The sequence below is a fragment of the Archocentrus centrarchus genome, chromosome 2, assembly GCF_007364275.1.
Source record: "Archocentrus centrarchus isolate MPI-CPG fArcCen1 chromosome 2, fArcCen1, whole genome shotgun sequence".
Lineage (NCBI taxonomy): Eukaryota > Metazoa > Chordata > Actinopteri > Cichliformes > Cichlidae > Archocentrus > Archocentrus centrarchus.
The window spans coordinates 21,455,693-21,508,982 of NC_044347.1; the positions used below are offsets into that span (position 1 = coordinate 21,455,693).

General features: G+C 42.7%; 1 protein-coding gene across 13 annotated transcripts; it reads left to right on the forward strand.

Annotated features, from left to right (window-relative positions):
- The first annotated feature begins 458 nt into the window (after positions 1-458).
- LOC115794613 (muscleblind-like protein 2a) lies at positions 459-52,104 on the forward strand. 13 transcript variants are annotated; one of them, XM_030750228.1, is made up of 11 exons: positions 459-697; positions 3,819-4,017; positions 11,020-11,935; positions 35,130-35,294; positions 36,228-36,431; positions 38,704-38,964; positions 42,725-42,778; positions 43,251-43,401; positions 45,132-45,167; positions 46,270-46,364; positions 50,242-52,104. In XM_030750228.1, exons 3-11 carry the CDS (start codon positions 11,762-11,764, stop codon positions 50,254-50,256), a joined length of 1,155 nt encoding a protein of 384 aa, XP_030606088.1. In that variant the 5' UTR covers positions 459-697; positions 3,819-4,017; positions 11,020-11,761; the 3' UTR covers positions 50,257-52,104. The 13 variants fall into 13 exon arrangements, with proteins under 13 accessions (XP_030606088.1, XP_030606097.1, XP_030606113.1 ...); XM_030750237.1 differs by lacking the exon at positions 3,819-4,017; XM_030750221.1 differs by lacking the exon at positions 459-697 and having other exon boundaries at positions 3,709-4,017.
- Positions 52,105-53,290: the final 1,186 nt, after the last annotated feature.

A 53,290-nucleotide genomic window follows, 5' to 3' on the forward strand; every position in this document is an offset into this window, starting at 1 on the left:
AGAACTTATCTGGATTACCAGAGCATCTTACAGGATAAACTGTAATATGCTTTATCAAATGCCTTCAGTGTTTTCATCCTGTCGATTGGAGGCTACTTTGACAGACAGACGGGCACTGGTTCATAAATCAGCGGCCACATTTTTTACCCGAGGGAGATTCACTGTTGTTTCCTAGGTAACAGCCACCCCCACCCCTACCCTTGCTTTGTCTGGATGATACCATATTTACTGTTAGGGTGGGGGTGGGGGGGGTATCTTCTCGATCGAATAGAAGTAGAATTTCACGCTAAAACTGGCAAAATGCAACATTTCACTTTAATTTAATTTTTCTTCTAGTAGCAGCTAACAATTGCTCAAACAGTTGATAATAAATAGGTTATTAGCGTTTACAGCGTAGTAGTACCCCCCTCCAAAGTGAATCACATTCAACATTTCCTCGAACTGTCAAAATCGCTTGTTGCTTCCTGCCCTAGCCTTAAAAGTAGTTAGCGAGCTAGCGTGTAGCGAGTGATAGCGTACTTTCACTGACATCTGTTTGGAAAGCGAAAAAGTTCGCTGCTGAACGCCAATAGTGACAAGCGTTAGTCGAAGACCGTCCTGTGCCGAACCGTGAGTCCCGCACCAACCTGAAATAACGCTCCCGGGAAGCTGTTGGTAGCGGCTGAAGTGCAGCTGGATGTGACAGGTTCGTCATCAGGTAAGCGGCAGGTAGTTAGCTTAGCAGGTAATGTTAGCACTCCTCGCCTCTGGTGCTGCTTTACATACTTGTTATGGCGTTATGGTAAATGTAGTGAGTCCTTGGAACAGCAGAGGTGGCTAATGGTATTACTCCAGTATCATAAAAAATGATTCGGCAGTGCTCGCTGCCAATCTGTGCCCAGACAGCTAATGAAAACAAGTGAAAGCTCCCTAATAAATCAAATGCATGGACGCTGCACCTCCGTGCTCTGTGTATCTAGAAGGGTTTAGTGCAGGGCTTTATGTGACATTATGAATAAGAAATGACCTAACATAACCTATTGACAATAGATTCAACAATAACTAATTTATTATTAATTCTGCAGGTGATTTTCTTTTTTTGGGGGCTACAACATTGATGTCGTATTTCAGTATACAATGAACTTACTTCTGCATTTGCAATAAATTAAGCGCTACCTGGATTAATGGGTTGTTGACATAAGTGGAGGCAAACTTTAAGTCACTGCAGTTTTTCCTAATGGGAGCCTTTGCACCTTTAAGGTTAATAAGTTCTGATCTGTTAGGTTATTTACAATAATTAATCTCTGTGAAGATGCAAAGCAGCACCACATAAGAGACTACCACTGTCTTTATTTTCATATGTAAACTGGGTTTGGTTTGTGTCTAATAAAGTTAGATTGAGACATGACATTCAACAGCACAGTGTAATTGCTAGAAAATGGGCTTTGAATAATAAGAAATTTAACATGTGGCCAATAATTGTAAAAAGCATGAAGCAAGCGTTAGATTAGCTGCCAGAAAGTAGGAGTTCAGTCAGAATGAAATGTACTTGAATGGCTTTTTTTGGTGTGTATTTTATTTTAAACAAGCCCTGGTTGACCTCATGCATCCATTAAGCTCTTCTATATTTTCAAACGCCGACTCGGCGTGTGATAGACTGGAATGGGCTTCAAATGGAAGGAAGCACAACTCTTTCCTGCTTGATATTTGATTACAGCTAATAATAGAAAAGGACAGCTGCCTTTTCATTGATCTGTCTTCGCTGCCCTATTTCTGAGCCCCCTTTTTTTTTCCTTTCTGTCACATGTAACCAACAGAAAATACAGTACAGTATTCTGCGCTATGGGAGAATTGTTCAAACACATTTATAACCCATCACTCTTCATTTTCTGTAATTAGCCATTGTTTCAGAATTCTCCTTTTGTATTCGAATATGAAGGCGATTTGGGCCGCAGAATCCTAAATCTGGCCGTGTGTGAGCGAGCCAAGCCGTTTGGGGTCAAACAGGACAGGGATAATAAGAGGGGAGGGGATACCATGCGGGAAGGAAGTAGCTCAGCTTGTTTGGCTGCCAGGCTTTTGTTTGTTTTCCTGTCGGACAAATCTATTTAGGAGGTAGGCTATCTGAGGTCTGCCAGTGGAAATTAGCAATGAGCAGGGCTTGTTATGCAGTTATTGACAGTTATTAAGTTATGGTCATTGAGAAGCTGGTCGCAGGCAAGTTAGAGATTAATAAGCTTCATTCATCAGTAGTGTTCAACTTCAAGCAAGTTGCTTCTTGCTTTTTATACTCGATATTCTGGTTATAACTAATGTTCAGCTGTCGCTGTCTAGGAACATTAGTGCTTATTTGATCTCTTGCTATTGTGCACATGATAGTAGTGAGACTACATTCACTGAGGGTGTAAGGTGGCACTTTTGCTTTTAGCAATGCCTGACATTCCCCGCCTCCCAGTCCACGCTTCGTGCAGCGGCAGGGCGCCTGTCTGTGTTATTTGCCTACAGGTGCCCTGATCCCTAAGATGACGTCAGTGTTCAGCATCGTTTGCTGAAGTAGACACTTTTTCATGCTGAATGGGATTAATCACCCCAGCCTCTGTCTTCCCACAACATTTTGACAAATGTTTTGCCTGTGGAGCATCAGCTGTCAAAGCCTAATCACAGAGCTAATAGGTTTGTTTCTTGTGGAACTGTAAAGCATTTTTATCCTCATTGATGTCAACGAAACACCCAGGCTGCCACGTCATTCACAACCTTTGTATGTGAGAGATAGAGAGGGAGAGATGGATGGACGGAGAGAGAGTGAGAGAGAGACAGACGGTACAGCTGTTCTATTGAATCTGGATCGAAAAGTCATGAAGCTGGATCTCTGACTCATCAGTTCTGTGACGCTTCAGTTTCACGGCTCATATGATGCCAACCAGCATGTCATCAGCTGGGCGGAGGGGAGAAGAGGGACCTTCCAATTCCAGCCACCGTCATGTTACCCCACCCCCCCACCCTCCCTTTTCTCGAAGCTAATTCTGATGCAACAACAATAACAGAAATGTTCACTACTGTGTAATTTTCCAGTCCAGCAAACTCAGGAATTGGATTGAAATAGAGCTTGAAAGATAGCTTACAGAAATGTGGAAAAACATGCAGGTGGGGATAAAGAGACAAGGGGGGGGGATGAGATGATTAAGAGAAGAGGAGGAGAGACTGACTGTCTGGTTGATGTCATAGATGAGTTTAGAGGACAGATGCTGAGGGGAGGTAGGGGAGAGTGGGGAGAGGGAGGAAGCGTAGTGATCCTGTTACCTGGGGTGATGATGGCCTGATATTTAGCATACATCTGCAGCTACACTTTGATCATTGCCTTTTTGTATTTCAGATACATCTAAAATTTATATTCATGTATACTCTATTGAAAGCACTTCAAGGAGTGACGATAAATATTATGACCAGAATAGACAAGAAATAAATAATAAATAATGTGATAGTTAAGCGGGGGATGAAATTGGGGAAATACCTTTTAAGATCAGCATTCAGGGGTTGTTACTGTAAAGCAGTTTTTACCCCATCACTTAGTCTGCTCTCTTCCAATAGAGAGACACAGAATCGCAGTAGCTCTTGTTTCATTGGCTGAGAATGTTAAGGGGCAGGTCCTTGCCACAGGCTGGTGGGCAGGAAGGGGCTGGCTTTAGGGGTGTCGGAGGGGTTGGCTGGAAGTGTTTCAGCTAGATAGTTGGAGTAGACACTCTTTGCTTCCTGCCTGCCTGCTTGCCCGCCCGCCTGCCTGCCTCGCTCGCTTGCTCGGTGGCTGAGAAAGAGACACTGAGAGAAAAATCCCTGTCTAGGCATGGACCTCCGGCAGAAGCAGCTGGGAGCTCGTGAGGAATGACAGCAGTACACATGGTCATTAACTCCTGCCACTGAGGCTGAGGGGAGAGCTGCACTGTAGCTCCGTGTCAGAGAAGCACCGGGCGCCTCCTGCGTTTGGGACAGCAGACAGACAGACAGACAGACACAGAGCTACGGGACCCCCGGTGAAAAGAGGTGGGAAAGAACCGTCATACTGGCTGGCTTTTTCTTTTTTTTTTTTTTTTTTTTTCTTTTTCTTTTCAGGATTTTTTTCAGGAGTTTTGCTGCAGTGCGCTGCATACCAGTCTGGGTGGGGAGGGACCAGAGGGAATGTTTTATCTGTGTGAGAGAAAGAGTGCAATGCTTAAAAACAAGGAAAAGGGAAGAAAATGCAGACAGAGTGGGATAAATGCGTAGGAGCACTGGGAGCTCGCAGCCACGCAGCAACTGTCCTCATTGCAGTTTTCAGCTCTGTTAATGGACTTTCTCTTTTTCGACTCCTGCGGGAGGAGGCATTATCACAGCAGTTGCCCCTTCCTCTGTACAAATGTCAAGAGCTCCTTCTTGCCACATGGGCTGCATATTTTTCACTGCCTTGAGAAAAACTTTCCTATTGTGTGGCATCTGTCCTGTCACTGCTCACTTTGTGTAAGTTTTTCCTCATGACTCTTGTGCAAATTTCCCCAGGCAAAGGTTGTTTGTAAAGAGCACGGGCCAGTGTTGTGGACACAAATAGCTGACGGCCCGAATGAGCTGGAAGTTCACAGTTCTAATAAGACCCACATCATAATTAACCTTTGAGTTAGATGAGGCATAGTTGACGTGTCTTTAGCTTTTCCGCTGTCTGTCTAGATTTAGCTTTGCAATAGACGCTCGGCCAGTGGAGGCCAAGCAGTGGACATCATTGCCTGTATGGAAAAGGCCAGAGTGGTGTCATGCATCTGGCTGTAGATCAAGGGGAAGTGGGTGTTTTCTAAAGTGGAACATCAGTCCAGCCCTTCCTGATGAGAAAAGAATGGAGTCTAAATCTCAGACATGTCCTTATTTCAAGACTTCGTCAGCTAGAAATCCCTTTTCTCTCACACTGATATAAAGTGAACCACGAGATGATTTTTAGAAGGATTTAGTGCTCCGCATAAAAGAGCTCTTCTAATTGATCTGTGATACAAGGGTGAGTTTGCTGAATCATTGAGCTCTTGTGTTTTCAAGTGCTCAAGTAAGATTTTAACTTGTTCCAGTTGCAGTAGGTGCACTTTGTGTCGGCTTCACTACACGGAGTAGGATTGGACATGCTGTTAATCATCATATTTATCTCAACAGCACTGTTCACCAACAGCTGCCAGCTGCACAATAATTAGTTGACTTGCCTGGGTCCCTGTAGCTAACCAGGGGAGTGGACAGGTTCACTTCAGCAGGAAAACAAATCCATTTACTGAGCACAGGAGTCGAGATCAGTCAAATCTACTGAAACTTTCTCCTGTTTCTAATTAAGTGGTTATAAAAATATAGCCCCCCCCACGGCCCTGAAAAGGATAAGCAGAAGAGGATGGATGGATGGATGGATGGACATTCAGTTATGAAGGGGACCACGGATGACAAGAGGAGAGAGCCCAGTCCCATACCATGAGCAGGGCTATTGGGGTCAGTGTGGTTTAGCTAAGGCTATTATGATATGGGACATACCTATCTGCTGACTCTGTGAAATGCTTCTTCTGTTGCCTCTGAACAGTAGCTTAGTCTGGGTATAGCCTCTGCTGAGCTCACTAACCCATCCTTATCACTAATGTCATTTGATGATATTGAACTCAAGGATCTGTAGCTTATGCCAACAACAATTTCATAAGCATCAGAGCCTCCATAGTATTAAATACGAATTAGGCTACAGGTTATAGCCCTGCTCTTGATCCTCTCTGGAAGATGCAAAGGAACATTTCGCAAAGGAACATGACGATGATGTCATACTGACGGCTCGGTTAGGTTTTTCAGGAATAGAGAACATTTTGATAAAGCCTTAACTAAAAGGCTCACTCATTTTCCATTACTCACTGGAAACTGAACATTTTCCTATTTCCCTTCTACAATGAGGCCCTCTCTCCACAGTCTTGAAAAACATTGACCACTTGTTCCTCTTGGCCATGCAAATGGCCATGCAACTGCAGTTTGCCAGCACAAAATGGGAATAAATGGAAATTCAGCCACTTAAGCACCCTGCATGCACTCATCTGTCACAGTCATTTGTATTTTGACTTTATTTTGCTAGCAACACCTGGCTGATGCCATGGAAAACGTTTTCCACAAAGCTTAGGACCAATAGGAACCAGGCAGCTTATCGTCTGTCCTAAACAAATACATGCAGTTGGAGATAAACTGCACAGCACAGCCAGTGCACACAGATACCAGAATAATGGGTTACATACGTGGTATTCAGAGGTCAAGCCCATGACTTTCACTCGAGACACCCCAGTCTCTCTGACTCTCATTCAATTAAGCAGACTGACCAAGATAATGCCTCAGCCAGCTGGCCTTGGTAAGCGTCAGTAATCCATAAAGTCTAGTACTGTGGTGCTTTTCTTCACATCTCTATCCTGCTTTATTAGGTCACCCTGTCTGACCACTGTTTGTACAGGACAAAGAGGGGATAAAATCTTCTCGCACCATCGCAGGAACTAAAGATTACTAACATATACACTAATGTGTAGAATTTTTTAGTTTGGGTTTCACTTAAAATCTGGCCCTTTCTGGCTGAAACAGGATGGTGGACTCAGAATTTCAGATTTAGCCACCAAGTGAAAACAAAGTGAACAGTCTTATTAACATTCATGCACTCTGGGTATTGGGTATATAAAAAAAAAAACGGCATCCATTTTATTACAGTAACATTGAAATAGAATATATTTCTGTGTTGTTCGGGCCACATTATTATACTAGTCCTTCACACGGGCTTCATTTCTGTAGAACAAAAGCAACAATGCAATTTTCTGCCCCTGGAAGGGCGCAGATCTGCAGAAACACAGACTGGTTCAGCCATGAGGGTCTGCACAAAGGCTCGTCTCTAATGCAAATTTTACCTTGAAATGGTATTAAAAGGATTTAGTGTTTGGTAGACATCCACTGCACAGAACATGCTGTGTGGATCTTTCCTACCTGCTGACCATCTGCCCTTCCGTCCTTTCATATCAGTAGCATTGTCCTCAAAGTGTGACTACTCAGCTCAGTGTAAACAAAGTCATATTGCATTTTGGTGTAATGCAAGAGCAGAAGCTAAGGTAGCTTGAAACATGACAGAGTCACACTGTTAAGGATTGTCAAAGCAGCCTAAATTTACACTGTGTGCACCGCCTTTGACTTAGGCTAGAGTTTTCCATAGTAGTTATTATCGCAAAGCAATTTATTTCTGCTATGTGCTTGAGTTTCTCGTGGTCTTAGGACCGGGTGTAATTATATGACACAGATAAGTGTTTCACCCCCCTCATGATGACAGTTTACTTTCTAGCAGAGGCTTTGGTATGTTTTGGGAATATAAGCGTGTCCTCAGTCGTCACCACTAAAGAGTTTCTAGCATTAGCTAGCATTTATGGCAGTATCACTTCACTGTTAGACATCCCATCTCTTATAAGGTTACACTAACAAAGCACATGTACTGTCTGTTTAAAAATGCTACTAGGGCTGCTTTTCTTGATTATTTCCTTTATTTAGTTATATATTAGTCATTTTTATTTGTCTGCTAAACATTTGGCTGTGTTCACATCAGCTGGTTGTGTCGCAGAGTGCCCTCTTGTGGACAAAGTAAGCAACATCAACACTCATAATATGCTTGAAGGGTGTTTCTCCGATCTCTTCTTCCGATCTCTACTTTTTAAATTTTCATTTTCAATTCAATTCAATTTTATTTATATAGCACCAAATCACAACAAACAGTCGCCTCAAGGCGCTTTATATTGTGGGTAAAGACCCTACAATAATACAGAGAAAACCCAACAGTCAAAACGACCTCCTATGAGCAAGCACTTGGTGACAGTGGGAAGGAAAAACTCCCTTTTAACAGGAAGAAACCTCCAGCAGAACCAGGCTCAGGGACAGTCATCTGCTGCGACCGGTTGGGCTGAAGGGAGAGAAAAAAAAGACATGCTGTGGAAGAGAGCCAGAAATTAATAACAATTACTGATTAAATGCAGAGTGGAGTATAAACAAAGTAAATAAGGTGAATGAAAAGAAACTGTGCATTATGGGAACGCCCCAGCAGCCTAGGCCTATAGCAGCAAAACTAAGGGGTGGTTCAGGGTCACCTGATCCAGCCCTAACTATAAGCTTGATCAAAAAGGAAAGTTTTAAGCCTAATCTTAAAAATAGAGAGGGTGTCTGTCTCCTGAATCCAAGCTGGGAGCTGTTTCCACAGAAGAGGGGCCTGAAATCTGAACGCTCTGCCTCCCATTCTACTCTTAAGTATCCTAGGAACCACAAGTAAGCCAGCAGTCTGAGAGCGAAGTGCTCTGTTGGGGTGATATGGGACTATGAAATCTTTGAGATAAGATGGGGCCTGATTATTCAAGACCTTGTAGGTGAGGAGAAGGATTTTAAATTCTATTCTAGATTTAACAGGGAGCCAATGAAGAGAAGCCAATATGGGAGAAATCTGCTCTCTCTTTCTAGTCCCTGTCAGCATTTTGGATCAGCTGAAGGCTTTTCAGGGAGCTTTTAGGACAGCCTGATAATAATGAATTACAATAGTCCAGCCTAGAAGTAATAAATGCATGAATTAGCTTTTCAGCATCACTCTGAGAAAAGATGTTTCTAATTTTAGAAATATTGCACAAATGCAAATAAGCAGTCCTACATATTTGTTTAATATGTGCATTGAAGGACATATCCTGGTCAAAAATGACTCCAAGATTTATTGTCCGTTATAAATCTTGATACTGTTATATGGGCATATGGCTAATATTGGCTGATATATCGGCCCCACGACATATCAGTCGGGCTCTAATTACGAGCTTAATCTTGATGGAGGACCTGATCAAATTTCTATTTATGGTTGAGCCAAGAAGTCTTACCTAAATTTTTTTTACCAGTACAGCGTGTAGATATATATGCCACAACTGAGTTGAAATATGTCAATGCAATAACACGATAGGCTCATATGTTTTGTGGTCTGGCTAATCATCGACTCTGGAGGCACCTTCTATGGAAGATCGAAACTGAAAAAAAAAATTGTTTTTTCCTTGAACCTCAGTAATACTGCATAAAACTGCAGTTCTATACAGTATCAGAACAGACTTTTGCTCATGTTTCTTCATGTTTTCTTTTTCCTTCTTTTTAGTCTTACTACCACCCACGTAAGGCTCTTTTTGATCTCTAGTCCTCACTATTTTGTTTTGAATTTCTTTCTTGGCAAACATTGTTTGAATGTTGCCTGTTGAGACCCCTCGGAGTGTTCAGATGACCCTGACCAACCGTTATCCACACTGTCAGGCTGTTTCTTTTCATCAAAGCTTTGATTGCCGTAAACCCCTGCTTTAAATAGAAAAATGACTGGTGGCTATGTTCCCCAACCATTTCAGCACAACTTGCTCCACCTTTCAAAGTCCTTTCATAGAGAAATGGCGCCATCATCCCTTCACACTCTCTGACAAAGTAGGTTAGCTTGATCACACACTTCTTATGGCTCCTAAAAATAAGAAGGGATTAATTGTTAAAGGTCAGATCTGACATGATTCTTACCTGACTGTCTCTTTTGCAGCGATTGGCTCTCTCCCTGGGGTGATGATGTGAAATTAAATCTAGCCTCCGAGAGTGGAGCCTGGGCGTCAGTATGATCAGGCGAGGAAGCTTCTGATCTCATTTCACATGATCAGCTCTGAAGTGGGACAATAAGATTAGCTAGACAAAGGTTGGTGGGTAATTTCAGGGGGAGCATAAGAAAAATCTACCTTTCTATACGACTGAAACAAATAACAGGGGGGAAATTATGGATAAATGAGATTCTCCATATGGTCTTTTTTGAGCTTCTCTTTATTTTTGACATAAAATAAAATTAAGTACATCTGGCTTCAGCCCTCTGTGTTCTGTTAGTACCTGAAGTACTATGCAGTACACCTGTAGGGCAGCTGTTTGTCGGGGACACGTCTGAAGGATTTCTTGTTCTGTAAACTGTGCAAACATGGGTGTACAATTCTCAACATTAACAAGTGGAGCCTTTCATACACCTTGTGAAATTGGTCAAGATGTTTTCCAGTGGGGGTAATCTTTTAACCAGAACTCTATATTTTTACAGCCCTTCTCTTTCTCCTCCCTCAGTCTGTGTCCTCAGCCCCTTTCCCGCCCTCATTTAGTAGAAAAATATTTCCAGATGTGCCAAAGAAAGAGCTCCCTGCGCAGTAGCTCCGTAATGGATTTCATACGCTCAAACTAAAGGTCACTTCCCCATATTGTTGCTCTACCAATTGTCCCTCCTCACTCCCCAGACAACAGCCAGACACAGGGACGAGTGTCCTTACAGGATGAGACAGGCAGCACACACACAGACACACGTTCCCTCCCGTGAATGTAAATTGACAGGCTGCCGTCAATGAGCCGGTACCTAATTTGGATGGTGGGAGACCAGTGAATATTGCCGGACACTGGGTAGCGTCATAATCGTGTCTGGCACTGGCATATGCATCTGTCTCGGTCCCTCTCCGGCTGCTGGATGACTGCCCGGAATAGTGCTGCTCTTCGCGGTTTTCTATTGGCTGAACCGTCCCTCTGTGCATGGCTCTACAGGGTGGGTTGGACCCCGGGGCTTTTTTTCTATCTCTGCTCTGACTCTGCGTTCTTGTCCACTGTCTCATAGCACAGAGGCTTTTGCCATTCACCACTTTGTATGCAATATGTTGGAAATCCAGTGGGCTTGTAGTCACCCCATACAAAGGCACACAGCAGTGACTGTGGGACTTAGACTCATATGGTTTCTGAATAACCTTTTAACTGCCTTTTCTCTGGTTTATCAGCCGTCTCCCCTTAGGAGCTAGCACTCCTCTGGGGCAGCATACACAGAAATTCAGACTGACGTGCATAAAACAAACACTGTTAATGCCTGCTGAAGCCTGTTAGATAAATCGTTGCCCATCATATTTAGCAAGCCATTTTCTCACTGTGAAAATAGCCTCACTCTGTTTGTCTCTTGTCTCTGCTTTTCTCTTTTTCACTTCTCAATTTCAGATCACTGACAGAAAGTGCCTTGTGAGACAACATCCCTACTTGAAGATTACTGAGTGTTTCCGAAGAGCTCCGGATTTTTTTTGCAGTGACAGGACACAGCTCAGCTGCAAGCATCATTGACCCTAGGTTTGCCCTTGCCTGTGATCTGTGTGAAGGAAAAGTAAAGAGCTGGTGGAGCTGCTGCATAGCTGGCCAAGGTGCCAAAGCTCAGAGAGAGTAACAGTAAAAAGCCACAAACTTTGTATCATCCTGAACTGTGCCATTGTACCTCAAAATAACCCCACCTATCTTCCCCGATATCCACCCCTTGCAAAGATATCATCACTCATACAGAGGACATTTTGGGGACGTTGGTGCATCGACTAGAGCTTGTCTCCGAGCATGCCCCCTCTGCCTTTTCAGAGGTTCACACCTGAGACTTGCTGATTGATTAAAAAATTAGCTGTTTGACTGACAAACTCCACAATAGCGCCATAGTGCACTCCCATGCTCAGGTCACAGAGACTTTGCCAGTCCATTACCTCTGCTTTCCCATCTGCAAGGACAAGCCTGATCCACTGACCTGAAACAGATCATTTATAGCTACATGTTCCATCGCTTTTAGTTGTTTTGGGGTTTTTTTGTGTGTGTGTGTTTTAATTTTTTTTTTTTTTTTAACTGGAGCACTCCTCCTCAGAGGATAACCTCCTCAATAAACCAAGTGGCTCAGCTCCACCCCGGCTCTACAGCCAGTGCTGTTGACATGGCTCTAAACATTGCCTCTATACGGGACACAAAATGGCTGACCCTGGAAGTGTGCCGGCAGTTTCAACGCGGGACTTGTTCGCGCAGCGATGAAGAATGCAAATTTGCCCACCCACCCAAAAGCTGCCAGGTGGAGAATGGGAGAGTGATCGCCTGCTTTGACTCGTTAAAGGTAAGGACTGCAGCGTTCTGCTCATGATGCCTAGGATTTCATCAGGCTGATTTGCTGCCTTCGGTCCCTGGCATGCAGAAATGATCATTGTATCTACTTGTTAGTTTATATCTGTCATGTGATGTAAACTAGATCTGAGTGCTTGGATTACATCTCTCCAGAAGCAACATAACAGCTGACATAAAACATTACAGCTTTGTGCTCTCTAATGGTCAGCGGGTGGAGGTGATGTGCTCAGATTAGCGTGTGTGTCATGTCCCCATGCTGCGCTGCTGTTAGCTGACCAGTCTGACCTATGAAGCGAAAGGCCACAGAGGTTTTGTCATGTGTGTGCGTTTTGTTTTGTTTTTTTTTTTTACACGGGCAGTTCTTCTAATATTACCGTGTCTTCTCCATCACTAGTACTTGTGGGTGAACATCTGATCGCCTTGAGTCACTCCGGGGCTTCTATTCCTGGATGCATGTCAGCTGTCACATGCAACCAACAAACAACAGTCACTGCTTGTTTTGTAATATTGGTTTACACAGATCCAAGAAGAGGCGTTACATTCTTCAAAATGTGGATAATCTGCTTTTTTTGCCAGACTGAATACATGGATGGAATATGTGCGGCATTACATTGTACTACATTTTGTTCAGTGGAAATCCACTAGAAGCCTCAAAGCCACGCTGAAGTGTTTATCCCTTTAATAAGGCTTGTAGTTATTCGTTGACCCCCCTCTTATCTGAAGTTAAGTTGTTATCATTTGTATGTTTGAAGCATATTTTATTACACAGTTTTCATAGTGGTAAAACATCACTTAAATTAGCTCAGCACCAGAGACTTTAATGTCAACCCAAACATAACAAGGTCGATTCACACATGCCCCCCTCACACTGCAAATAAGATCCAAGAGCACCCTTATTATTTTCAGGCTGTGCAGGGGGGTTAAAAAAGAACTAAAAAAAACACATGTGACAATGATAAATAGCCAAAGAAACTAGAGCAGAACACTAGAACTGTGAGGATGTTGTCTTTTTTTAGGTATGAACTGTAGCTGCATTTCACATTTAGAACAGTATAATGTGTGGTGTAATGTGTATTTCACATTTTTCAAGGCTGTGTATGAGGTCCGTGCCAAAAGACTAGACTACGTCATGCAGAGAGTGGTTTTCCTAGAGTGGCACATTTCACTAAACATTAAAAATAAAAATTAATGGATCACGATCGCAGCCCTTCCTGAAACACGTAGCAAAATGTGTAAAAGCTCTGTTTCATTACAAGTTGCTCGTGATCACTTATTTATTTGATCCAGTAAAAAAAAACGAACTGCTCTTATGTTGCTCCCAGCTCCTTCCTTGGCTAAGACCTTGCTTATCGTGAGGCTCTCTCTTGCTTGCAGTCAGCCACTGAGTGACATTCTTTCCCAGCTGCCAGATCATCTGAGCTCTTATGCCGTGATGGTTTAATGAGCAAAAAGCTGACTCTAATCAGGACTGATTTGTTGTTGCACCAAGCAAGGTTAAGCCTAACGTGGAATCTCTGCAATCGCTATGATTTCCTTAACAACTCCAAGTTGGCATTCCTGGCTGAGTGGAACTAAAATGACCTTAGAACTCAACCTCATACTAGTGCCACAAACTATGTTTAGTTTAGACTATGCTCAGTGACATTTCCTATGTAAACACTGGCTTTGAGTCAGACCACTGACAGTTCATCCTTCAGCTCTGCCTTAATCTGTAGAATAAAAGAAAAGCTTATGCGTGCACTTGGGATATCTGTCAGAGCCTCAAGTTGTACTACAACCCCTGTTCTCTACTACCATGAATGACATGCTGTTGTTTAAAAATGCCTTTATATTATGACTTATGTTATTACTGACAGTCTTGATAGTTTTTGCACAGAACACTTTAAGGTTTCCATGGTAGGGACTAAAAGCTTTCTCAACTGATTCTCATTTGTCTGTTCAAGTGATTCTTGACCACAGTGGCCAGAAGTGTCTTTCTTTCTTTTGTGGCCTGATCAAAGTCCATCTACAAAGTAAGTCTTTTCACTTACCCACAAAACCTCTGGGGCAGTTCTTCTGACGCTCCTATCTAAATGTATAGGGAGAACTCAGAACAGTGACATGCAAATTCATGCTAGCCCAGAATAATGGTAAGCACACCTCCCTATCATAGCTTCACTTTGATAAGCATAGACTGGAACTATAACAAATATATAAGCCTGCCACCACACTGCTGAAACTGCTGTTTGTTGCCAGCTAGAAAGGCTTAGAAGTGCTGGTTGACTGCTTGGGGAGGGGTTTAAAAATCTATCCCAAAATGAGTGTGATGACATGGGATATAGAGGTTTTTGGTTGGGCTCTTTTCCTTCTTTAATATGTTTGCATCACACTGCAGGGTTATAGGAAAACAGCAATGTTTCTTGCATTTACTGCCTGGACTTGTCTGGCAGACTGCCTGTAATTTAGTTCGTTTAGGGTCTTCTGGTGTCATCGAAGACTGCTTCTCAACCCAGCTAAAATCCTAATGCAGCTAAATAGCTAAACGTACAGACAAAGAGACACAATTTCAGCCTTTCTCGCGCCCATTTCCCCATCCAACCCACTGACAGAAGGAGAATACAGGATTCCTCTGTACTTTTAACTCCAACTCACCCCCTCTCTCGCAAAGACTTTCCTCGTGACAAGAGAATGAAAGGTTTATTATGCATTAGGAAGTGTGTTTCACTCCATGGCAAGCTGATTTCCCCCCCCATTACGCCCGTATCGTCTTCCTGGGTCTTCTCATCTGATAGGGTTATCGTGCCAGGGTTGGGTGCTGCCAGGCATGACTTGGCCAATGATCAGAACGGTCTTTTTCATAAACACGTAACGCTCAAGAAAGGAGCAGAGTAGGAGGTGTAGCACTGCTGTTGTGCTTGTCAAGCAGCGGTAGGCAAGCATTCCAAGGAATTCTTCTGTTCTGGTTGTTGTTTTCAGTTTCCAAAAACACTCCTGTGCCCACAGTGGCTCTTTGTTGAACCATCATATAGTCTTATCTTAAATTTTGCAGTCCACTACCAAAATAAAAGAATTTGCTTCTTATCTTCATATCGGTGCTTATTTTGAATGAATCCTTATGCCTTAATTTTCTTGCGCATATTTTACTTTTGGTTGCACAGTGTTTTAAAAAAATCTAATGACTTGTGTCTTGGTACTATGTAAAATACAGGTGTCTCTGACTTTTTTGAGTTGTCTTTTGTAATGCAGTTTCTAAAAGATGTAATTCTTTTAAGCAGGGCTGCTTAAAAAAGGAGGATGACTCCTGTAGTTGCTTGCAAGTAAGTGGTAAGACCTGAATGCCTTGTATTTCTGCTGGATATAACGTGCATTTGAGAGCATAATTTAGTTATTGCTATTGTGTCCATCTTTACCCAAGAGACCTGAAGAACAACACGGCTTTTCAGATTTCTAATAATCTGACTCTCCAGCAGGCAGTGAAGTCACCGCACCATAGGTTTGCGGCAAATGCATGGCTAGGTTAGAGGGGGATGTTTGTAGTGTGACCAAACAGACACGTGCACATGTTTAACTTATCTAAAATATCTGGTTTTGCATTTTCCGTTAGTGCACTTTGCATGGGTTAAACGGTGACGAGGGATCACTCCTTCTCGGTTACTCGTAAAGCTCTCAGCATTTCTGTAGTGTAACGTCTAGAGAATTATTTTTGTTCTCTGCTTTACTCTGTTGGTTTTAGAAATAGCCCTTCTATGATACACTTGTCATCTCTCAAAAATAGAAGCTTCTTCATCCGTGTCCGGCTAAAGATGAACCAACATTTAGTCAGCGTGCATGAGAGGGGTTATAAAGTATCATCCATTTCGATTGAGACCTGACATGAACATGTGAGAGTGGTGACCTCGCAGTGGGAGCTGTTCAGATATGTCAACTGTTTTTTTTTCAACCGTGTGTCAGATTTCCAACTTGGCTACGGGACCAATTATAAGCCAGCTCTTCTCCAGAACTGTCCAGATCCATAGTTTTAGTGGCTTTGCGATACATTAGTGGTGTTAACAATCTTATCTCTGCTTTATCTTGTGCATTAGGAAAATGCCATTCAAATGAAACAAGTTCAGACAGGTTTGGTGGCTGCCAGACACAACACGACATTAAAATTTTATATATGAATGCAAATCGTTGTAGAGCAGATTACCAGCAGCAGATTACCTCCATACAGATAGCTGATTTGAACTATATAAATGTGGAGCTCTATCAGTAAGTCAGATCAAGAACTTTGATTCAGCGCAGTCATCTGAAACTTGATTTGTCCCATCATTTCGTCCGTTGCTACTTTGACTTAGTTCGTGACGAAACGTGACAGAAAATCAAGAGCGGCAGCTCTTTGTCTCCAGTAGTTGCAGAGATGTGTTGTGGTTCAATCCATTTCCTTTAAGCTCTTTGATAATTGTTGCGCCGTGACCATGGAAACCATCATAGAGTGGTGGTGATGGTAGTGATGAGTGGATGAGGGCGGCAGGGTAGTAAATGAGCGAGAATACCTACCATAATGGAGTAAATGCAATCACGCCGGTCATGTGATGATGTCACATTGACTGTGCAGACATTAGACATCAGCCCTATGTCAGTGCTTGAGTTTCTCTGCCTAGTGCTGCCTCTGACCATATTTGACTTGTTAGGATGTTTTTTTTTCTTTTGTTTCTTTTTATTGCATAACATGCACATGTATAATAATTAGCTATTTTTGATGCTGCAGAAAATTAACAGCCTTTTAAGATGCTTTCAAAGAACATAAGACTTTGAAGCCTTTACAAAAACAGATCAGATGCCTGACTATGTGGTATGTTTAGATTTCCTCCCCCACATTTTTTTTGCACCAGTAACATTTTACCAGGTGACCACCACGCCTGAATGAGCTCCGGTAGTCTGGGAGTTGGGGCGGGGGCGGCCTGCTGCATCTCGGCGCGATCATGTTTCGTCAAGTTGCAGTTGTCAAAAAGAAAGCGGTGAAGCAGGACAGACAATAAAAGCTACTACTTTCAGGTGTGCAGAGTGTTTTCTCATTTGTATCACAAGCTCGGCACAGTCCCCATGGGGACGAAGCGCCCTGGTTTCCCTCACTTAGTAAGAACATCTTAATCCGGACTCTGCTTTAAAAGAGCATGCTCTAAGTGTGTTATTGGAGGGCGTGGGACGGCTCAAACCAGTAAATAAAGAAGCGAGGGAACTTGGAAAGAAGGGAAGGTGTTCATATTTAAATGGTTAAGAGGGCACAAGTACAGGAGTAAAGCTGTGAAGGTGGGAATGTAAGGACATTTCCTGTCTGCAAGGGACGGCTCTCTCGAGGGAGGAAAGTAGAGCAAAATTTTTAAGCCAGTTATCAAAGACTCTTGTTAGGATTCAAGGGAAATGTGCCTACAACCTTGATTTAATCTCTTACTCCAGATAAACCTGTCAAGACAGTGAAACATAAACACTAATGCGTCCCAAAGACCTCTTTTTAAGTTTAAGGGCTCTGTGACTTGACCATAACTCCCCCCGAGCTCAGTTCATTTGAATTCACGTAGGAAGCTTCAGTGAACGTGAACTTTATGCCCATGGCCTCAGTTTGCTTCTCCTCTCTTGTTTTAAAAGATGGGCTCGGCTGCATTCCTCAGTGTAATCCTCCCGAACTGGGCCACACCCTGGGCAGAGCAAACATGTGGAGGGGAATGTATGCAGCGCAGCAGGAGTCGGTGTCCCCTCAGGGTCATTCACACAGACACAATGAGGCACTGACTTGAGCCTAATGTGGGGCTGCAGTGAATGCGGGACGCTTTGATGAGCCCCCTAGGAGACCCCCACTGCTACCGTTCCTTAAACAGGCCTCCTCATACGCAGACAAAATGCGTGCACACGCACTGTCTTGCCAGTGCAAACCATGCCAAATTTCATTTGATCCATTTGATTTCACCCCCCCTCCACAGCCTCAGTCTGTCTGATCTGAAAACATCTACAAAGGTATAGAAATGAGAGTCAGGGAGGAGGAAGTCAGATCAGATTGCTGTCTTGTGACGCAGGGCCAGTTAGTCAGGCTGATCAGTCTGTATACAGGCCTGGAAATGTTTTATATTTAAAAGAAAAACCATAAAATCATTTGTTTATGTGTAAATGAAAGCATGTTAGCCCCAGTCATAGATCACTGTTATAGTGTGATTTGTAATGGATGCTTGTTGACTGATATCGGTATAATAACACGACATTTACTGATGTCTGTGGCCGATCTCTGCTTGTTCTGTTGTGTTACAAAAGGTTTGTGCTGACTAAATATTTAAAGATAATCTGATGAAGAGCTGAGAGTCTTTCATAATGAATATTATTATGGGGGCACTGCATCCCTAGTACTGCCATAGCTTTTCATTTTCTGTCTTCCTCATATGTAAAATGTTCACGTTTTTCTTTTTCTTTTAACTGATGCTAAATTGAAGCTAATTTAACATCAGTTCAAAAAGTTGCACCGCTGCTGCTGCTGATCAGAAACGTTGACACATGAGAGCGCACGCTGATATTTTAACTGGGCCACTGCTTTGACCCACATCTGTGTTGGTCAATGTGCTTCAGCGTCGTCGTTTACGCGAGTCTGCCCACACTCCCCACATTTGATTTTTTTCCCTCATTTGTAGCCAATGAACTCCACAAAATCAGCTCTATATTTCTTGTTTGCTGCTTTGAGATTGCTTTATTGAGGCTGTGAGAAATCAGAGCTCGATTGCTGGGGTGCCATTGGCACTGCTGCTTACAAGTCTTGTGCTCTAGCAACAAGATTTTTTTTTTTTTTTTTTTTTTTTGGTGAAAATGTTTCCTTTTGATGTGGGCAGCCAACCTAAAAATAAAATAAGGAGCCAAATGAAAATTGTTGGACAAATGATGCATTTTCAGACATCAGAAAGATGAGAATAAGCGGTATTTACTTTTGTTAAACTAAATGTCAGGCTATAGTTGGGAAAATTGTGTTATTTTATCAAGAATACACCAAGGGGGTTTCTACTTTAGATTGCTCCAATTAGTCCTATAATGAGGGCTGATAAGCATGTCCAGTATGTAGCACTGTCTGCCTACTTCCCTCTCTGCTAATGTGCAGCCTTTGTTATGTCACGTAATGGAGTTACAGTTTTGATCTTGAAGCCTATTATGGCTTCTCTTTTAAACAAAAAAAAAAAAAAAATGTATAGCACTACTGTTATTTAATGTCAAATTGAATAGTAGGTGTTCTTTATCCAATGAGCTGCCTGCAACATGATGGAAATACTGAGCACTGAAAATCTGCCCATCTGCTGTACCAGTGTCTCACCTGGTCTCAGTCCACCCACTACCTCTGAGTCATCCTCTTTTTCCATCCCTCTCTGCTGCCCACAGTGCTGATAAAGTACTCGATTTTCTGCATTATTATTTTTTTTTCTGCCTGTAAAAAAAAAAAAAAAAAAGGCAACTTAAATCAGTGCTGCAGAATCAATGCTGTCCTCACATTTGATGATTTCAAAGCCAGCTGGACTCAATCTCCCTTACTGCTGCAGTAGTTGTTGCTGTTGTGAGCACCTCTGCAGTGGAGCTGAAGGCAGATCTATGGCAGAGTGAGGCAGGAGCCTTGCTGTGCGGTTGACCTTTAGTATTGGTCCCATTAATTATTGATATGCAGTTTCATCATCACTGAGAGACGGACTCGGGATTTCTGAGAGTAGCATGTATTTATCTGCTTTATTCACTGTAACCTAACCTTAGTTTACAAATCTACTGTATATCATGCTTGGAAAATCATTATCTTCGGCCTTCTGTTTTTTGTTTTTTCTTTTCTTTTTTTCCCCCTGGAAGGGCAAGCGATTCCTACTGCTAGCCGCAGTATGTTCACTGTATTGCCAGTATACTGAAGCATATGGCATTTGTTGTAGCCCATTTTAAACACTGGAATTAATCATTTCACAGGGAATGTGTTGACTGCTCCCTCAAGCTTCTTTTAATTCTCTAGTGGTCAGGAAATGGACAAGCTTACAGAGGCACAGAGTTCAAGATGCTTCCACCCAGCCACCCTCAGCTTGTAGGCGCATGCACCTTGGGAGCTACAAACAGTTAGACAGACAGGCCCAGCTGTCTCTTAGGGGCCAGCCTTTATAATGAGACAAAGATCTCCTTAATTGGCTTCATCTAATGAGGCAACAGAAAGGCAATCTTTAGAGGCCTTCCACTTTTTTTTTTTGTTTAAATGACTATTGGGCTGTGCTTGTAAACCAGCCCTACCATGACATCCCAATCCCATGTGAAGACATGGCACTGCTGAGAATGTCAAAGCCTACATGTTGGTATGTCACTGTGAAAATCACATTGCTAATAAAGTAAGAAGTAAAAACTACACTGACAGTGATTGACGTGGGCTTGCATTTGAAAAAGAGGAGCAACAATGGAGTGTGCCCTGTGTGAACTCCATTACAGGAGTGTTCTGACTCATACGTATCCTATTCAGGCTCGATGAGTGGCAGTGATGGACTGCGCGGTATAAGTGGAAACTGCCACAATTACTTCTTGAAGCCTTCCTATGCTGTCTGCTGCGCTGCAGATACTGATGAGCTAAATGGAGGCCTCATCTTTAAAAAAAAGACACTTAAATAGTTGGTGTTTTGTACTAGGAACCCAATCTTTAGGGCCCTCACTGTATACATAATAAAGAGATAATCGCTTATTTGAATGGGAATATGGACTGAATCAGAGTGATGAGATCATGTCTAAAATGGCTGATCACCCAAACCGGTATGCTGTTGCAGTCAGTGGCACAAGGTTGTAAGTAGGCTGTTACTTCAAGGCCAGTCTAGTTATTGTCTCGAAAATCAAGCTTAATAGGCCAGACTAAAGCAGCTGCATGTTGGAGTAATTTGATAGAGCTTGTCTAGATGAAAGTCTTGGCGTCACTGTAAATGGCTCTTGTATTAGTGAATGAAGGGCTTAAACTGGACCTCTCTTTAATTGTTGGACTTTAATGCAGTAGCTTTGCATGGTTCACAGTTAATAATCATCCTTATGTATCTTATACAGGCTCTTGGTGCTGCTCCTTAGTTCGTCCACTGTCTAAACCACCTGCTATAGCCTCCTTTCACCTCCCTTTAAGCCAGCTGTCTTCTGATTGGCTGCCCCTCGCACACAGAAGTTTGGAATAGTGGGTGAGTTGGCCTGCTGTGCCTGAGATGGCCATATTTAGGATATCTTCTATCTTTAATGTCATACAGTTCCTGTCTGAAGCCTAAACCCTTGGCTCACATGTATACATATGCTGAATTTTTATTTATTTTTGAATCTCCATCATTGTAGAATATTGCAGAATAGTAGGAAAGGCATAATAGGTTCCTTTTATAGCTGCGTACTTAGAGGGAAAGATGAGTTTTGCAAATGTTTTCATGCTCAGCTTATTCCTATTCAGTACCGGTTCTCAAATGATGCTTTGTCGATGCTTCTTTTCTTGGCTTGGCTCAGTATGAACTCCCACAGCAACAATGAAATCGATGTTTGTTAATAAAGGATAAGCCCTGTTTACAGCCACCTGTGTCCTATTTATGTAGTTTTGGTTTGTCATTCCTAATAGCACACAAAGCACATCATTTTATCTTTGACCTCTAGGAATGAAAGCTTTTGTGTATCCCTTGATGCCCCAAAACATATATGTCGATGTGTATCCTATTCTATTTAAAAACCACGCTAGAGGTACTATTTGTATCACTCTCTCGCCTCTTTCCCTTATCACAGAGGGTGGCCATACCATAAAGGTCAACTTTAGGTCATAGCAACATTTCTGTGCCTGTGGGTGTGTCTTTGAGCCAAAGAGGATTTTGGGGGGGGTGCATGAAAAGTTCATGGTCGAAAGTGAGATGACCAATTTCACACCCAGCAGATGCCTGCTCCAGTGACCCATGGCGACAGGTGGGAGACACTAATTGGCAGCGCGCACCCTCGCAGAGTTGGTTCAACCCGTGGTGGGTGAGGGAATGAAGGTGGTACAGAGGAGGGCGAGAGAGATAGAGAAGCGGTGACAGTGGTGAGCATAAATTGGCACCGCAATTTGTTAAAACATGCATGGTAGGAAGAGTGTCAGGTTTAACAACCGCTCGGATCAGGTGCACACTGCTTGTGATTCATTCCTGCTTCCATCTTACCCCAAAAACACATTTTTTGTGTGTGTTTGATAAACAAACAGATGTTGCCTCTCTCTAATCCTGCTCTGTTTGCATTTCCATAGCTCTGACTGAATTCGGTTTGCTTTTGCTTTCTTTTGGACTTATTCGCTCCTTTTTTTTCTCTGAGGTAAGTCAAAGCTCACCTCAGAGAAAACAGGAAAAGGGCGAGGTGATGACATGAATGAATAGAGTGATCAATATGTTTGCTTCATTCTGATGATTTTAAGATAAAACACACCCTGCAGCTCATAGGCTGAGTCACTGTACCGCGGTTTATTGAGCTTATTTCTTTGACCAAAGGGCAGCTATTGCTTTAACCAGGCATAAGCACTCCTTCTGCTCTCTCTTCACCAGCGTTGTTAAACTTATGAGGACTGTTTGTATCATCTCCATATGGGATTAGAGTCTCCTCAGCCCACAGGAGGGAGAAGAGGCCTCAGTGGCCTCATCACCACATTGAACAAACACCTTATTCACCAATGGTTGCATATACAAAACAAAACTTGTCTGTAAACTGTGGACATTTGTGCACTTATGATGCCTCAGTTTCAGTCCCTGTCTGGTTTATTTGGGGTCCACATTAATATGCTTTTGTTTTCAAATAGTAAACTATCACTACATGTACATCTAGCATCCACACTAGTAAATATGTAAAATGAGACTTTAGAAACAATTACACAGCTAGCTGCTAGCTGCCTGATTGTCATAAAAAACTGAGCTCAAACACATGCTTACTTTTGTTATTTCATCCTTCTTGTATGGGTACTCCTTTTTCATTGCTACAGAAACAGTGTACAAGGTGGAAACTCTGGCTATTGAAATGGAAAACACTATGCTACTGAGCCTAGAAAGACAAAGAGCAATCCTTTAGCTGGTTAAAAGTTAGACTTCACGACATCAAGTACCTGGTACCAGGTATTTTTTAGTACCTACTCAGCCGAGGTTCCAAGCGAGCTAAGTTGAGCCAAAAATGTGACGTCAACAGAATGCATGGTGTTGACTGGCCAGGCAGTGATGTCACTACATGAAGAATTAAATGCGCCGTTTTTGAAACCCGGTAACGAGGGAAATGGCTACATACTAACCAACACAGACGTTTTTGTCCTCGGTGGCTGACTACAGAATCCAGTGGCAGCTAGACGGAGCGACACTTTGATGTCGCAGAGCGTTCAGGCCGCCTTGCTGGAGCAGTACTCAGCTGTAATGGAAAACAACCGAATCCAAGTAGAGTTGAGTCAAATCGAGCCGAGCCGAGTAGGTACTAGTGGAAAAGAGGCATTAGTTACTTATTAGCAAGGTACTGTGTTAACTGAGGCACTTGCAAACAGTGTTTCAGCTTTCTGAATTCTGTCTGAAAAACAGAACTGACAAGGAGGCATCTTCATGTAAAATAAAATCAGTGGAGCACCCTGAATGGCTTTCGCCTCCGGTGTAGGCGAGACTTCTGGCAGTGGATCGTGCTTCCAGTATCGCCCTAATATGCTGCCCTATTTGCTTGGCAACCACTCCCAAGCCATGTTTTCTGCTGGTATTCCCACCCTTACTGAATGTGTTAATTTCAGTAAGAGGTCCACTTTATCATATCTTGATTAGTCAGAGAAACAGAAAGAGTGTGGTTTGTCTCGCTTACCGTATATTTATTAGACATAAGTAACTTTGAGACATATAGAGAATATGATCAAAGATACAAGATTATATTCCCTAACTGAAATATTACTATGATTGTAAATTCATTCTTGAGCAAAAGAACTGTCGAGTTTCTTTGTAGTTTGAATCATAAACCTGCACTTCTCAACTTTTTTTGTCAGCAACCAAAGCTTTAATCTCCAAACAGGAGAGTAAGCAGCCGTCCAATGTTTCTGCCCCTATCTGCTGAGTGTGTTAGAAAGAGGCTTTGATGAATAGATCTCCTCTCTCCCTTCCATCTCATTATCCTCCTTTATCTGTTTTATGGATTTACACAACTCCTCAACATGTTCTGACATGCGGTCGATAGTGTCAGCAGAGAAATAAGATGTAGGCTAGCCTTTTTTTTTCTCCCACTTTCTCACATTATTTTATTTGTCTCATTAGCAGTTGTAGCCATTTGGTGCTATTTTTGCACCACCGTGGAGCCGTTTTGCCTTTGATCGCTAGAGAATGATTGAAATTGTATCTGTTAACAAATGCAAAATTAGGAAATTTAAAAAAAGGCCTAATGGCTTTCTGCTGTTTCCTCTTGGGGATGTGGCACAGTTCTTTTCAAACTAGGCCATCAATATCATATAACCTATTTCTATGAAATCTTTCACTGTTATGGCTAGTTGAAGTTAGCTGTAGGGCTACCCTTGTATCATTGCGGAGCTAACAGGATCAGCATAGGGAAATGACAGCTTGTTGAAAGCAGGTTAATGCCTCAGTCTTTTAACTGTGACTCACTTATCAACAGACTGAGAGGTGGCAATGTCATAGCTGAGCCTTTCTTCAGGATATATAGTCGAAGAAGTGTATGGGAAAGTGAGACAGCTGCTTCACTTCAAACATGCTGTATGATTGTGAGCGTCTGTGTCAGCTTCATGCCAGTCTCCCTGTGTGTGTTGCATTGATGCTTGTTTAGGTTTTGTGCGTAGCGAGTAAATGAGCTCTGCAGGGTGGGTTTCATGTCTCAGCAGGTCACAGATGATCAGATTAACTGAAGCAAGGCTTCAGCCTCCAGCTGGATTAGCAGCAGGGACCGGGGCTTTGCAGGTGCCTCACGACGGTGCTGCTGCAACCGCACTTTGAACATTGCCTCCTCAAAAGACAGTTACAACAATCACACTCATATCCAGCATGGGTAGTTACTATAGCCATCCATCATTCAGTTTTTTTGGCTGCTGCACGAAAGCTCTTTTGTTATGATCCTCGATCCACTGACGGGTAAACTTTAAGTTGTTTCACAACCTGCAAGGAGTATATATATATATATATATATATATATATATATATATATACTATATATATATACTCCTTGCCTTATCTTCCTTGTTACCTCTAACATGGTTCATAAATTACAGAATATATGTACTTTTGTATTCAATAAGAATAGAAACTAGTGGCTGAGATGATAAAGTCATCGGGAAAGTCACAAACAAACGCGCTAAAGGGTTTTTGCCCGTATACTTAAATACATCCTTTTCAAACTAGAGGTGCTGCCACCTGCTGGCCTTTAGAAATAATGCAGGTTTAAGGCACTTCTTTTATATACAGTTTATGGATTGAGTTTACTGAAGACTCCCAGTGCATTTCTGTGTGGTGAGAACACGGGCATGTGATTTTCAGCTGATGCACAACATGCTGCAACTGTTCAGTGATGTTACCACACAGACGTATAAGGACACAGTGTGATGAAATTTAGATTGTGTTCTTTGTTTATGTTTTAGTTCAAACAAGAACAAAGAACACATCCAGTTTCTTAAGACACTTGATCAGCAAGGACAGGCTTTATTGCACTTCTCAGATGGAGGTGGGAGTGTTTAGATTTATGGCCTGTGGGAGAAAGATTCATGATATCCAGGCATCCTAGGACAAACAAGAAAGGAAGAAACAACACACTTTATATCACCTTAATCCCACTCTCCCACTCTCTGTTCTCCCCCTCCCTCTCCTTGTGTAATCTCAGGCGTGTCAGCAACACTACCACTCGTTCATCTGAGGGATTACAGCTCATGAAACAAAGGCACTTAATTACTGCTGAGGCAACACATGTCTTATGTGTGTCTGCTGTGTGTGTGTGTCTTAGACGAAGGTGAAGAAAGCAGATGCTTCTAAAATATCAGGTCTCCTTCCATTACAATGGCATTTTTTTCTTTTTAGTATGTATTATGCCAAACAAAGGTGAGCAGAGTGTAATCAGAGCTGCACAGAAGTTTGGAGATGCCACAGTTTTAGGTTTAAATGACTAGTTTTCTCCCGCTGTTCACCATTGATTCCTGTTCTCCATTACCAGCCTAAATGTAAACAAAAAGCCTCCGGCTATCATTTCATAATGGATTTTCAGTGTTTCCTGCTGTCCCGGGGCCTCACCGCTTCAAACAGGCCCATTAGCCCAAACAGATCCATTAGAGCCTAAAAACAAAACAAGATCCTTAAGAGGGAGCATTCTGTGGGTTCAAGGATAAGGGGAAGCCCTGTCCATGTGCATCCAGCACTTCACTACTTTACTGGCTGCTGGGATCACTGGGTCTGCTTTTCTTTCTTTCTTTTTTCGGTCTTCTGAGCACAGGAGTGCCTGTCCTGTTGGCGTCTCATAGCTGGGGGCTTTCACCAAAGTGGTTTCCTCTAACTGTTACAGGCTGACCCATAACCAGCTGTTAAGAGTCCCTGGAAGAAGACACTGTTAGAGTAAACTGAGAAGGGAGAGAAAGAAGGACTTTATGAACAAGAACAACAACTCTTTTTTTTTATTGATGCCTTAGAAAAAGCAAAATGTGTTGAACATTTCGGGTTCAAAGTAAGCTAAGCTTTCAGCACTGTAAGTGTTGCAAGCCAAGAAATGTTCTCATTTGGATATTTATAGCCGCAGGTACAAATACCTGTAAGCAAAACACCTGGCAAAAGGAAGACCACAAGTCATTTCTCAACAATGCTAATGGCTTAGCGTTAAAGGCTGGATATAAATGGCATACTGCTGAGACAAGGCAGAGAAGGAGAGAGAAAAAGAAGCAGATATGTGGGAATACTGAGAGAACAGAGAGCACGAGTGTCTTTCCACCCCCTTCTTTGCTGGACAGTTGGGGTACAACAGGTTCTTTGGCTATGCTGTAAAGGGATTACACATATCACAGGCTTCACGTCAGAATAATTTGAGTCAGTTTCTCACAGCAGCCCTCCTCCTTTCATGCTGAGAAGGGCAATCGGATAAATGCGGGGATGAAGACATTGTTAGTTTCTCTGATGGATGTAACCCCACCAAAAGCTAGAAGCTTTTTTTTTTAAAGCAAGGTCCACAAAAGATGCCTTTGCAAGCATTTTAATGTTTCTGTTATACATCTGGGGTTCATCAGAATCAGGTAGTTGTGTTGGACTTGAAATATTGCTAGTCGCAGTCCCGTCTCTGTGACCTCTCACCTCTAAAGCCTTCGACCAACATGTAGCCAGTGGCTGGTTTGTGCTGACCCTGCATGTGTTCAGGCTCTTTCTTCTATGATCTTCCTCCCTCATTGTTTCCTCAGGATTGTAGTCTGCCAATACTGCCAGTCATTGATCATTGATCGTGTCACTGAGAGCTGTTCTCGCATCAGAAAAAACATCACGAGGGCTAAGAAACGTAAAGCCTACCGAGCTTCTCTGTGCTGCTGGCGAAAATGGGGGGCTTAATGGAGACGTGCGTGCAGACTCACATCGCAGGACGCTTAAGATTCCACACTACCTAATTGATCAATATTGTTTCTTGGTTTGAAGTGCTGATGTGCGAAAGAAAAGGAATGCTTCATTTGTAGCGTATCAATCTGGGATAAGCACCAGGCCCCTTGTTTACCTGTTACTGGTGATCGAAACCACAGGAGTGTAACATGAAGGCGCGTTTCCAGACGTCTTTACGAGAACATTTTCAGCTCTTCTGTCGGCTGCAGCCTATAGGCAGCCCCTCTCTGTCTCCAGCAGCGCTGAGCATAGAGCGCCCATTGAGGGTAAAATGCAAATGTTACAGTGGTGAACGGAGGGGCCCACAAGTGAAGCGCTATTCTGCGGAGGGGGTGGAAGACTGGCCCTCTGTGTCTGTGCCACCCACAGACACACAACAGTCATCACTCTGACCATTCAGCCAGGCTGATAAAGGGGACAGGGGGGGGTCGTGGAAGGGGTTTCTACCAATCACGAAGATGCCAGGGTGAAGGGGGTGCCAGGATTATGAATTTATTTTATAATATTGAGGGTGGGTTTATGTGTGCCTCCTCCAGAAGTTGCTGTAATGTAATTATGGCTTTGTAATTGTAGAAGTAATTATTGTGTGGAATTAAAAAAATAGTTTTAATTTGACCTTTTGTTAGGTTTTTATCACTTTAAATGACAATAGTAGTAAATTCATTTAAGTGTGGCTCTGAAACAGGTGCTCAGCAGCCACAACTAACTCACAAGATAATCAGCCTTTGTTGCACCGTACCTGGCTGCCAATATGAAAACATTTGCCCTTAAATTGATGTCTGTTGACTGCGGAGCTACATCCAGACATCCAAAGCCGACACTGAAAAAAAAAATTAGAAAAGGACAAAAATCACAACAAAGTAGCTCTCAGCAGTGGCAGTTTAAAATGTGCATCACACGGTCAGAGGATGTTTTCTGTGGGCTTAGCCCTGCCTCTGTATATCTGCGCGCCGTAGTTTGAGTGTTGCGCTGTGATAGCTCTGTCATGTTTGGGTAGAAGAACTGTTGTACCCTCCTCAGCACTCTGTCACTGTGTAAAAAGGGTTTTGTGTGTGTGTGTGCGTGTGTGTGCTCTGTGTTCTCATGCCAGCATGTTTGCTGCAGTAAATGTTTGCCTCGTTTTTCCCTCTCCCTCTTTGCTAAAGGTTTGTCAACTGTGCGGCCGTGACTGATTTGGAGCACGATCAGCGGATTGCTGAGAAAAAAATGAGTTATCCTTCTTTTCAGTGTCATGAATGAGTTTAGGACTGCAAATGTTTTAATTATATATTAGTCTGTAGATATATTTATTAAAGTAAGCTACATGTTGTTTAGTCGCGTGAGAGGAATGCAAAACGGCGTGTTAGGTCTTTCAGACTTATCCACATTAACTAAAAGGAGAATATGGTGAAAATGACATATCAGCAGTAAATATCAAGGAATGTGCATGAACAAAACCTCTTGAAAAGAAAAGGCATTTAACTTTGAGGCTTGTTTTATAGGTTAAAAACAATGAAGATGTTTTCTGCCATGTTTGATTTCCAGAAATAATTAAGGCACCCTAATTACAAAAATGACTGAAGGAGCCTCAATGGGTGAAGTGAGTATAATCCTTATGAAATTAGCTGCCTTTATCCCTTTCCCCTCCGGAGCAGCCTTAATGTGCGGCGCATGTTTATGGACAATACTGCTATATGAAAATTTGGCGAACAGTAAGTGCTGTTTTGTCGGTGCTGGCTATAGGGATTTGAAGAACATACTGTGAGTAATGTGTTGTTTTATCAGCTCTTGAACTGAGGCTTTATGTCAGGTGAAAGCAACCCCTAATTTCTCTTTGATCTCTCCTTCACTGTCATTTGTTTCTCACTACGACGCAGATAATTATCCAATCTGAATCAAAGCAGTTATTAGTGTATCCCAAAGCATGGATCATAGCATTCACACACACAGGGGCAGCCCTACAGCCTGTAATAAGAAATTGCCATGTGAGCGATCCTGGAGAAAGGTATAATTTCGCTGTGTAGCTATGGCTACACACCGGCGGCCGGCGCGCGAATCACAGAGGTGCCACGGTGCTTTCAAAGATCCTTTTCATAGACAGCTGCTCGAACGCAATGCCCACAATGAATGGATTTGTGCGCCGCTCTGAGTGGGTGGCTTAGACAGAAGGCATAGTGCACTCACTCTGTGTGTGTGTGTGTGTGTGTGTGTGTGTGTGTGTGTGTGTGTGTGTGTGGGAGTTTGTGTATTTGCATGTGTCTGCCACCCTCTCAAAGGATGAAGGCTTAAAACCAGATGATGGCACAGCACTGTCATCAGCCACAGCTTTTTAGCATCGTCATCGGTGTGTTGGTGAACCACCTCACTGCTTAAACCATAAAGCCATAAACACTCTCCATTTTTATGTGTGATGCAGCGGCGCCTTTTCACAAAGCTTACCTCATCTTATGTGCTTTGAATCGTCAAGTGTGGTATTTCAAACTGCAGCCCGGACCCTTCATTCACGAGCATCATTATCACGCTCCAAATTGCTATGTATAGCCATCACTACATCGTAACTGCAGTTGGCCTCACCATATTTTATTTAAGCAGGAATTGTTATTATTATGTGTGCAATTAGGCATATGTTAGATCTTTATCCTTATTTGCTGCTGTGCCCAATATCCTGAAATTACCTCCTGCAGGTGTATAATGAATATTAGATGTCTTGGGGTGTACATTTTTATTAGCATTCTTTTTGCTTTGAACTGTTCCACATGAACTATTATGTCTGGATTTAGCCCATAATATAGTTTTAGACTCCCTCACCTTATATCTTCAGTCTGAACGCAACTGAAATTCTTTTAAATGAGCTCATCTCTTCTTCTGATGCTTTATCAACCCAAGAGGCTCAGTTAAACATATCTATAGCCAATCCACATCCCCCCTCATGATTTCACTGAGACCTGCAGAAGGTTAAGCTCTTAAAAGACACTGAATAACACAAATGTGACACTTTGATATGTTAACTTTGGTAATCAATCAAACAGATTACAGTGGTGTATGTGCATTGTACATGTAGTCAAGTTTAAAAGGACATTGCCACCCTTTACCACACAGTAATCAAGACAGATAACATTATTTTTGCAGGGACAGTTTTTCAGTGTTGCCATGTTTCATAGCAATGTGCAATTGGGATGCACCAATATTAGTATCACCCAGTATCGGCCCTGCTGACGTTCACATCATTTATTCAGGCTGCGTTCAAAAATTGTGTGATGAAGAAAGATTTTAAAACAGGTCAATTAATCTTATTAAGATTGATTTGTTAAAACAAGAAGGGTAATAAATAAGAACAAAAGCAAAAATTTAAAAAAAATTGGTATCATTAGTGGCTAAATTGTTATTTTAGACATGTGTTGCAGCACAGAGCTTCACAATCAGTGCATCCCCACTGAGTCTGATTTACTCAAACTGGTCTTCCTGGATCACATTTTCATATTAGCAACCAGGAAGTGAACTTTTACTTTTATTAAAGGTATCCAACTGCCCGGGGGCCTTAGTCCCAACACACCCACACCAATGCAGAAGCATGTCTTAACATCTGCTAACCTTTGAGGCATTAACTGCTTCAGTCCCACTCTCACTGATCTATATACGTTCTATGACTTTTGTGTCAACGCTAACTTTTAGCATATTTTAAGATTTGGTGCTGTAACAAAAAGAGACACACCCATGCATAAACTGTGTCTCTGGTTCCAGAAGATTACCTGGATTCAGATCAGTTTGTAATATTTTCTTGAGAATATCAGGAGGATTTCTTTGCTTTTAAATATGATTTGTATTTGATTTGAAGCTGTGGCACCAAATGTTCAGTTTTTGCTCTGTCTTGCAATAGTGAAGAATACTTCCAAAAAATCCCTGGATCCAGATATGGATCGACTCCACATGTCACTTCTAGGGTGGGACGATCTCCACCTCTGGTAAAATGTGAATGCAAATCACTCAATAGGTTTTTGAGTAATCCTACAAGCAAACACAAGTTTCTTGACTGAGAAATTTCTGTACACAGATTTTCCTGCTTTAAACACCATGGTAAATATGGGTGGAGATAGATATAACTTATACAAACTGTATGCCGCAATCGCCTGCAAATAAAGAATGTTTATATAATAAACTCGTTCACTGAATTCTCTCACTGCAGCAGCCCTTGTGAAGCTACTTACTTTTATTGCTTCTTCCACCTACCGACTAGACAATAACTAGGATAAATTAAAACTAATTTATGCAAAGACCAAGCACAGTGCTGTGAGAGATCATGAATACATCAGTAAGAAAAGGCTCTCAAATAAATTTTGACGAGATAAAAGGAGAAAGTTCTTCAATTTCAGGGCCTGCATTTAGTGAGAACTATAAAACAAGCAGCTTCACCTCCATTTACCTCATCACCCTAAAGTGAGGGCTGATGATGAGCTGTTGCAGAAAGCGTATGTCATTCAGTGGCTGTGGATGAACTGAATGTGAAGCAAAAGGGGAGGCAGTGGCTCCAGAGTGCGGTCTAGAGTGAACTGAGCGACAAGGTGTGTGGTGAGGCTCTGTGGTGTGTGTGTGTGTGTGTGTGTGTGTGTGTGTGTGTGTGTGTGTGTGTGTGTGTGTGTGTGTGTGTGTGTGTGTGTGTGTGTTTGCGTGTCTCTTTATTTGTGTCCGTCTGTGTCTGTGATCTCTGTGGGGCGCGATATTGATGCTGCGCTTCCCCGCAGACTCAGTTTGGGATGCTGTCCAGAGCTCAGCTTCAGCACCAGCTCCCTTTCACACACACAGAGTCACACCCGCCCACACAGTTTTCTCCTGCACACACACACACACACACACGCACACACACACACACACACACAGTTACACCTGCCTACGCATCCCCTCTTGCGGACACAGATACACAAAACACACATAGAGCATACACACACACACACACACACACACACCTTTTGTCACTTTTTACTGTGACGGTGCATACGGCTCCAATTAGTTTGGACACCTCTGAGGTTTTTGGTCCAGTGCTAACATTATTCCTCTGATCTGGACAGGCCTGAACAGAACTAAGTGCAAGTCTGTGAGCCTGTATCCTTGTGCCGGTGTTTGTGTGTGTGTGGGTGATGCTTGTTGCAATTGAGTGATTTAGTATGCGTATGTGTGGGCAGGTGTGATTTTTTTTGTGCATGTGAGCCATGAAGGAGCAGGGAGGTAGTGAGCCAGCCCAGAGACCAGAGTTGGCTCACTGCATCTCTGACACCAGGTTTTGGAGGTCAGTCCCTTCTGACTCGTGATTACCGAGCTGCACCGAGGTCTTCGGTGAGTGTTGAACCTGGTCTCTGCCTTTTTTATTACTCATGTGAAAAAAATGATTGCAAAGGAGCTTGTGGTGTTTACAGACTTAATATCTTTTGTGGCACGTCTCTCTTGGGCTTCCAATCAATTGTAATTGGAACAACACTAACAGTGTGTTTGGGAGTGCCTTTTAATAACTGTCACGAAGAATGCTATAGCTAAGTTATATTGGTTTTTGCTTTGATGAGACCTGAAGACAATTTTTTTATTTACTGAGAGCCAAGCTCATAGCTTGAGCCATGTTTGATTAAAAGTTCTTCCCTGTTTGCCCCGCCCACTTAATGTAGAAGATCAGGGCTCTCATTGTGGATGTATAGACTTGGACAAGTTGAGCTTCAATTTCCAATTCCCCACAATTTGAGCTTTAAAGCCATTGCGCTAATAGAAACGATCCATATCATACTTTTGTGCATTTGCATCACACTCCACGGGATCTATTGCGGTTATATGCTTTGGAATAATGTATTATCTACCTCCAGAGTTCAGGTTCAACTCAAAATACTAAAAGGAACCCTGAAACTACCCAGGCATGTGAAGGGGACCTAATATGCTTATTTCCAACTATATATTTTTAATTCTTGGACTCTTGGAAATTGTAGAGTGTCCTCTAGAGGGCAAACTATGCAACAGCAAAGGTTGGTTGAAGGGTGTTTCTCCCGTCTTTTCTTTAAGGATCTCCACACTTGTCATCAAACAGACCCAAGAGTGGAGAAACTTTCTTAAGCAGAGTATTTAGAGCAGTCTGAAACCTGAGCTTTTGGCTCGTGTCAGTTACTTGTACATACACTGACCTCATCATTTGAAACTTAACAGCATATATCTGACAGAAAAAAGGGGAAAGCATAATAGCCCTCCTTTAAGATAACAGTGAAGCACACTTAAGTGGATTAGCAGCAACAATTTGCACTGGGGTTCAACTCATCCACATATACTCTTTACAGCTTACTGATAATCATATCAGGATATCGATATAATATTAATACATTCCTCACTTCACTTGAAACTGGCTGGGTTATTTTTTTCATTGGCAGTTTCACAAGTCACTGCACCGCTCAGCTGGAGTCTCCATACCCTGTCAAATATAATACACATCATTGCACACACCAGACCGCCACAGTGCATGAGACACATCCTGTGCATGGCTGTGCCCGGTGGTCTGTTGTCATTTTGTCTGTCTGAGTCTGGACTGGAAATAGTGTTTGAGTGCAGCACTTGAGTAATTAAACTCAGTCATAACCAATCACTGCATGGAAACTAGGCAGACCTGTCATACTTCTATATAAGAGGAAATTAGAGGAGTCATGATACTAATCAGGCCACTGCCCTGAGGCTCATCTGTGTCATGGAGTTAAGGGTCATTTGGACAAAGCAGCAGCCCCATTGCTTTGAGTTTAGCTTCAGTTGCCTCTTCCCTCCCTCACATTCACCAAGACTTGCTGTGTCATGCCAGCTATGTCATCTCTCCTATTGTCTCCTTGGCCACTGGCCTCTGCGCTAATTGCTATCAGTCTGTTCTGCCCACATCTTTTCCAGTGCTTCTTTCCTTACCTTTACTTACCATCTTCCTAACAGCTCCACAGTCTGTTTTCCCACTTCCATTCACTTTGTCACTCCCACATGACCTCTCCTCTCTTCTGCCCACTCTCGTTGCAGCAAGCATAGAAGCCTGGATCCATATTGGATTATTGTGTTTGCCGTTAGCCTCTGGGTTGACAGTGTAATTGCCTTCGTCCACCAGGGCCTCTGAAAGCCTGACCCTGCCAACTATGCATTTGCATTTCCACAGAGAATATCACAGAATCTGTCCATCAAAAAGCTGCAGAGATTTTAGCTGTGATGGCTAGATCACAAACTGCTCCTAGAGAAGTAGAGCCTTTGTGTATTGCCCCTGTCATTTTCTTATCTGCCATGAGTACTAGCTAGTCAGTGTGTCCATGTTGCAAGCATGACCTTTTAACCTGCCAGTTAAAAAAGCTAGCAAATCAAATGGTAATCATCTTTCATAACATTGTTTCTACTCTAAAGCACAAACATTCCCCATGATTTTTATATTTCACTCTCTGTATGAATATGTATGCTGCCTTCAAGCACCTGATGTTTTGGAGTCAGTGCCCACGTATCTGCCACATCCTCAGGCAGACCCACAGTGAGGTTCATCAACAAAAACCTGGCCTCTTTTCAGTGCATTCTGTTGCTGAGAGACTTGGAAGTTTTCAGTCCAATAATGACCTGGTTTGCCTCTCTCTCTCCCTCTCCCCTTCCTCTCTTCTATCACATTTGTTTACTTCTTCTCAGGGTCGCTGCACACGAGAGAACTGCAAATACCTCCACCCACCCGCTCACCTGAAGACCCAGCTGGAGATCAACGGGCGAAACAACCTGATCCAGCAGAAGACAGCCGCCGCCATGTTGGCTCAACAGATGCAGTTCATGATCCCCGGCACCACCATGCAACCTGTGGTTAGTGTGGCCTCGCTGCTGTGGGAATTGACTGCCTCTCTAAGAAAACAGCAGTGAATTCCATTGTTGTGCTTAGCTTTAAAAGTTTTGGCATTGGTCCTGTTAAAACATGCAGCCTGTTGTCATAACTGGTTTAATTTATTAAAGTTGTTGCCAGAAAAGAATTTTGACCGCAGTTACCCTTCATGCCAGTGCCAGCTTTAAATGGCAAGCATTGTGATTCACTGAGGAAAATACAGTTCAGTAAAGTACAGTCACACAGCATTTTGATTAGGTGCTTTATTGTTATTTAAACTCTCTGATTTGACTGTTTTTAGATGGCATCCCAGGCTCTGAAGATCAGAGATTCGTTTTTAGGATCGCTGCTGTTGTAATGCCCTTGTGCAACGTACAAAAGTCCCCAGTTGCCCTCTGGGAGTTGCTCAGCAGTCAGCAGCGGCTGCACTGGGCAGCTGCCAGGTGCGACTGTGTTTAACTGCATCAGTGTAGGGCTAGGTGTAACTGAAAAAGAATGTGCACGCTCAGCAAAATCTTCCCAGTATACAGAACATTTAAAAAAAAAAAAAAAAAAAAGCTCAACCTCTCTTGTTTCTACTCGCACGTTTCCTCTCTCTCTCTCTCTTTTTTCTCTCATACCTATCCCTTTCTGTTCCCCCAGCTTTCCCACTCTCTCTCTCTCTCTACCTGCCACATTCTCTCCTGAATCTCTCTGCACAGCTGCTCTTTCCCCTTACTTCTCTCTTTGTTTTTCATCTCTGTACCCTCTTTCTGCCTTTCACCCTCCGCTTCCCACTATCCCTGCCTACATCCATCATCTTACAGTTCTGCTATTTTTTTTTTTTTTTTATCTATCTGTACCATTTTAATTAAGGATGTGGAAAATAGCTACTGAAAGAGCAGCCATAAACTTGCAGTTTTCCTCTCTATCTGCAGCAGACGTTTCCAGTCAGCCAGGGGCTGGGGTCCAGCGCAGGTTTAAGCTACACGCCCTACCTGACTCCCATGTCCCACAGCATGGGTCTGGTGCCCACAGACATCCTGCCCAGCACCCCGGTTATTGTCCCCGGCAGCCCGCCCGTCTCCGTGACTGCCGGCTCCTCCGCCAACCAGAAACTTCTGCGTACTGACAAGCTGGAGGTGACCCACCTGATCAGAATTCCCGTGCATGGCAGTTAATCATAGTGAATGTGCTCTTTGAGGCTACGAAGTGTAATTAATGTAGCATCTTACTGTGATTATAAATGAGTATCCTTTATAGTTGAGGAGCATTTACAGGACCCTCTCTGGTGCAGAAGCTCCAAAAACATGCATATTCTCTCAAAAGATTTTCTTTATACTGTTAAAAAAAAATGCAAAGTACTTCCTTAATTACCACAAGAGTTTTCAACAAAAACAATACAGCCATATAGAAATTCAAAGCACCATTAAAGCACTCCAACAACCTTTAAAAAAGATTTAACTTTCCTCTTTGAATTTGCTTTTTTGAATGCAGCTACTTGTAGTATAAATTGCCTTAGATAATGACCTGAAAGGGGAAACAAGTTTTTTAGCATTCTGTTACATAAGCAAGTAATAAATGACATGAATAAATACGCTTTGAAGTTGCCTCGGAATAAGCCCAAATAAACAATTCGGGCTCCGAAAAAGTCAAGTGGGAGCAAAACAATTAAATCTCACATCATGTTTCTTTTATTTAAAAAAAAAGCCTGCAAGATTTGTAACTGCAGTAGCTGTTTTATAACCACCACATGTCCGGGCTTTGTCTTCAGCAGGAGATAATTCTTCATAGAAACATCACTCTTAGGCTCCTCACCTCATAGTTCTTTATATCAGCTACGTCCTTGAACATGACTTAAGAGACGTGATTGCACTATCCCTTACAGAAGTCATAAATAAGATAGTGTTGTTGAAGATATTTTAATTGGAATTTTTTCAAGATAAACTGCTACTTGCTAGACAGACGCAGTATCGACTGGGACGCTTTCAGCAACTTCAGCCGTCTCCATCTGCCCCCTGGCAAACAACGCTGAATGAGAATAGCTCGGTAATTGTGAAGCAGTGCAGTTTTTTTTTTTTTCCCACTATATTTATAAAGATAAACAATAATCTCCCTAAGACCTAGAGGTGATGCGTAGGTGTGTGCCTGTATGTGTTTTTCTGCAGAGTGCTATCACTTAGCAACTGAATGAAGCAGCCTCTAATGAAACAGTATCCCTCTGAGACACTTACACTCCCCCACAAAGCCATCGTGCATGCACACGCGCGTGTGTGTGTGTGTGTGTGTCTATGTCTGTGTGTGCCTGCAAATGTGTGCGTGTGCGTCTCAGTCCCAGAGTGCAAGTCAAAAGCAGATCCCCCTGTGATTACGCCCAAGACTCTGAGCAGTTGAACACCGACCGGTTCAGCGATTCCACAATCACTGCGGTTTTCTTACATTTTGTCGAGTCCTTTTCACACTGTCCAAAACTAATTCATAGTCTGTTAAAAAAAAAAAAAAGTTTTTGTGCATGGAAATATTTCACACGTCTGGTTTCTTTAATTTTTTACAGAAAAGATTTTTGCAGCAAAATCAAGTTTGGGAATTTTTTTTTTTCCCCTTTTAATATCACGCATATAATGTGTTTTATTTTGAAATCCTGTATTGCTGATAAAGTTTGGGAGAGCAGCGTTACTGCATAGATCTTTTTGGGACAGGAGTGCACAACTATAAATAGATCTATATGCCAAATGTTTATACAGAATGCTTTTAATATTTTCCCATATAGGTGATATACACAGCCTAATTCATTATGTGCTGTTAATTGTTATTGTTGCTATCATATAGGCGTTGTGTGAAAGAAGATCTTTTGGCTCTATCATGCAGTATTAAAATATGCATATAGAGGTTGACTGTGCATGATCAGTACAGGCAGTGAGCATGCTTTATCTTATTGAATAGAAATGTATGCATTTTTCTGTTCTTTTTTTTTTTATATCATGTTATTAACAGAAGTGTAGATAATATTTGAGTAAATGAAACCCAGAATGAGTATACTGTTTAAAACATATGCTGGTGGTTTTCCTTTGGCCAAAAGTTTTTCCCAACTGGAAAATCCCTCATGTTTCAGTCAGATGTCAAAATGTCAGAAGCTTAAAAAAGAAATCTAATAATTTCATCAAGTTTTTGCTGTCTGCCTGAGTCACCTTGGTAGTGGGCTGACTGCAGTAAGAGGATGACAAGAAACAAATGGAACTGGAGCCGGCTAATGCAATGAGAACGGCCTTATTTAGTTTCCTGAGATGCACTGAAAGCCTGAGCATTCACAGTTTTGTCTCTGTGTGTATTTGTTTTCTCTTTGTGCACGCATACATACGTGTGTGTGTGTGTGTGTGTGTGTCCGTCCGTCCATCTGACTTTCCCCGCTCCCAGGTTTGCCGCGAGTTCCAGCGGGGCAACTGCGCTCGCGGCGAGACGGACTGCCGCTTCGCCCACCCGAGCGACAGCCCCATGATCGACACCAGCGACAACACGGTCACCGTCTGCATGGACTACATCAAGAGCCGCTGCTCTCGCGAGAAGTGCAAGTACTTCCACCCCCCCGCCCACCTGCAGGCCAAGATTAAGGCCGCCCAACACCAGGCCAACCAGACAGCTGTGGCTGCGCAAGCTGCTGCCACAGCTGCAGCCATGGTGAGAGCCACAGCCCACCTACTGAGTCGCGTGCCGTCACAGCGGTAGAGCAGGAAAGACACAAACTTAGGTGCCGTTTACACGAGACCGTTTTCATTTTGAAACGGTGTCGTTTTGATGCGTTTCGGCCTTGCGTTTACACGACAACGGTGTCGTTTTGATGCGTTTCGCCCTTCTGTTTACACGACAACAGAGTGAAAACGATGTGTTTCAGAAACGGGGTCCAGAGTGGAGCGTTTCAGAAACGCACCGGCTTGCGTTTTCGTGTAAACACTTGAAACCGGGGTGATTTGAAAACGCTCGACTCGCACATGCGCACTATGGTTGCGACGGCCAGTTTTTCGCGCACGCGCAAACTGATAAACAGTACTCGCGGATTCACGAGTGCTTCTTATGCTTTTCCTGTGTTTTTACCGTTTTGTAATTCAGCGTTGTGTGCAGCAGCGATCCAACCTCATCATCTGTCCACACAAAACCTCTCACATTGGCCGTTTTGTAAGTAATGAACAATTTGCCGCACTACCTACTGTGTCACTCCACGCATGCGCGTCTTGCGTAAACAAACTGCAAAGAGAAAACCAACGCCAACTTGTGGCCTGGCATGGGAACTACATCGTTTTCATCGTTTCACATGTCCTCGTGTAAACGCGGATCGTTTCTGAAATGCCATCGTGTAAACGAAAGGCTGAAACGCATCAAAACGACACCGTTTCCAGTGAAAACGGCCTCGTGTAAACGGCACCTTAGTAGATTCACAAGGTTTCTGCGTGTTTAGTGTTTATAGTGAAAGAGCTTGTAACAATTTGGTGGGCTGTTTTATAGCTCCTATATACAGTATACCTTTCTAATAAGAGCTAAGATGGTGGAAGACTTTTATACATTTTTTTATATTATTTGTGCATCAAATAAATGATGATTGGAAGTTTTATGGCTATAGGTAGGAAGAGCAACGTAGTATATATAGTATATCCCAATGCAGTAAAATTTATTATAGCAGAGGGCAACTGGTAATAAAACTGCTGTGCCTAGTGCTGCCTGCCTCTATGCAAAGCACATATGGTTTCAGATCAGAGACCCTTCTGAGCAAAGTTTATGCTAGTACACAACACATAGGCCCTCTGAAAGCAGAACATTAATACAAATCATCTTGACTTACACAATATCTAAACACATGTTGCTGACCATGTCACCTACAGTAACATAAAATGTGGAGCACTGCTTTATTACTGCACAAAACCTACCCACCTCTGCCGGGTTTATTCTAGTGGACTCCAGTGTGCAATTCACCAACAATAGTCATCCCAAAGAGTGGCCGTTGTATACAATAAAAAGGGTTTAGTGAGACCTAAACAAATCAGTATAACGCTGCAAGAACAATCTGTTATTATCTCTCTGCAGTCCTCTTTTATTTTCCAATGCCCTTGTTTCATACAAAGACAATATCCTGGCTCACCCCCTCATCCCACCCCACTGCTCTCAATGATAAGTGCGGTTCTCTGCAGATCAGTGCAAATTGAATTTGGGATGGATGAGGATGTAGCATCACGGGTGGGGTGGGCGGGGGTGGGGGGAGGGGGTGTGGTTACCCACCTCTGCCTTTATTTGGAACAAAAAAAATAAATAATTCTCCAACAAACTGAGGGACAGAAAAGGCAGACAGGCAGAATTCAAGGCAGGCAGACAGACAGGGAGAAGAGTTTGGCTTCATATCTCGGCTGCGCCCCGCCTTTCCCCAGCCTCTGAGCGGCTTCTTTTGAATGACCCTGTGGCTGCTGCACTCGCACACCTTGCACTGCGCCAGTGTGCTCACTGACTTTTTTTTTTTTTTTTTCCCCTCCATGGCATGAGCATGCTTTGTGCGTCGCACATACCTCTCATCGGCTGGCTCCATTGCTGCTTGCTCTCCCCTCTTCTTCCTTCATGAATCCACAGTGTGGATGATCAGGCAGGTTTAGTGTGTGCACATAGTGGCAGCTGCATGCAGGCAGGAAAACACCAACAAATTGAAGCGTCCATAAATAAGAAAAAGGCCTTGAGACCCAAAGGCGCTGTAACCTGACGTTGACCTGACAGCGCTGTTTTCTTAAAGGTACTACAAGTACTTAGCTCATCGACTTGCTCATCGGGAACACAGTTGAAGATTTAGTTTATGCTGGGAGTGTATCGTCTTGCTCATACTCCTCCTGTCTTCCTCCCCAGTTTATCAACTTTATGACCCAATTCCCAAATTACCTTGTGCAGTCAGAGTCTGTGCTAGAGGTGAGAGGGGCCAACCTTAGGACAATGAGTTGTTTAGTCAGCACCTTTAATCCAATTTTCTTTTGGTCGTTTTATTGAAGCGGAGACTCATAAAAGCCCATTTTGCTGCACTGCTGTGAATAGGTAAAACCATTATCCACAATTTGCTGTTTAAAATCTAAAGCAAATAGGATAAAGCACACCGTAGATAAGGTTACACATTAACTGATACAGTTACAGTAAAAAGAGCCTCTCGCTGAGATTATGTTGTCTCACTGTGCCACACTACGTGTCGCTCGCCACGCTGTGATCTTTTTCCTCATTGCGAAGGCGAACGCAGTCATCTTTGCTTTTCATGTCACTTTAATAGAGCATCTTTCATTTGAACTAACCCCAGTGTTTAACCGCAGTGCATCAGAAATGCATTATTGATGTTACATACTATTAGAAAAAAACCCCACATACATGAAGCATAGGCTTGTGCATGGACCCTTAAAGAAGTGCTGTGTGTTCATCACACCCATGTCATCTTTTTTTTTTTCCTCCTCTCAGCAGCAACACCAAATATCAGGATTTTTGTTTAAATAAATGAGCGAAAACAATAATTTGATAAAAAATGACTTTTTTTTTTTTTTTACTTAGAGTTAGAGGAATTTTAATAAACAGAGCTCCACATTATGTTATTAAACTATAACTTTGCCTCACCTTCCCGAGTTCAATAATCACACTAACAAGCCACACACCCTCACGACGCAGATGTAGTTTGAGGATGTGACGCTCCAGAGAAGGATGTGATTGTTAAACTAACTTTACTAATTTGTAGTTTGTTTTTTAAATTTGCCTTCACAAAAGGTATCCAGTTCTTGCTGCTGGTTACAGTGGCAGACTATTTATTACCTCACACACATCCCAGGCTGCTGTGTGTGTTTTAACATTTGTCAGCCCCCCCCCTGAACCACCTCGCCTCATCGAATAGGTTAGCTTTCTCCAGGAGCGCTGTAACGGTTGTGCGTGTGTAGGTCTGTAGTGTCATACTTTGAAGGTTGTCGAGAACTTCAGCGCAGATCTCGCATCAAGTGTCAGTTTAGTATTCGTAGTGCGAGTCAGTCGTGTTTAGCTTACTAGTCTCCTGTCTTGTGTAGCTGTTTCAGGCAGCTGTTCAGACGTAGTTACTAAATGCTTTCCCAGTAGCTGCAGAGTACACTGTAGTATATTTCTCTTTTTTTTTTAACTAAAGGTTAATGTAGATGCTTTTTTTTTTGGCTTTTGTACTAATTCAAAAAAGTAGCAATGTTTCTTTAAAGTAAACAAAGCCAATTTTTTTGTTTATGTGCATGCCTATTGTTTTGTATGTGGTATACTTGCATTCAGATTATTTTTGTTTTTGTTTTTTTCCTTCTCACCTATCCACAATGCAATGCTGTCCCCCATGACGCACCTCTGCTTGCTGTTACCTGTATGTTAATACGCTTGAATCCCATTGGCCCACTGCCATCATGTGCTCGCTGCCTGCTAATTAAAGACTCAGTCGACTGCCAAAGCAATGAAGCGACCCCTCGAGGCAACTGTAGACCTGGTACTTTGACCTTTCACCTTTTGCTTTGCATGTAGCTTCTTTAATTGTACTGTAGCCACTCACAAAATTTAATTTGGCTCTTTTGTTTTTGTGAAACCCTGTAAGAGACTTTAATGTATAAATATGTATCATTTATGATCACCAGTGGCAAATCTAGATTGTACTGTACATTTATTAACTGAATGACTACAATGTAATGTTAAAGTAGTTCCAGTTATCAAACTACTTTCTTTAATGTTGTTGTTGACGATTGCCTTGCTATGGTGTAGTTTCTCATTGTCCTTGTGATAATTACAGCAAGTTTCCATTTTTGCCTTCTTGTGCTGTGCATAGTCAAATACCAGATTTAGGAAATGTTAGTATCGACTTGTGTAAGTATACAGTTCAAATTTGCTGTGCTCCTGTTGTGTGTGTGTGTGTGTGTGTGTGTGTGTGTGTGTGTGTGTGTGTGTGTGTGTGCGTTGGTGGCTAGGCATTCCCCCACGGTGTCCTCCAGCCCCTACCAAAGAGACCAGCACTTGAGAAGAGCAACGGAGCGAGCTCCCTGTTCAACCCCAGTGTTTTGCACTACCAGCAGGCGCTGGCCAACGCACAGCTCCAGCAGCCCGCTTTCTTTCCCACAGGTAAGATACGCACACTCATAGAAGCCATTCATAGGTATGCACACACACACACACACACAGATGGACAGCTACCCTCCAGAGGTGTTGTTTTGTAGCGTCACGTGCTAAAAGAGGGATTCTCACATGAGCGTTTACATCTGTTTAGTCTAATTTTCATCTTTTGGCGTGGATTAATTTGAGTGCTCACTATTCCCTGTGCCATCCCTAAACTTTCATCTAGTGCCTGCAAATATAAACACATAATTGCTGCCAGGTGGAAGGGCAGTGCAAGCTTTGATCAGAGCAATGAGAGCTATCATATATTACCACCTCAATATGATACACCTGCCAGTTTAATCCCCCAAGCATACAAAGGAGTAAAACATGCCCAACTTGTCTAACACAAATGCGATAATAAAAAAGCAAAAATGTAACCATCTTATACAAAATATGCTGATTATTGTTGTTCTTAAGGTAATTTTGTTGCAGTTTTACCCAAATTTATTCAGGTCTTCTCCCTTATTCCACATTAATTCTTTCCCTACAAATAAACACCCTCACTGCTCCTCACACAGAAACTAGCAGTAGCTGAAGGGCCTTTGAGTCACTTGCTAAATGAGTTAACTACAGTTAATCTGGTAGCCTGTAGCCACACTCATGACTCACGAGGATAAGACTCCCATCCCTTGCTCTTCTTACTACCTACCTGCTCTTTTTGTTTCCTTTGTTATGAGATACCTGATGGTCCCTCATCCATCCATCCCTCCCTCTGTGTGTGGGGCGTAGCCTGGCTCACAGTTACCTTTTTTACTAACCTGTTAAATTTCAGATAGGTGGGGTTTCTTCAAAGTTTAGATCAAAAGAAAAGTTTCAGGGGGTATTTGACAGTGCTATTTCTGTGATGGGTGCAGTAAAAACCCCACGTATCTCCATCTGATCCATATCTGGATGGAAAGCCTGTGCACATCATTGTACTGACTCTGCATGATGCTGCTGTCTGGCACACCTCTTCGGTTGTTTTCTTTCATTTTTTTTTCTTTTTACAAAAAAATGCATTTTTTTTTCCTTCATTTGGTTATTTTTCATCAGTTTGCTTATATATGATATGATAATTAAATCATGTGCAGCTATTAAAATGCAAGAAGAATAATGACAAAACTAGAAACATGCAGAACAACTTTGTAAAAGGCTGAACCTAACACATCAGCACGCTCAAGTCTTTTTTAATTATCGCGCGACCCGAAATCACAAATTTGTGCCAGCTCTACAATTTGTGAAAAAAAAAAAAAAAAAAATGAATATCCTCTGACCTCAGGAAAACTCAGAAAAATGGAGAAACAGGCAGTTTTAGACAGACTGTGTTAACAGGGGAAAGATTTACATTCATTACATTTGCACTTTGCTAAACTTGGCCACAGTCTTTCGTACAGTATACCCGAGTTTGCTTTATGTTTATCTTTGCTGCAGCTGCATATGAACAGTATTCTAACTAAAAAAAAAATAACCCAACAACCGAATGTCTCTGCTTGCTTTCATAATCAGCTGACATCGCCTCAGTAACTGTAGCAACTGAGCTGAGTGAAGTCCTCGAGCCTTTTTTTTTGTCTTGTCTAACCTTGTTGTTCTCCTTCCTCTCGATTAACCCGTTTATTTCCTCCTCTCTCTCTCTCTCTCTCTCTCTCTCTCTCTCCCTCTCTGTCTCCCCCCTTTCTCTCTCTCTCTCTCTGTCTTTCTCTGCATGAACACAACAGGGTCAGTGTTGTGCATGACTCCTGCTAGCAGTCTTGGTAGGTTCTGACCTTCCCTTTGCTCTCTCTCACACACACACACTGTCTAATTTAGGTGGGAGTTTGAGGGAGGCGGGGCGGGTGGGGGGTTGAATGGGCAGTAGCTGCAGCCCTTGCAGGTGAGACAAAATGTCATCGCTTCATCGCATCACCCCCCCTGATGTGCGATGAAAAGTTTTAGGCTACACGATTGGAATATTGAGTTTTCATCAAGCTGCCCGGACGAGATCGCGCTGCCCATTTTGTTTCACCTGGAAGAGCTGCGACTTTTCAGCTCCTGTTTCCCTACTGACTGACTTTCTTGCTAATGTTTAAAGTGTTAGCGTGGATACTGCAGACTGATCTGTTCTTAAGCTGTAGGATAGCTTCTGTCTGTTTGCTGTGCCGTGTTGATCAGGAAATTTAAATCAGTTTCCCAGAGAAATTACACACAACTGGAGCATTTGTCTCTGCCAACAGGGGATGGGAATTACAACAACAAAAAAAAAAACCCTCTCAGCTGATAACATCAGCAGGTCCAGCATCAGCAAAGAGTAATACGACGACTAGAAATTCTTAACGCGACGCTACGGCAGCCCAAACAGCCGCCTGCTATTTGACTCGTCAGCCCACGCGAATTGAAAGTTCCCATCCCCGCTGCCAAAAATATCATTGTTCATCGTGATTGGTGTCTTGTGCCCTTTAACTTCTCTGGGAAAACAGCAAACTGATTTTCCACATAAATTTCCTTACTTGTGATTGTAATCAGCTTCTCTCCTCTTGTTTTTTTTTTTTTTTTTTTTCTCCCATGCTCTCTTTTTCTTTCTTTCTTTCTTTCTGACTTCCTTTGCTTTGCATTGTGAATGGTTGCATGCCATCTGCCGGTGTAACCCTAACGATGGCTTGCTGGCTCTCTGTAACATCCGCCACCACCACCACCACATCACCCAACAACAACAAACAACAACCCCGCTGACATACACGCACCCACACACGCACCACAACTGTTACCATGATTACCATAATGCTCCACCTACCTGTCCATTGCTACCACCTCCTTCCCTCTTCCCCCCCATTCCTCCTCCTCCTCCTCCCTGTCCCCTTTCCTACCCTCAAAACAAAGTCCCAATGATGTACAGTGCTACGCCTGCTACTGTCTCTGCAGCAACAACTCCTGCCACAAGTGTCCCCTACGCAGCAACAGCACCAGCCAATCAGGTTTGCTCCTTTTAAAGCTTTCTTTCATCAGTCCCTGGAGCTCTGAATAAGTACTCCTAATAGTGGGCCATCATAACCTTAACCCACACCTAGCCCATCCCCATCTGTCCATCCGTGCACCTGCACAGGGCAAGCTCACACAGGCATGAAAGCCTGTGAGTGGGTGTTTTCTAGAGAATTTAAAGCAAAAGAGCCACCTGAGCGTCGTACCTCTTATAAAACACAGCCCCCGTTAGGCAAACCTGACGAGCACTTCTTCAGAGCTCCCACATTTGCAAGTAGTAGTTGTGTTGTGTTGCACTACTTCCTGATTTTTTTTGTTTTTCGCATGTTCTGTTTTTAAGTTTTATTTTCCACTTCTCTTTGTTGTTGTCAAATAAGCCTCTCCATCTGCAGTAGGGGCCTCATCTGTACTGCTTGTGTGCTCTGCAAACACACACACACATTCAAGCAAACACACCAGGGTGATTTCTGCAGTACCTAACAGTCGGTTCGTCACAGCAGCTATGTTGGATCTATTCCTGTTTCCACTCCTCTCAGTTTCACCTTTTTTACCTTTTCCTGGTTGCAGGATAAAAGGGAGAATAAATCATGTGAGGAAGCAGTTCTAGGCTACACTTGTCAGGGTGAGAGACACAGGAAAAAATGATCACAGAAGCTGTCTAAAAATGGCCCCTGATCGGCGGCTCTCCTGTTGCCACGTGTTAGCGAGAGCCAGGGAAGCAAGGCCAGGTTCTGGATGCCAGAGTGACGCATGCGTGCCCCATTTTTAAACCTGGAAATTTCAGCACAATGCTGGCACACCGGCCTCACGCAGCTGGCAATCATTTACTGGTAGTTCTGTATAGAGGTACGCTGAGGACACACAGACGAACAGATGAAAAATGTTTCTGCTACACGGCATGTGGAAATGATCTTAAGTGAATTCAACATGACAACACAGCAAAAGACGCAAAGGACAAATATAAATATTTCTATAAATATCTCTTTTTTTCTGCCTCTACTGCCCCATATTTTTCTTTTATCCTTTTGTCTTAGTGCCTCAATGTAAAATATATATTTAAAATTAAGTTTATACGCTGACGATCAGTTCTTTGGAATTGAACAGTTGCCTATAAAAGTGCTATCTATGACCCATCTGGAATTAAAAATGAAGATTAAGGCTCCCACTGTATGAAGTTACAGCTTCCATTGCAAAATTGAAAAAAAAGAAAATTAATCTTTTCTCCAAGATTCCCCCTTCCGTCATTAACCGTGGGTCTGGTCCCACCACTTTGTGCTTTATTGCCCCTCATAGGCCAGCAGTGTGTGCACTTCCTGTGAGTCACCGACTCTTCCTGTAATTGGCATGCAGCAGCAGTAGCAGCAGGAAGCAGAGCTGCTCTTTAAAGATGCATGTGGGACAAGGAGCCGGAGAAACACTGACGTCAGCCTTTGCTGTCTGTCTCCGTCTGTGCCCCCCCCCCCCCCCATCCCCCCCGACTCTTTCGCTCACCTCCTCCCCACCCCATATAAACGATCCCTCCAGCTAATGCCAGGTATGAACGGGGCCTTGGACACAGTTAGCCCTTGTAATCACCAGCTGTGCTGCATGCAGTACAGTCAATCCCAATCATATAGTTTTTCAGAATACACACCCAGGCATTTTCTAAGGGCACAGGCTGCTGACGTCTCTCGGCCCTGAACAGTGCGGCATTTGTCCTTATACTGGCTGGCTGGCATCAGCTTTTACCCTCAGTTAGCGCGTCGCTTCTTTAACATAAATCCTGGGCCGAGACAGTTGGAGCAGAACTCGCTAATTAATCGGGCATTGTGTTCAGTGGAGGGGATCTGTGTCTAAAGGGTGTTACGCACCCACGTGAGGCCAGGATGTCGCAGACACGTTAAGACGTCAGGAGTCTGGTCGATGCGTGACCCTCTGAACTGTTCACGTGGCGCACATCATTGCATGTCCGTGCACATATTAACCATGTGCTAAGACTGCTGGGGTCTCTAATAGGGAAGTGCTACGTTTTACTGGAGATTGTGAAGTCGCAGCACCCTCTGCTGTCGCTAAATTGCAATGTATTAAGACTTGCAGCCTGTAGGGGATCGCTTTGGCTGCTGGACCGATGGGAAGATTACACTCAAGTAGAATTACACATTGTTATATCGAGGAGCTCTTCAGCTAGAGGACAAGAGTCGGATCCTTCACCTCGCTGTAGAGGGGAACCTGCATTAATTCTTATCACTTAATTATTATTTTATCTTGTGAAATTTGCAAACTAGGTCACTAAGATCCCGTGCAGTTCTGATAATTCGCTGATATTAAAGGGTAAAAAAAGAAGCTGCAGCAGTTTAAAGGTCCGCTGTGGTTCTGTAACACGTCTTCTTCATCTGCCGTCTCTCTAACTCGTTCTGGGCTGAAACGTGCTGCTGGCATCACTGCAGCAAATCAAAGGCAAACAGGACCTGCAAACAGTTCTTGGCGTTTGTTTGTATCGTCCTATCTGTTAAATCCCACCCATCTGGCATCCCATAATTTTTTTTTTTTTTCCCTCCCCTGTCTCCACACTGCACTATGGAGCGCACTTTTCTCTCGACCCGCGCACATCACACGCTCTCGCCCACTGTGGTGACCTCCTGTGATGTGTGACGTGACCAGTGGCATTCTGTCCTTTGCTGGCTGTCCATTGTCTATTAACAAGCAGCATGCAGCTTTGTTCTGCGCTGGCTTGCTGCCAGTGGCACCCACATGATGGCAGCCAGCAGCAGCTCTCCTACCTGTCAGCCCCCCCCCGCCCCCCCGCCCTTATAGGCAATCTCACACTCTCTCTTTCCCTCTTTGTTGTGTCATGGATTAGTCTTTATCTCTTAAAGAGAGAATACAAACAGAGGTGGCCGGACTAGGGTCAAATGCCATTTGCAAATAGTTAGAAGCTTTTGCTCTTATCTGCATGAAACACCAGGCTGGTGGTGTTACCGCAACTCATCAATAAAGCAGAGATGTATTATTCAGAGGCAAATGCTTACCTGTGCTCATCTGACCTTTCTCAGACATCGTTGTTGCGGTAAACACCTCCTACCTGTTGCTTTGGTCTCAGTCTGCTTCAAAGCCATGATTATGTACAATATGCCACATGGACGGACTGCCACAGCTCTTGGGCACACGCGAACATGTTGTTCAGCTTTGGCTGCAGACCTAAAGACCTGTACTAACTTAACGCTAACCAGCTAATCTAATGATTTGGAACAGTGCAAACAACTGCCTAAGATTATAGTCTCAATATTACCTTTAAAACATGCCAAAAAACTTAATTTAATGCTTACAGTGCAAGAAACCAGTACAGTCTGATACCATTTAATGAAGATGCCCGCTGAGGACCTGCAAACTTGTCCTCATGCTCAGTTTTTCACGTCTCTCTCTGTCCTCTTACACCCATGCACACTGTTGTGTTGTTATTACAATTTCCAGCTGGGAACGGCCTTCATTTATTATTGCAATCTTCTTGGCTGATTCCAGCAACAACTTTAAGTGACAGCACACACAAATAAAAATCCTCTGCTCTTCAATGCAGAATTTTATTTTCATAATAAAACATAATTTGCCCCCCCCCCCCCCCCCCCCCCCAAACTGCAGTAGGTTACGGGGTCTGAAAATAAAGTGATTCCCTTATTTATACATCATGTTTCACAGTATTTCTGATCAATTTCTTGTTATTTTAGAATCTTTTAAAAACATGGCCAAACTTTTGAGCTGTAGTGATACTATTTTTCACTGTAAAGCGTATCATACACTTTGATCATAATAGCTTTTCTTGTAGATAAAGTTTGTGTCTTATAGGTAAACTAAACTGCTCTCTCCTTTCTTGTGGCCGTCTTTGTCTCTGTGTTGCAGATCATCCTGAAGTAAGCGTCAGAAAGGGAACGGAGTGTCAAGAAGCTGCACTAGGAAGCCCAAAACAGCCCCTCTGTAAATACTACCTTACCTCTCCCATAGAGGTCCAGCAACCTGCATGCTAAGAGTGTAACACTTCAATTTAACCATAAGAACTGCAGTGCCGGTGTAACACACACACACACAGGAGAAAAACATTTAAAAAAAAGATATTTACTGTATGTATTGCTAGAAAAAAAACTATTAACAATAAAATGTCAAAAATATACTTATGTATAGTACATACATAGCAGACACACTATAGAGGTCATTTTAACAACTGTTCTCTCAGAATACCGTGGATCTCCTCCTCTTGCATATTTATTCTAAGAACCAACCTGCACAATATTCAGCCCTTCGGTTAGTGAAAAGAAACCGATGTTTGATTTGCACTGTATGAAAATATAGTGTTTAATGTCGACGTGGAAAACAGGAAGAGCCACAGAAAACCCATGCACAGCCACACCTACGCATGCAGCACCGCTTTCAAGGTTTTTTTGGGGGTTTTTTTTTTTTTTTTCATCTTGTGGTTGTTGCTTTTCTCCCTGCAAAAGTTGAATGTCCTCGGGGCAGACAGGTCATGCTTTCTTAATGCGATTGTCCCCGCGAGGGTTCCTCCGTGACCCTCGTCTGCCCCTGATGCTGTTAAGATGCCATGATGAAGCTCGTCCTCCCTTCCCTCTGCCAACTTTTCATCTCTGGAAACATCTTGCCAAAGTTGAGGTTTGGAAGAGGTCACATTTTAACACCCTTGAATATTTTTTTTTTCTCTTTTTTCCCCTTTTTGCCACTGCAAATAGGACCCACTCGCCCTTTTCAGTTGCGTCGCTGGGTTCCGATCTTTGATAGATTGCGCGTGCAGTCGTGACAGGAGGAGTCAGAAGATAGTCGTGGCCATTACCGAAAAAGCCTAAAGGCTCAGGTCTGTGCCAAGGGCTCAGCAAAGCTTGAGGGTTCGTTCCAGACATGCCAAGCCTTGTGCGTGTGCGCGTGTGTGTGTGTGTGTGTGTGTGTGTGTGTGTGTGTGTGTGTGTGCGTGCGTGCGTGTGTGTGAGTATGTGTGTGTGTGTGTGTTGGAGACTGATGGTCTGCCGGCAGACTGGGGGTCTGGCACGTGATGGTGACACCAAGTCTGGTAGGAGAGCTTTTTACCTGGAGGAGGGTGAAGGATTTAAGTGCTAAGACTTAACAAAAAAACAAAAAACAAAAACAAAAAACAAAACAAAACAAAAAAAACAAACAAAAAACAAACAAACAGTGCATTCGACGACACCCGTCAAGCAAACAGATGACTTGAACTTTGACTGGAGGGCTATCTGTGACCGTCGGTTGTCCTGTCCAACCCTACTATCACCGATAATCCTGTTCCATTATAGAAAAACTGTAGAAGTGCCTAAAAAAAAAAAAAATGTACTCATCAACAACAACACGTGCATCCAGAGTGTATCACTAAAAGTCACAGACACAACACACTGGGCTGTCAGGAGCTAACTCTTCGGACTCTTCGGGAAAGACATCGCACTCTTTGGCGAGCGCTCATTAACATCACAAGTGACTCTCACCACGAACGGAAGGAGAGAAACGACAAATCAAAAATAGCTTTGTAGAATGTTTGGTGACTTTCACAGCGTCCCATCGTTTTCTTACCACAGTTCTGAGGAGTTTACATGAGGAACGTGAGTGAGAAAACAAATGTATTGTAAACTGTGTAATGTATGTAAAGTGTCTCTTATTTTGAGAGTTTATATTCACGGTTCTAGAAATGTATTCAGAGTTATTTAAGAGTTTGTGTTGTGTCTACTATCAGAGTATGTTTGAAACACCCCCCCCCCCCCCCCCCCCCCCCCCCCCCCCCCCGCCCCATCCAAAAGGAAAAAAAAAACCCTCCACCACCTCCCCCTCCCCCTCCTGGAACAATCATTTGTTTTTTTTTTTTAGAGCATAAAATGTTCTTTTGTCTTTTTTTTTTTTTTTTTGCATTCTGATGACTAGCAGTGTGTTTTAACTCATAACACTAAATTTTATTTGACATTTTTTCAAAAAATTCTGATGTAATTTCATGGTGCTTGATTAACATTGACAATCCACGATCATACACTTTATTCTCTCTTTTTTCCTTTTCCCATTCACTTTGAATGTCCTCACACGCGTTCTGATCTGTGTGTAATATTTGTGGAAGGTGGTTTAAAAAAAAAAAAAAAAAGTTGTATTTTGTTGTAATTTATCTTATGTTAAACTTGGTCAAAATTTTAGTCAAAACAACAAAAAAAAAATTGTTGTAAACTATTCTATTTTGAAATGAATGTAATTTATTGAGCTGTGCTACGTTCTGCACGGTCGGTCATTTCAAGGTCTAACCCGTCGGGCCGGCGAACGAGAGGTCGCGCACATCTCGAGCGATTGGGGGGGGTTAAAAGTCAACCCCACCCTCTCACAGCCCCCTCCCGATGGAAAGCTTACCGGACCTTTCTTGCCTTCTCATCCATAGGAACGATCACGGCGTTGCAGTAATGAGCATAATTATAGAGTCGCTTGTGTTGTTGGGGAAAAAAAATGTTTATTGTATAGATAACATTTTACCAAAAAAAGCAAAGAAAATGTCAAAAAAGATGTACTTTTCACTCTAGTATAATAGTATTTCATAACATAAGTTGTTGCAGTGGCAACCAGATGTTGCAATTACTAAAGTTGGGTATTTTTGTAAATGACATTGTTAAGTTGATTTTTGTTTCTTTTTTTTTTCTTTGCTAGAACACTGTACACACGGTAGATTGTTAAGAAGATACGAACATTTCTTATTCTTCTCTGAGATGACAATGACCTAATATTTTCATTAGCAAATAACCTCTAGTGCAGCCTTTATAGTGCTGTGACTGTAACGCGTAGAGATATAAAATTCATCAATGTTACATAGATTATATATAAATATATATATAAATATATATATATATATATATATATAAGAACTAAATAATCTATAAATTAATAAGATGTACGACTTTCCCCCCTG

Coding starts and splice junctions, on each gene's coding strand:
- LOC115794613 (XM_030750228.1), top strand. CDS start 11,762: ATGGCTCTAAACATTGCCTCTATACGGGACACAAAATGGCTGACCCTG. Junction 11,936..35,129: donor CCTGCTTTGACTCGTTAAAG/GTAAGGACTGCA, acceptor ACTTCTTCTCAG/GGTCGCTGCACACGAGAGAA. Junction 35,295..36,227: donor GCACCACCATGCAACCTGTG/GTTAGTGTGGCC, acceptor CTCTATCTGCAG/CAGACGTTTCCAGTCAGCCA.